Below are 72,089 nucleotides of genomic sequence, written 5' to 3'. Positions count from 1 at the left end.
ACTTGAATGCTTAGCAGAGGTTTACAAATTTTATAGTTTGCCGGGTTTCAAATCTCGATTATATTGTTCTACCAACTTAAATTTCTCCCAATCAACGGTACAAAAATATGTATCATTTGTTAAAGTACCCATCCGAGCTTTTTAGTCCAACTCTGTCACTTCAATTTTGTGTTTAATGCTTATTACAATTTTAATTTTGTGTTTATATATCATAGTTTATTTTAGTACCCGAGCTTTTATTTCTGCCATTGACGGATACGTTACAATATGAATACAGGGATATGCAAAAAATTTAAAATTTACGGTATAATACAGCTAGGATGCATTAATAAAAATTTGAGAAATGATTTTGCAATTTTTTTTTTTTGAGAAATGATAACTTCACACAAATTTTTGACACAATACAGATACTGTATACAATGTTCATGAATGTAGAGTTTTTACTTTTTTTTCTTTCCCTTCCTTGTACACGGGTGCAAAAAAAATTCTTTCATTTCCTTCCATTCTTTGTAAACGGTTCAATTTTCATTCCATGTACACTTTTCAACAATGACAGATAAGAACAAATTCACTTACTTAGATTGTTGTTCGTCGTCGTTTTAGTTGAGGAGATGATCAATGATGATGAAAATACATATGATCTTTCTAACTATGTTTCTAGTGTAATTCTTTGCATTTTAAGGCAAATTAAAAATCTATTAGAGGAGTTGTCATTGGTTCGATGAACTTTTTGTAATGTTTTCATTCGAGTCATTGTAACTCACTTTTATCACTAAATCATGCAACTCCGTAGATGTTTTGAGTGTTTTGTAGTGAAAAATTATGTAAATCAAGACATCATGATCAAGGATATGAAGCCGGAAGTTGAAAGATTTTAGAAAGTTTTTAAAGAAAATAAAGTGAAAAAAAATCATTTCAAATTCCAATGCATTGCAAACCGAAAAACAAGCGAAAATGGGTCAAAAGCAGCTGAAAACGCACCTTAGGGGTTGCCTCATGTACCGGCAATATTTCAACAGTTAAATAATAATTACGTCAGCAGTTTCTCAACGGTTAAACAATAATAATGTTCACTTTACGTCACAAAATAGAAGGCAAATAAATCTAAAAAACCTACCAAAAAAAAGACAAGATAAGATTACTCCCGAATTATCCCTACACTAACCAAGTAATAATGATCCTAATAAACACTAAAACTTATTCTTTTTGTTGATTTGGAATGATCTAGAAAATAAACAATTTAAACATGATAAGAGACTAGATATTACAATGTTTATAACAAAGAGAACATTTTATAAATCTATATGGTCGAAAACATATTCTATTAGTTAAATAAAAAATAAAAACACAAGTCGGTGAAACGCTCTCTAATTTGCACTGCGCTGCCTTTCCTCTCTAATTTTCATGATGTAGACAACAGTGGGTGGTGGTGTGATGATGGATCATCTGACCACACTGCCTCTCGGCCCAGTCTATTGGAAGTAAGGGTTTCAAGGCTGGGATCGCGCTGCCATGTCTGTTGTCTTTTGATTGCTGGATCTCTAGTTTGGGTCTCCTAATTGCTTCAAGGTGATCTAGGTCAGGTTTTGGGTAAGGAAGGGAATTTTCTCCCTCTTTGTGCTTTTAAAATTCGATTTTCACCCGGATCTGATCTCTTACGACCACCATCAGCGTCGCCGCGGTGGTGGGTTTACTTTGGTTTCAAACCGCTCTACCTTCTTTGATGGTGGTGACGGTTCTGGTTTCATGATTGGTTGGCTTCAAGTTCGATCATGTTCGACGTTTGACTTTGAGTTGTGATTAGGACCGTGCTCGAAAGGGCGAAGGCTTTGGGATCATAGTCTGCTTTAGGTTGATTTGTGGTCGTAATCTTACTGTGTTCGTTCGTTGTAAGTGATGGGGACGCGAAGTTGGTTGATTCCGTGTTGGCAGACAATGAGACAATTTCACTTGTCTGTGATTAATTGGTTCATTCAATTCATAATTGTCGATTAGATGTGTTAGATTAGACGCTTTCCTCTCTGGCGGCAAGCTTCGCCTCAGATTTCCAACCTACCGTCGTCGCCATCCTCAAGGTTGTCGTCGTTCTTCAAAGTCTGAGAAGGGATAAAGCTTCCAGTATTCCTCCCCGCACTGGAACGAGGGTCTTATTTGGTCTGTACTTTGGGGCTTGAAAGAACATTTATCTTGTTGTGCTTTGCAGGGAGAGGATGGTACACGGATCTGCTCTGTGTTGACGATTGGTCCATTCATCGCGGTCTAGACCTCTACTTAAGAGGCTGTTATAATCCACTTGTGTTGTTTTTAATTTTCATATTACCCGTTTGGGTATACCTCCATTGTGTGGATAAACTGGTTAGGTTTATGTATCACAGCTTTTTATGTATTTTTTTTCCTTTTTTTAATAATATATTTATGAGCATCTGACAAGAGATTAGAGTTGGATACTAACTTAGTTGAGAGCCACTTTTTTTTTCTATCATTTGCTCTTGCCTTATAAAAGAAAAATTAAATTAAAAAAAAAATCAATTTTGCATATTAGATAAATAATCACACAAAGTTGTTTTTCTCTTATTCTCATGAATTAAACATGACTCTTGAAGTCATATATTTCGATCAAAAACACTAACATTATTTATGCACGAACCACCGGCATATCTTGCAAATAATACAAATATCTCTCACTTTTCAAGTATTAAACATGATTCCTTAAATCATGCTTGACACATGAGAATGAATATTTATATATATCTTAGAAATACAAAGATTGCAGACTTTAACACACCTATTAAAGTTAAATACTATGTATCTAGTATCTACAAACACATTTTTGTTAAATAATCTCATAAAAATATTGCAACGTTCAATTTTTTTTCCTAGTGAACAATGTTATATTATTCTATAAAGAAACTAAATTACATAATTTACCACTTTGTATATAGACGAGAGGAACGTCAACAATAATAATTATTTATTTGATTTTTTTTCTTCAAAAAATTATGTATTTGATATCTAATTTGTTTTCATCAGTTGTAGTGGATTGACGATTCAAAACAACTTTGCATACACAACCAATCAAAACATTCTGAATTGTCATGTAAATTAAAAACATTAATTGATGTAGTGGTTTTAAATGTTTTAATTGATTGTGTGCGCAAAGTTGTTTTGAATCGTCAACCCACCTTTTTTTTTTTTTTTTGAATAACCATTAAACTCTTTCTTCTTTTCCTTTATTTTTACTTTTTGCATGCATACAATAAATAACAATTTTACAAACGCACGATGGCTTGAGTAACAAAAAATAATTGAGAAACTATATGTGTTCAACTATTTTATAACTATTGAGAGAACTCTTGCTCTCACATTGCTTCTTACTCCCCCACCCTATTGTTTTGTCCAAAAAAATAAAAATTATTATTTCAAAAGTTATCGTAAAAAATGTTGTGCAAATATCATTCTTCAAAATAAATTATTCCTCTAACTATTAATATATATCATTTTAAAAATTCTTAAATTCAATTTTGTTCTCTCTAGTTCACTAAACCGCAATTTGGTCTCCTGTAATTTTTTTTACTGTAATTTTAATTTGATCCCTCTAATTTAAAATTTTAGACCTTTGACTTCCTACTTATTTTGACCTTAGATGTCTTGACACTTCATTAGCTTAAATAATGTGAACTTGTAAGCTATGATGATGGGGCAGCCATATTAGATTTTATTTTATTTTTCTACATAAAAACATAATTAAAAATTTAAAAGCAAAATTTAAAAGATTAAAAAAATAACGGCAAATGACAAAGTAATTCTTCACAATCTTCTTCTTCACCGTTTTTTGTGTGTATGATGTTGTTGATGGTTCGTTTTCTTCTCTTATTCTTCATTTCCGTTTGTTTCATGTAAATTTTGTTTCCGTTTATTTTTTACAATTTTTGTGAGGACAAACTAATTCTTCACTATTTCATGTTCCACCTACTATTTTATTTTCACAAGTCACAAATTTATCATACTTATTTTCAGAGGAGTATTTAATTCAAGAATTATACATAACAAAATTTAATCAGCAATTAAATTAAACTAGGAACGTGGAATCAACACAAGGATGACCAAACATGGTTTGATTCTCAAAATTAGACAAATGATTTTTTATTCAAAACATTATAATTTCGAAATGTGAATACGGCCGAACAAAACCTATGGTGAGTATATATCGCAATTGATCCCACCAAAACATCTCCATGATTTATTTATTTTTACTATCAATCATCTCCATAATTTTGGTGTTTGAGGTTTTTCGAGTTTATGTATATCTGTTGGAACACTAGTTGAATCTTTTGAGAAAATTGGATAAGAAAAACACAATGCAAGAACTAGTGTGAGCGTGTGACTTAAAAATGTCCCATATTGGTGAGCCACACCAATTAGAAAGTGTTTATATAAGGGTAGAGTGACCTCCAAGGATGTGCCCTTGAGGTACCCACTTTTGTGAACGGGTGAACGCTTACAAAAACATATATATATCACACACGCGACGACGCCGTCCGACCGGGCCGGGCTTGGATCGTGGGTAGAAAAATAATATATATCTTTTTGTCACTTGGAAATGTTAAATTATTTAACGCTACGCGTAGCAGATAAAATTGTTACGAACAACTTGGGTACAACTAGAAAAATAATAAATATTTTTTTGTCATTCCACAATCGATGATTCATGTGCGATTCCTCTCTCTCTCTTCAATTTTTTTTCCAATTTTTCTCTTGTTTCTCTGCATTTCAAACTTATAAAAAAGCCTCACTCTTTTTGAATTTTTAGGCGAAATCACAGTTACACTATTTCGCTGGAAAATAAAAAACCTCACTCTTTTCTAGCTTTTTCGTAGAAATCAATGCAACCCAGTTTCTAAAATATCACTATTAGATCCTCCTTTGCCGCAAAATCAATTTTTTTTATCTCATTTCCCAGCGAAACCACCGCGACCCAGTATCTCCGCCGATCCATTTTCCAGCAACAATGTCGATCTTCGACGGAACATTCCTAAACACACAACTCTCTAAACACACATCAATCTTCTTTCTTCGTTTATGGGTCGTCATCGGAATCTTAATCGGTGTCACAATCGTCTTCATCCTATTCTTAATCTCTCTTTGTGTAGTTTCACACCGCTGCCCCCTCCGCACCGGAGACTACAAGATCACTAGAGCTACATTTGTTAAAGAAATCCAAGAGGTTGTGTTTGTTTCAAGTCCACACATGCTCGGCCGACCAACTCTAGTATACCAAAGATCCACGCGGACATTGGAAGACAAGAACATAGGGTGGCTGTTAAATTCGATAAGGTTTCTAGTGGTGAGAGTAAGGGAATAATGGGAAGTGGTTGTGAAATGACATCGGCTTTTGAAAGTGGTAGTGTTGGTGGGGTTGGACTTGAAGTGTCACATCTTTAGTAAGGTAGATGGTATACTTTGAGAGAGCTAGAAGATGATACTTGTAGATTATGTCCTAAAAATATTCATGGTGAAGGTGATTATGGAATTGCTTATTATGGTGTTCTTATTGAAGATACTAAAGTTGCTGTCAAAAACCTCTTGAATAACAAGTATGTGTTTTTTCAAATTATGTTTTATTTTTGTGTAGTTGAATTTGATATGAATTTGGTGTTGACTAGTTAATTTGACTCTATCTTGTTTTCTATGTAAAGTTTGTGTTCAAAGTTTGCGTTTTGCTTATTCTTGGTTAAAGACAACAAAGATGATGATGATAAATATGATGATGATGTTGTTAATGAATTTCTTGAATTTTTTATGTTATTTTAGACTTTTATATGTGTTTAATCCCTGTAAATAGGGGTCATTTAAAATTGGTCCCTGTATTTGTTAATCCTGATATTATACCCCTGAACTATTTAATCATTTAAAATTTGGTCCCTCTCCCACTTAATTACTACCACATTAGTAATTTGCTGACGTGGATCTGTTGATTGGCCAGTTGGGTGGGTGAGTTAGAAAATAGGCGTGGGAATGGACAAAAATACCCTTCTCATCTTAGACTATTTCAAATAGACCAATATACTCCTCCTTCCATATTCTTCCTATCTTTTATTCTTCATCAACAACACCAGCTTCACTCATCCATCTCTTTATTCTCTTCCCTTCTTCCTCGTCCTCATCCAGTGGCGGATCTTGAGTAAATTTATTGGGGGTGCCAAACCACCATGAAATATATGTAAATCAGTTTCAAGAAATAGATAAAAATAATCACCTGCTGTAGTGGTTTATATTGTTTGAAAGCACCAAGCGGATGTAGGTTCGAATCCCTGCTAGCGGTTTTTTTGAATAAAAAATGTAAATTCGAGAGAAAAATGTCAAAAAAGATGGCGCGAGTGTCGAACTCGCGACCGCTGGGGGGACCATACGACTAGCTTACCGCTGCGACGAATGAAAACTTGCTGAAATATTATGCATAATATGGTATATGTTAAAAACCCAGGGGATGCCATGGCACCCATGGGTCTGTACTAAGATCCGCCACTGTCCTCATCCTCTTCCTTTCTACAAGGCCACCACGACCACCACAACAACAACCACCAGCGTCCGACTCAATCGACTTCAACAACAACCACCACCAACACCCTCAACAATACCCACGAACACCAACTCGTTCCTCCTCCTTCACCTCCTTAAAAGGTTGTTGCTGCCTTTTCCTCCTCCTCTCATTCTTGGAACTTCTCACCCTCGCAATTTTCCTCATCATCCACCTCGTAGTCAAAACCAAAAAACCACAATTCGATCTTCAACAAGTCGGTGTTCAGTACATGGGCATCACTAACCTCCGAAAAGGGACACGCCAGCATAAAGGGAGATCGAATATGTGTACAACGATGGTGACGGTACTGGTTTTGACTTCTTGGGTTTGCGATTTGTGAATAAAGGACTCGCCGCTGCATTTCTCGTCGCGATTGTCGGTGTTGTACTCTTTCACTGTCAATTCATTCTCTGATTCTGTTCAAATCGGGAACGGTTCGTTGTCGGCGTTTGATTTCGATAAGAATAATTAGACGAGTCTCCGATCAGTGTTGTCGAATTATCAAGATATGACTACAAAATCATTAACTAGTTTGAGATCGGGTTTGAAGAAGAAGAAGAGAGGTTTTTCGGTGACAATTCAGATGGATACTAAGGTGAAGATGAAGATGGAATAATTGAAGAGTAAGAAAGTTGGAATTTTAGTGACGTGTGAATCAATCAGAGAAGAGGGGTATTTTTCCCAAATGATTTTTCCAGATTTTTGTTTCGAAATGAAGAGAAGATGGAAGGAGGGTGTTTTTGTCTTTTCAAAGTGGTATGATAAGAAGAGAGATATTTTTGTCCATTCACAAATCATTTTGCTGGCTCACCCACCCAACTGGAAAATCAATAGAGCCACGTCAACAAATTACTAACGTGGCAATAATTAAGTGGGGGGAGGGACCAAATTTTAAATGATTAAATAGTTTAGGGGCAAAATGCCACGATTAACGAATATAGGGACCAATTTTTAAATGACCCCTATTTGCAGGAACTAAACACGTATAAAAGCCTTTTTTATATTTGTTTTGAAGGTTTATGAAGTTAATGACGAAGAAGGGGAGGAAGAAGATGAAGAAAGAGGGAAAAAATTAGTTGATGGTGGTGCACGATTAGATATAATAGACAAGTATGATCTAATGGTTGTATTGTCTAAAAAAAGATCAATCGGTTTAAACTAAACAATTTAATAAGGTCTACGATGGACCACTTATAATGTTGGTCCATCTTAGACATTTGTGGTTAAAGTTAATTGAAGTGGACCAAATTGACTAACAGAGATATATTTGAGGGACCAAAAAGGAAAAATTTAGAGTTATGAGACCAAATTAAAAACAAGAAATAAGTTAGGGGACCAAAGGTTCAATTAAGTCAATATTTTATTTATATGATAGTTATCTCAAGATCACAACGAGTATCTTTTGAGAATACAACCCCAAAACTGATAAAATAAATTCGACTAATCATCAATATAATTGAAAACGAGAACTAGACCCAAACTCATATACTCCCAATCTTTGATTATATTATTCTAAAGCAATCGACCAGTATAATAAAAAACTAATATATAAAAATATAATAAATAAATAAAAACGTAACAAAGCCTATATCAAAGGTATCAAAACCTAAACCAATCGTAAATAAAAAAATAAAAAAAAATCACAGCCTAAATCAAAGGTGTCAAACAATCAACAAACGAAGAATAACCTCAAATGAGGTCAACATATATGAAAACTCCATGCTAACGATGACCGAGAACATCATTGTTAGATGTTGCCAAAAGAGATCCTCGTGGAACTAAAACAGACCATGAATGTCTGCAATGATCATTTTTACAACCGCATCTAGTATAACCCAGTGGAAATGAAGTCCATATAACATGGCGATCATAAATGCAGCACCACCATGAAAGAAATAACGAGAGGTCACATCCTCGCGGCGACTCACCAATGTCTCGAATGTATCGCATATCAGGTCTGGTTTGAGTAGAACAAACATCCAGAGGTAAAATACCTAAATGAGAATTATGTTTAAGTTCAATGTGGTTTTGAATGATGTTTATATTATGTTGTGAATGTTGTTTAAATTGTGTTATGAATGTTGTTCATGTTGTTGTCTAAAATACCTAAATGAGAATGTTGATGTTAGTTGTTTAGATTGTGATAGTGTAGAAGTCCATGCCCAATTAATCCAGAGAACAATGATAGTCAAAATAGGTTGAACATCAATTTTCATTTACTTGATTATTTGATATTACAAAAAGATAATCACATAGATCAATCACAACACATTACATTAACTCGAAACATAACTTCAAATCAACACATTACATGTTCTTGATCGATACATACATATAACATCACTTCAAACTATTGACAATCAAGCCTATTATAATGACGACACAAATCAAAGATAAGAACAAACAAATAGCAACAAGTATCTTCAACATAAATTTGGTTGATTTTTCTTTTCTTATAATCTCGGTTAACTTGCTTGTAGTTGTCATTATTTTTGTATCCTTTTTGAAGCATTTAATGCATTGCGTACCAAAAATCTGACATCAGGCTTGAACTTGAGCTTGTTTTTGTTTGTTTTCTCTGTAAGGCCAACTGAAGTAGCTACATCCAACAATATCATCATTAGGCTAAACACATAGGTAATAATTAAACACATAATTAGTAACCAACATAACAATTTATAATTCAGTCTCGACATCCCAAAAATTTATGTCCCATATTTGGACCAATCTTTGATATTGTGCGAAAAACTTCAGGCACATTATACCGACATTAAGGAATATCTTCCCTTCACACCTACCACTAGAAACAAATGACCCAGCAACCTTGTTACAAGAAATGGAGGAATCAGAGAGGAAGGAGGTCATGGTTAACAAGAATTGAATATGTGAGTTTTTAATGGACAACAATCGTGATTAGACTTTTCAATTTGGGGGGAAATGAGTGATTTAAGGAGAGAGACGAAGTCATCATGACATGGATAGCACTTCAGTGCCTTTGACTTTGGTATCTTTGGATGCCTTTAATTCGATCAAAGAGAATGTTGAATGAATGATTAAAATAAATTATTTAAATAAAAGAAAATGAATGGTGAAGAGAGAGAGAGAGAGAGAGAGAGAGAGAGAGAGAGAGAGAGAGGAACAAATGCACACCAAAGGCAAAAGCACTAAAGTGCTACCCGACAGGACATTGGTGCAATAAATCAACTACTCCATCTGTCTCATATTAGATGTCCTATTTCCTTTTTTTTTTGTTTTTTTTGTCTAAACTTATTTGTACTTTTGCAATATAAATACAACATTTAGGGGTGTAATTGGTTCAGACAAAACCAACGAAACCGAAAGTCCAAATCAAACCGAACCGAAAAAATATCCGACTTTATTTGGTTTGGTTTGAAACCGATCCGAACCAATCGAAACCGGTCTAGTTTGGTTTGGTTCATGGTTTTTCATTTCGAGATCCGTGAAACCGATAATCAATCCGATGATAACCACACTCCTTATTTTACTAATATTATCCTACGTCACACAAACTTATAGTTAGACCCAAAATTAAACATAAAATACGTTTTAATCCATTCACTTTCTCTCATCTTCATCTTGTATTATTATTGTTGTAGTATGACTCAAAAATTGATGGATGGAGAATATTGTTGCTAAAAATATAAAAGATTTGTTTCAAATATATATTGTGCTGAAAATATATTTATGGACAATAAATATATTTTTGTATCGCATGAAGAACGATTTGATGCAAATATATTTTGAAAGGGAATATTATATTTTTGAGGCAAATATTCTTTCACTGAATGAGAAAAAAAAACGTATCTTCAGTGTGATATTTGTTCCAAATTTATGAGTTATACTTTTACTATAAATATAAACCTTGTATCAGGCTAAACTTTGAGAGAGAGATAGAGGGGGCTGAAACAAGGGTTTAGAAAGGCAACAACAAAACTAGGCTTTGTATAGAGTTTGTCTCTTAGGAGCAAACACTAGGGTTTGTGGGTTGATTCACCTTGGGAAACACTATTAGGATTGGAGTCTCTTGGTTACGGGAAGAGATTGGGACTTTGGGTAGAATTAGGCGGGAGACTTATTCTTGTAACCCATTGATTTCTCTTTGTAACGAAACTCATCATATAGTGGATTGGAGGGCTGCTCTCTCCCCCATACTAGGTCAGATTGGACCGAACTGGGTCAACAAATTTCTTTGTGTTCTTCTTCTTCTTTGTGTTCTTCTCGCCGTTGTTTTCTACTTTTGGCTTGTATTTATAACTTTCATACACTTTGTTTTGGTTGCTTAATTATCCCTTACTCCACACATCAAGTTGTTATTGGTGTGATTTTTTCATCGAATTCACAACAATTGGCGCCCACCGTGGGGCAAGGGTCAAAGGATAATTAAGTACCATGGGTTCAAAGTGGGATATCGAGAAGTTTATCGGAGATAACGATTTCGGGCTATGGAAGGTAAAGATGGAAGCGGTGTTAATACAACAGAAGTGTGAGAAAGCTTTGAAGGGTGAAGGTTCGTTACCGGTCACCATGTCACGAGCGGAGAAGACCGAGATGGTGGACAAGGCCAGGAGTGCCGTTGTCTTGTGCCTCGGGGATAAAGTTTTGAAAGAAGTAGCAAAGGAAGCAACCGCGGCATCGATGTGGGCAAAGTTGGAATCTTTGTATATGACAAAGTCTTTGGCTCATCGGCAATTCCTAAAGCAACAACTCTACTCATTCAAGATGGTAGAGTCAAAGGTCATCATGGAGCAACTTACGGAGTTCAACAAAATCCTAGATGACTTGGAGAATATTGAGGTGCAACTTGAGGACGAGGATAAAGCTATACTCTTGTTGTGTGCTCTACCGAAATCTTTTGAATCGTTCAAAGATACCATGCTCTATGGCAAGGAAGGCACTGTTACCTTGGAAGAAGTTCAAGCGGCTTTGAGAACCAAGGAGTTGACCAAGTCCAAGGACTTGACTCATGAACACGGTGAGGGCCTAAGTGTCACAAGAGGGAATGGTGGAGGTAGAGGTAACCGGAGAAAGAGTGGTAACAAGTCAAGGCTTGAATGCTTTAACTGTCACAAGATGGGTCACTTCAAGAAGGATTGTCCGGAGATTAATGGTAACTCCGCACAAATTGTCTCTGAGGGTTATGAGGATGCGGGTGCTCTGATGGTGTGGTGTTGTTTGGAGGAAGAAGAAGGTGATGTGTCTCACCTTGGGATTGATGCCTAGTGGAGCGGTGGTCGTCTGGAGAGACGTTAAACACTCAACATCAGCCTGGAGAGGCGGTGGTAAGAATACTCATGATCTACCTGTTGAGGTGGAGTTTCAAGGTTGAAGACATAGTGGGATGTACGCATTTGCTAGTTGAGGTAGAGTACGCTCAGCGTGAGGTGGAGTTGAACCACTGGTAATGGTACGACTATGAAGACCTTGGGTGCTATGCTCTATGGTGAGCAAGGGATTTCTTCATGAAGTTGGAGAATGTGTTGCACGGCTTGCGAGATTACTCTAAAAGAATACCAAGAGTGATTGGATGCAAGGTGATCTTCAAGGAAGCAGGAGATGTTCTGTGTTGAAGATGTTATGGTGAAAGCTTGTGGGACTACCTAAAACTTCTAGTGTAGTTGGACTGCAAGGACCTTCGAGAAGGCGGAAGACATTCCAAGGGCTGAAGGGATTGAGGTGTATACTTGTGGATTACTCTAAAAGTCAAGGGTGATTGGGTACAAGTAGATCTTCAAGGAAAGCGGGAGATGTCTCGTATTGAAGAGGTTATGGTATAGTCTTGTAGAACTACCTAAAATTCCTAGCGTAGTTGGACTACAAGCATCTTCGAGAAGGCGGAAGACATTCCGATGGCTGAAGAGGTTGAGGGTGTAAACTTGTGGAGCTACTTGGAGTAGTGGGAAGCAAGGGTTTGAGCAGCAAGGAGGTTGATGATCGGCATCATCACTAATTTAGAGTCAAGGTGGAGAATGTTGTAGTATGACTCAAAAATTGATGGATGGAGAATATTGTTGCTAAAAATATAAAAGATTTGTTTCAAATATATATTGTGCTGAAAATATATTTATGGACAATAAATATATTTTTGTATCGCATGAAGAACGATTTGATGCAAATATATTTTGAAAGAGAATATTATATTTTTGAGGCAAATATTCTTTCACTGAATGAGAAAAAAAAACGTATCTTCAGTGTGATATTTGTTCCAAATTTATGAGTTATACTTTTACTATAAATATAGACCTTGTATCAGGCTAAACTTTGAGAGAGAGATAGAGGGGGCTGAAACAGGGGTTTAGAAAGGCAACAACAAAACTAGGGTTTGTATAGAGTTTGTCTCTTAGGAGCAAACACTAGGGTTTGTGGGTTGATTCACCTTGGGAAACACTATTAGGATTGGAGTCTCTTGGTTACGGGAAGAGATTGAGACTTTGGGTAGAATTAGGCGGGAGACTTATTCTTGTAACCCATTGATTTCTCTTTGTAACGAAACTCATCATATAGTGGATTGGAGGGCTGCTCTCTCCCCCAGACTAGGTCAGATTGGACCGAAGTCAACAAATTTCTTTGTGTTCTTCTTCTTCTTTGCGTTCTTCTCGCCGTTGTTTTTACTTTTGGCTTGTATTTATAACTTTCATACACTTTATTTTGGTTGCTTAATTATCCCTTACTCCACACATCAAGTTGTTATTGGTGTGATTTTTTCATCGAATTCACAACAATTATTTTTGTTGAATGCTTTAATTTATAGAAATTGCTGGATTGCGTCTAACTAGTGGTGGGGTTAATGTCAATGATGGTGGATTGGCGTAAGCGGAATGATGTGATGAAAGCAATTTAAGGTCAAGTTTAATTTGATCTAGTCAAATGTGAAATAAACTCAACCTTTTAGTATGTTCTAATTGTTTGTTTCTTTCAATTTATTTGAGGATCTAGTCAAATTTGAAATAAACTCAATCTTTTAGGTGGATGGCGAATTGGAATTTGACGATTTACGTTGAAATTGGATTGATTTAATCTGAAAGTTTTTATTTAATTTCATGACGACCATAATTTCATGATGTTTTAATTTCAGTTTGCATGGATTATTTTGACTATGTTTTAATTTTAGGATGTTCTTTTTGGAATTTTTGTTTTCGTTGATGAATGATGCATGTATGGATCATGAATGATTGAAATATTTGAGTTTGATGAAGTTGTTTTTGAACAATGATGGATGAATGAATCTTGGATCATATGCATGAAATATTGTGTAGGGTTAGTTATAAAAAGTTGTTTGAAAAATAGAGAACATGTAAAAGCAAAATATGAAATACAATTATACAAAGTTCTATGAAATATTTTGTGAAAATATGATTTTTTTTTAATTGTATTTTTAAATAAACCGATCAACCGAACCAATGAAAACCGATTAGTTTGGCTTGGTTACTTTTTTGAAAAACCGAACCAATCTAAACCGATGAAGGTTTCATCGGTTCATACATTTTTTTGACTGAAAACTAATCCAAACCGAACCGTTACATCCCTAACAACATTTATTATTTTTTCCACTAAAATACTCTTATTTATTGCATTCCAATCTCAATAACTACTTCAGTAACTATAATTAATAAGAGTGTTTTAATTAATGATACATATTTTGTCATTAAAATCAAAACTATTAATGATTTTTTTCATAACCGTGCAAAACTCAAATAGAACACTTAACGTGAGATGAAGGGAGTACTTAAGACTTTATTTACGAGTTTAGAAGGGAAGGGAGGGGGAGGAGTTTGAAGAAAAAAAAAAAAAGAATGCGCAAGTGGAAGAAATAGATGACATTGAGAGGGAAGGTTTTGAGGGTTCACTTTTCTTAAGAATACAAAACTTTCATCATTTGGGGAACTTAAAAATTGTATTGAAGAATTTTTTTTTTCTTTTGGGGGTTGAAGTGTTTACATGAATTCTTCAAAGTTTATCTATGTAGTTATAATATTTTTAAAATTAAAAATATATTAATTATATAAACATCAATTTATGATTCTGTAAAAAATTATTCTTTTAAAAATGTAAAAGATTTTACCATTTTTTCCTATATTTCCAACCCTCTAAAACATTCTCTTCCCCAACTCTTCAGATTCTCAAACAATGCTAACAGACCAATTTAAAATTTTAAAAAGTTAAAAGATTAACTTGATACATATGTAAAACTTAAAGATACATAGAGGAATTTGGTTTAAAGGATGAAAATATTTTATGTTTTTAGTAAGAAGAAATGAAAGAGAGATGAAAGTGGAAAGAAGACATGTGTGATTTTCAATGTAGGGCTCTTAAGCAACCAATAAAGAAAGAAAAAATAACAGAAAAGACAAAGTGTGACTACGTGAGTACGGTTCCGCCGCCTGAATCAGCAGGAGAGTAAAGCATGCATGCATGCTCGCCATGCCTTGATATAAACACCAAACTGCCACTTTGTCACTGCTTTTGGTACACATGCTACAACTTAAAATTGAAAAGGCTTAATACATGCTTTGGTCCCTTAACTTAATTTTAGATTTTATTTTGGTTCCATAATTATAAAGTGTCTCAATTTGGTCCTATAAATCTTATGTCGTTTACCATTTTAATCCTCTCCGTTAGATTTTTTTGCAAAATCCATTAGCTCCTTGCCACGTGTTTTTTAAGATTGGTGATCAACGGTTGGATTTGAAAATTAGGTGGCATACCGTGGACTCACAACATATGATAATTTCTATTTTTCCTAATTTTCCTGAAAATAAAAGTTAACCATCACTATCAATCTTCATCTTCTTTCCTCTTCATCTCCTAACTTCATACAAAAAAAAAATCCAGCACACAAAAATTCATACCTAAAACTCAAACTGAAACAATACAATTCATCATCCATTTTTTCTCAAAACAATTACAACAAGGTATTCAAGATTTATGTGCAGAGATCACAACTGTCGTGTGGTAATAACATAGGATATTAGTGTAGTTTCTTCTTTTATCTACAAATGTTGATATTATCTGTCGATATTACTATCTACATCTAACTTATATTTGCTTTATAAGCATACACAAATTCTTTGCCCAAGGAAGTTGTTTCTAATCAAGAGAGAAATTGTTCCAGAAGAGGAAAAATTATTTTCAATTTTTTACAAATTGGAGATTCAAGATTCTTCAAGTTGTAGAAGTGAGATTGAAAATCATCAGGAAGAAATTCAAAATCGAAATGAAGAACAATCGAAATGAGATTGTTGCTTTTTTTATGCAACGGCAGAGTCGACGGGAAATGATGGACGTTTACGGCGGAATCAGTCGTTGGAGGTGGTGGTTCCGGCGAATTTTTTAACGTCACTTATCTAATACCTTCACATCTCTGATTCTGCCTCTCTACCTCGGTTGAACCTTCGAATTTTGTGGTGGGGGTTGTTTTCTGGTTTGCCATTTAAAAAAAAATGAAGAGAAAGAGGAGATGAGGATTGCAGAAGGAGAAGAGAGAGATAGAATAGTGGTGGAGATTGATTTTTGATTTTCAATTTAAAAAATAATGAATTTGAGTTTTAATTTTTTGATTTTCTGGGATTGTTATATGAAGATAAAGGACAAAGATGAAGAAGATGATGATGAAGAAGAATAGTAGTGAAGATGATGAATAGAAAAAATTAGATGTTAATTATTCACCGTATGTTACAATAGACCTACAAGATCCAACGATTTTCTATTTGAAAAAAAGATCAAACAGTTAAAATTAAAAAATTTAATAGGTCTATGGTAGACCACCTGCAATGCTGTTACACCTTAGACATTTATGATTAAAATGTAACGGATAGGACCAAAAGAGGTAACGACAAAAGAAATAAGGGACCAAATTAAGACAGTTTATATTTATGGGACCAAAATGAAATCCAAAAATAAGTTAAGGGACCAAAGCATGTATTAAGCCAATTGAAAATTTGATCGATTTTTTATTTATAATGTTTTTTTTAAGAGTTAAAATGGATTAAAAATTGAGATCCTTGAATTTTCAGCACAACGAGTGTCGAAAACCAGGATTAAAGGTTCACATTACATCAAAAGTCTACCGGGAAAAAAAGGAATAAAAGAGGACAAACAACCTCAATAAAGTGTAATTCCCAAATTCCAAGCTAGTTAAAAAAAGGAGTAAAAGAGGACAAACAATTAACCTCTAATAGCCATCTGTCATGAGTATTTGCTGCAAAACAACGTTAGTTAAAATCACACAACACTCCCTAACTTGATCCTCCTCCCAATTAATAACCGACGCCGCCACTTCCAAGGTTCACCACCCTCCCCCACCCAAGAGAGAACATTTCAACCATTGTTGCCATTTTCTTATCAGCAAGATGAAAAAGGCGACTAAAACTATTTTTGAAGATCATACCATCAAGTCATTTCAACGTATTCATATTCTAATGGTTGGTGACAAGGACACACACCTCTTGTAACCCTTTTTTTTTTTTTTTTTTGAGAGCACCTCTTGTAGCCTAGCTTCTCCGAATTTCACTTTTCCCACAAAAAAGTTTGCTTTTCATGTCTCTACTGCTGATTACTTAGGCTTCGTTTGGATGAGAGAAGAAAGTGGAAGAAAAGATAATAAGAAGAAAGAATGGTAAAGGAATGAAAGTGAGTAAAAAGTGAATGGAAAGTAAGATGATTATTTTGGTTGTTTGGTATAAATGAAAATGATAAGAAAGTGGAAGGAAAGAAAGATATATAATTATTAGTTTACATTAATACCCTTGTATTAATATGAATGTATATATTGACCATGATATATATGTATGTATATACTCCCTCCGTTTCTAAATATAAGCAAATTTTACTTTTTAGTTTCATTCAATTAATGATGTATGTGGTCCATATTATACATCATTAATTGAATCAACCTAAAAAGTTAAATTTGCTTATATTTAGATACGGAGGGAGTAATAGTGTGATAAAACCTGATTCTGTATATCCATACAAAATTACCATAGACTTTTTTAGAACAATAGTCACACAAAAAACGGAACATTATATATATTAAAAAAATTGAACATAATTTAAAGGAAGGGAAAAAAAGAAGACTGCACCGTTTTAGAAAATAATGTTTCATAAGTGAGGTTGTTTTTGTCATTTTACCATGTTAGATGCTCAAAACATAGTTTCTTCAGGCTTTCTGCACAATTTTAGAAGGAAAGGTTTCAGGTGTGGGACCCACCAAATTAAAGCATTTCATCCTCTCTTATGGACATGCCAATTGGTGGAAGGAATGTTTATCAACACACTTTCTTTCCTTGCAGCTATCCATCCTTAAACTTTATGTTGAAATAAACGATACCTTAGAGTGGTGATACACATACATCCATATGTGGCATACACCTTTAAACCCCCACACAAAATGCAACATGTGCCAATGTGGGACCCACACACAAACACATTCAACTTTTTGATCATCTCTCCTCTCTCTTCCGTCTTTCTTCCTTCCTTCACAGCTTCTTCCTTCCTTCACAGCTTGCTCTGTTTTAGAGAGAGAAAATTGAATATCAACTATGAAAACCACATTTCATAACCAAGTTGTTGGAACCACTCAAGAGTGTTGTTGCCTAGGGTACTTTGGAGCAATTTTAAATCATAAAAAAAAAAAAAATGATGTTTCCTTCGTAACAAAAACACAACCCCTATAGAACATGTAGCTCAATTTTCCATAAGAATAACTAGTCCTAACAAAAGTCTCCATTCATTCTCTTGTTCAGTTTACCGGCTTTGAATTTTCTAGACTATTCCTAAACACACAATATAAATTAGCTTTGATTCCAATAGATGCAATTAAGCATATATTGGTAACTGTCATACCCCAATTTTTGACCTAAGATCCCATTTCATTTGTCTTTTGGTCCGGAATTTTTTGCCTTTTTAGGAAAAATTTCGGCAGAGACGTATTTTAAATACCTCATTTTTTGTTCATTTTTTTACCACTCTTTTTAGTCATTTTATTCTAGTCCTTTTCGTTCTTATTATTATCATTATTTTATTATGTTGATTGTTTTTATTTTTATTAAAGAAGGCATAAAATGAAAATTCATCAAGAATAGTCTACCAGAACGTTCTGGTCGTACTACGAGTGAAATAAAGTGACCTCATTATGTCCCATCAAATATATCACTAGATTACAGCTGAACAACACCACACGTTTTGCTTCAAAAGTGCATGGAACTAAAAGAACGTTCTTGAGAACATTCTGGTGGAACTTCAAAGGGATAAGAATGACATCATCATGTTCCCTCATGTTGCCACCAAATCACAACTGTTTTTTCATCACGTGTGGTTGTCTCAAAAAGGAAAGGAACAACAAGAATGTTCTTAAGAACATTCTCCATGTGGCAAATTTTACAACTTGGATACTTTTGCTCTCAAAGCAACAAAGGACAACACTTGTAGCTTTCAAAGAAGTGCCAAACAGCTGTAAAAACAAGTGGCCTCCAAACTTCTACGGCTTGCATTTACGCGTCCACATTTTCTCTTTGCAAATTGGAAGTTCCAGAACGTTCTGCATGAACAAAATTCACTTTTTTCTCATTCTTGCACTCCAAGCAACAAAAACATAAGCACATAGGCTGTTTTTAGCAAGGAAAACACAGTTGTTTTTGTCTGTGAAGTTCCAAGTCTTTCACCTCTATAAATACAAGCATACCTCAAGGGTAAAGTGGGGGCTTACACACAAAAGAATTGAATCTCTCTCAAAGTGAAGGTGCTCACTACTTTCTAACAAAGCCTTTTTTCTTTCTCATCACCATCAACAAACAAACAAAAATCAAACAAAAAAACAACAAGCCATCATTACCAAAACAAACAAAAAAATCAAACAAAACAACCCTTATTTTTTTTTTTCCTTTTCTTTCTTTCTTCTACTCTCCCACAAAGGTATATCATCTCCCCTTTCTCTTTCTTTCCTCCTTGTTCTTTTCCTTTCGTGCTCTCTCTCTCTCTCTCTCTCTCTCTATCTCTCTCTCTCTCTGTCTTTTAATTTATTTTACACTAAAATATACACCTCAATCCAGAGTGCTCTGGTCCTAAATTAACTATTAATATTATATTTTTGTTTAATTTAATTATTCTCCAGAACAATCTGGTCTTTGTTAATTAAATTAATCCAGAGTGCTCTGGTCCTATATTAATTGTTAATATTATATTTTTGTTTAATTTAATTATCGTCCAAAACAATCTGGTCCTTGTTAATTAAATTAATGCAGAGTGCTCTGGTCCTAAGTTAATTGTTAATATTATATTTCTCCAGAATGTTCTGGACCTATACATATTAAATACTATTTATATTGTTGAACTAAACCAAAAAATCTTTTCTTCACGCCCACACACTTTTATTTTCATGGCTCCATTAGTTTAATTTTCATTCATTATTCAAAAACAACAAAAACATTCAAATATAAAAAAAAAAAAAAATCACAAAAAATATTTTCACAATAAACCTTGATCTTAAATCAAGTGACCGTCTTTTTTTTTTTTTTTCTTAATCAAATTCCAAATCAATTCTAATTCTACTTCAAGTCTATTTCTTTCAATCTAAAAAACACAAACAAATTCCAATTTGCCACTTGACTTTTTATTTCAAACCTTTTTCAAAAAATAATAAAAAATACAAAACAAATCAAACGTCAATTTCTACCCTGAACTACGAGGTTTTGATCCCTCACGGGTACGTAGGCAGAGGACCTTGTCCTTCCAAATCAACTAAAAAACAATTTTCTTTTTTTCTCTTTAACTAAAATCAATTTTCTTTTTCTTTTCAACTCATCTTTCAATTCCATTTTCATCTCTTCAAAAGCAAGCAAGTTTAAGCACAAAAAGTTAAATAAAATCAAGAGGTTCTCGTAGAGTACTACGAATATTTAGGATGCTAATACCTTCCCTAAATATAATCAACCCCCGAACCCTAAATCTCTTCAAAATGGGTTGTTTGGAACGTTTTCCCCTTAAAAAAAAATTTGTTCAGTCGTGAGATAAAAAGTGAGTCAAACGCTAATCAAATGGCAACATTCTTTTCATCTTCACCTTTCAAAACCCAACAAGTTGTTTTTGTTGTATTAGGTTGGATTAGGTTGGATTTTGATTTTCCAAATTTGAGTTTGATTTTCTAGATTTAATGGGTTTTTGGTTTAATTTTTTCAATATATGGGATTTAGGTTTTAATTGATGTTCAGCTTGTCAATGAGTTAGGGGGATTTGGATTTTTGGTTGAATTTTATTCTGGGTTGTTAGATCTGGGAGTGGTGTTATAGAGATAAAGGAAGGAGTTGTAGACTTACACAAAAGAAGTAATGGTGACGTAAAATGACTAAATTATCCCTTAATGCCACATGAGGGTGGTATAAAAGTGGTACAAATAAAAGGGTGTACACCAATATTTTTCCGAATGTTTAATCTTCTTTTCCCTTTCCATATACCTTCTTAAAAATTTATAATAGTATATAGTATTAGTTACATAAATTTAAATGGTTTCATGAAAATAAACTCTTGACTCTCATAAAACCCTAGCTAACTAACTTAAGCATTGATTTCATTGAAGGTACACACCAACCCCAACATAGTTGCAAATTTTTAGAAGCGCTACGATGGGTAATTCTACCTTATTCAAATGAATAGTCTTTCAACAAAACACATATATCTCAAAATACACCTTTATTTTCATACACTCATTCGACATCTTGTTTTTTCTCTATCGACATCTTCCGATTAGATCACGAACCTATCACAATTATCAATTTACTCCATTTGTTTCTCTATCTCTAATGGTAAATTAGATATTAGATCTAATTATAAGAATTATTTTCCATTTTAAAAAACTGAGTATGCTTTAAAATTTGCCATTTGTGCTTCAACTTTTGTCATTTTTTGAGTATTTGTTTTAGTTTTAGGGGAAATACGTTTTAAAATACTCAATTTTTGTCATAATATTATAATATATAGTTATACACTGTTTAATCGTAATATATGTGTCTGTTTGTCTGTGTCAGTCAAACAGCCACCTTTCCCATAAGCTCAAAAAACAGCTTTTGATCGACCTAATGTTTGTTCTTTTTTGCATTTTCCACTGAGAGAAAGAGAGAGAGTATAGAGACAGAGAAAAACAACCCTCAGAACATGCTCCTCTGACAATAACAGACGAACCAAATATCCTATGGTTCCCAACATTATTCCACACACCACATCTTAGATTTTTTCTCACACTCCCTTCAACCCCTTATAAAACTTCCCTTTCCCGTTTCTCATTTTTCATCATCACAAACACACGAACCTTTTTGCTTATATTGTTAAATTCCACAGTTACTACACACAAAATGTTCAATCAAGAAAAACTCATGCATTACCAAGTGGAAGCATCATGGAGCTACTACATGAGAGTAAGAACAATGGAAGAAGATCAAATGGAGAGAATCATGAGGATAGCTACACAAAGTGCTGTTGTGATATTCAGCATAAGTAGTTGCTGTATGTGTCATGCAATGAAGAGTTTGTTCTGTGGTATGGGAGTGAATGCAATGGTTCATGAAGTTGATGAAGATCCTAAAGGGAAAGAAATGAAAAGAGCATTGATGAGGTTACTTGGAAATTCAACATCACTTCCAGTTGTTTTCATTGGTGGGAAATTAGTTGGTTCTATGGATAGAGTTTTGGCTTTTCATATCAATAGTTCACTTATTCCTCTTCTCAAAGATGCTGGTGCTTTATGGCTTTAATTAGATTATGAATTAGTTTCTTTGTCATTTGAGTAACAAATAATTAGTGGTCATCTTTAGATGCTTAAATAGAGGGATTAGCCAGATTTCTATTGTAATGAAATGACAATGAAATTATTGGATTCACTCAATTTTCTCTTGCTTTCATAGCTAGTTTGAATAAAAAAGAAAATTATAAGCTTGTAGTCTGTGTGATTAATCATTAGACGAGTTTAAATCCATTAAACAATTTTTGAAGCTTTAAGTTGCATCTCCTGATGAACTGCAGCTTCTGGCTTCTGATGAACTTGCTTCTGATGACGTCACCACTTCAGGAGCACTTTGTCTTCAGGAGCACTTTTTCTTCATGAACACTTTTCTTCAGACGCTTTAAGCATCCTTTTTTTTTATTCATTTGCTCTTTATTGTTCTTCCAAGACATTTTTAAGATGACAAATTTTGTCTATAGTCCTGTACACTCGAACAAATATTAGCATATCCAATTTACAATTTTTAATACCTTGTTATCATCAAAACACTCAAGAGTTAAACACATTTTGTTCCAACAAAGTTTAATTTGGTTATTTTTATTTAAGAATGACAAGGAAATAAAGAAAGAATTTGAAATGCTCGTATTTGCGTTGGAGATCAACTGTTGTATGATTATATGACCTGGTGTATAATTATTTTTTGAATTGTACCCTCTGAATAATTCCAATTATATAACTTCCAATTCAAATATTTAAGTTTACATTTATGATAATGGTGAATGTCATAATACTTGATAAGAGTACTTAAAACCATTGTTATCAAGATTGCGATCAAAATCGCAAAATTGTTTTGTGATTCTGCTCATTCTTTTCGATTCAAATCGATAGTAGGTTCTAAAAACTTGCAAAATGATGGTAAGATTGTAGGAAAAACGCATTAATTGTGAAATCGCTGCTAAATCGGAGGTTTTTAAACGATTTTAAAGGATTCTAGGAATTTTTTGGTAGATGTCAATTTTGAGCTCGATTTCAATTGATTCCATTTTGTTACCATCATATGTCATCGTCTTCGTCAATATCTTATTTCGTATATGAAACTCGTGTTCTAAGGTTGATTTCATCTTCTTCTTCGCGAATATGAAACTCATGTTTGTTATATTAGGGTTTCGAAATTTTGCTAGGGTATTGAAAAATTTATAGGGTTTTGCAGATTTGAATGATTTTTGTATGTTTTAAGGTTCTAATGCATGGATTTGATATTCTATTGTATTCTCTAGGTCAGCCTCAGTACCTTCTTATGGGGTTGATATAATATTGACAGTTGAATGAGGGTTAGACCTTAGTAATTCATGAGCATAATCATGCAGCCTTGTGTACAAAGCTCCCTTCGACAAATTCCATGCATAAAGAACCTTTAAACGTACAAAAATCATTCAAATCTGCAAAACACTAGAAATTTTTCAATACCCTAGCAAAATTTTGAAACCTTAATTAGAACAAACATGAGTTTCATATTCACGAAGAAGAAGATTAAATCAACTTTAAAAGGCAACACATTCATACAAAACTTCTACATTTTTCAAAACCTTCAACAATTTTCGAAACCCTAATTAGGAAAAACAAACATTTTTTCGCGAAGAAGAAGAGGAAACAAACCTAGATTTTGTCTTCGTTTTCGTTCCAGAATCAGCAACGTTTTCCCCTTTCCTTTGATCTTCAGTTCGTTTCTTCTTCTTATTCTCTCTGTGTTTTCTTCGCCTTCACTCTCTACATTTTCTTCATTAATTCTCTTTAACTTCTCAAAATTGTAAGGGTTATGCTAACCTGGAGTGCCACATATACATAGTTAACGTTTTTTGAAAAAAGTTAACAAAAAGGATCAACCGGGCAAACGGAAGAGAACTTACAGGACTAAATTGACACATTTAATTGTTAAGGGATTGAAGTGAGAAGAAAAAATAAGTTAAGGGATTGGGGATGTATTAAGCCGAGAGAAAAAATAGTTGAAAGAGGAAAGAAAACATGTGTAATTTCCAATGCACGTGTAACTGTATGTAGATGTCAATTCACCGACCAACTAATGAAGAAAGAATAACGAGTAAATAGTCAACTTTTCCCTGAAATTGTAAGTTTCATCAATTACCCCCTGAAATTAACAAAACTTCAATTACCTCCCTGAAATTTCACAACGTTGGTCAATTTACCCCATCCGTTAAATTTTTCTGTTAGTGAACATGACGTTTTGCAAATACCCACCCTGAAGTTTTGCACTTATGTGCAAAATGCCCCCCAAACTTAAAAATTTATATTATTTTTTTCTTAAAAACAAACAATTAATAGTTAAATATTAAAACTAACTATTAATTTTGGAATTTGGGAAAACTACATGCATATATACATCAAAATAGGCTCCAAAATGGGAAAAAATATGTATTTTTTAAAGTGACAATAATGGGATGATTTGTGGATTAATATTGGGGTTGCGTAGTTTAAATGGTTTGAGCAAATTGTTGAAGGAGTTAAAAGACTAAGATGGTGAAGGAGAAAGTATAAATTTAAATCTAATTATTAATTTGTTTATAAACCTCTAAAAATAATAATTTGTCTATTAGAAATAACCATTATTGTCACTTTAAAAATACACATTTTTCCCTATTTTGATGTATATATGTATGTAGTTTTTCCAAACTTCAAAATTAATAGTTAGCTTTAATATTTAACGATTAATTGTTTGTTTTTAAGAAAAAATAATATAAATTTTTAAGTTTGGGGGACATTTTGCACATAAGTGCAAAACTTCAGGGGGGTATTTGCAAAACGTTATGTTCACTAACAGAAAAATTTGACGGAGGAGGAAAATTGACTAACGTTGTAAAATTTCAGGGGGTTAATTGAAGTTTTTTTAATTTCAGAGGGATAATTGATAAAACTTACAATTTCAGGGGGGAAATTGACTATTTACTCAAAGAATAACACAAAAAGACAAAAAGCGTGACTACGTGAATACAGTTCCGCCGCCTGAATAAGGAAAGTAGGCAAGCATGCTCGCGGTTGTTTGAAAGGAATTAAGGCCACGCCGCCATGCCTGCCCTTCAACACCAACTGTCACTTGTGACTGCTTTAGGTCAACATTACATAAACATAACATAGTATCCCCTCTATGCTATCTTCCTACCCCTTTCTGAAATTTATTTGAAAATAGAGTAATAAATACATCTAATAATTTATAATGAGTCTTATATAAAGATAAACTTTATTTTTAAATGATTTTATAATTAGTGACGGATGGAGTAAAACAAATGATAATATTCATCAAAATTTTTTGTAAATGATATTATTCATCAAATGATAGAAAAAATTATGAAAATTTAATATTTTAAAAATATTTATCGAAACGAATCCAACACTTTTTTTTTTTTTGGTTACATAGGCAAAAACACCATCTTATTTAACATTACTTACCTTTGTATATTAGTAAAAATATATGGTCAAAATATGTCAAGTTAATACAACATTGTCCAATAAGTGATCTAATTAACATAGTATTTTGTTTTGAATATAGATTCAATTATGCCATAAATGTTTGTTGACTCAATCTTTCTATACCACACAAACAAACTCTGCAAACGGCAAGCATGCTGCTGCCTGTTTCATTTGCATTGACAATAGCCATAGCCGTAGGAAAGCAGCTACCTATCTTTACAATATTTGGGTATTCAATTTTACTATTCACATTTTTCTTCATTCTTAGCTTATTGATTATGGTGATAATTGCTTTATGATTAAACGTTTATTTTTGCAACAATAATTGTTGTAATTGTATGTTTAATTAAGATCAAATGCATCTAAAGGTCCTTTAAGTTTTTCATTTTTTTCAAAGTCGTCCTTTAAGTTTCAAAAATTCCAAACAAGTTCTTTTAGTTTTTGAATCGTTTCAAACAGTTCTATTGTAGATAGCATAGTTGATAATTGCTTCCTTGAACTCATCATTGATACCAAATCTGGCTCCTAACACCCACTTAAAATTAGTCATCTTTTTAGGCATGACAAATGGTGAATAATACTATTTGTTGCTATCATCTAAATCATCATCATTATCCTTTAAAAGGATTTGTTTGAAACGATTCAAAAACTAAAAAGACTTGTTTGGGACTTTTGAAACTTAAATGACTTGTTTGAGACTTTTGAAACTTAAATGACGATTTTGGAAAAAACGAAAAAACTTAAAAGACCTTTAGATGCATTTGACCTTTAATTAAAGACTAAAGTAAATATTTTATGGAGTGGTACATTTGTGAATAATGATGATAGTGATTACCCGATTAAACGGAGTTGGATGAAGGAAGCATGCATGTTTGACTCAGAAGATGCTGAATTCACATTTTGCAGATTATGAGCAAAGGGGAAACACAAAATAAGTATTAACACACCTCTTGCAGATTATGGTGTCATGCATGTCAGAAAAAAAAATAGAACAAAAAAGGAGGTCTGGTTGGTCGAACACAAGGACACACATCTCTTGCAGCCTAGCTTCTTTTAATTTGACTTTTCATACTTTTTGAAAATTGATATAAAGTTAGATAAATTTAATTGGTTTGATGAAAGTAAATACTCCATCCGTTTCAAAATGAACGTCGGTTAAGGTTTTAACACACATATATATGCATTAATTAAAAGAAAGAAAGATGTTATTTTACCAAATTATCATAATCAACTGTTGGTTTGTTTTTAAATTAAAGAAAAAATAATACTTTGTCTTACAATGACCCAGATAAATAAACCATTTATCTTACAAAAGTTGACATATTCGAACATTTCACACATATTAATATTATAAGTTATTTTTGCAAAGGTTGGCGTTATTGGAAGATTGATATCCTCGTAGTAATAATGCTTCCTGCAAGCATAAGATATTTTCGCACAATTAAAAGTTGGGAGCTTCTATGGTGCAGTCAGGAAATTGACTTTTTTGAAAAAATTAATTTTGATCTTAATGTTTGATTCATTTTTAAATTATTGATTTCTGATTAATGATTAATAGTAATTCATCTAGTAATGCTTGCAACATCTTGGATTTACAGGTACTATTTTATTGTCGGAATCTTTAACATTCAAACTAGTTGATGATATTATCTGATAATCTTAAGTGTTACACTCTGTGGGGTGTTACACTTATAACAAGGTAGGATAAAATTAGATTAAGTGTAGTCTTGTTAAGCTGATGAGTTGATGATACTATGAGAACTGAACTTTTGATGTCATTGTACAAACAGTGGGGTGTTACTCATTACATATTTTATGTTATAGTGTTAACTTCATCAAAAAAGTCATTCTCACGACTTCACCGTAGAATTTTCCCCGCATAAATATAAGAGGGTTGCTTGCATCCTACAAGGTACGATTCATTCTATCCTTAACCTCCCATTTTTCTTGCTAATATATCGACTTAAGCATTGTAGTGTTTGCAGGTGCACCCCTTTCGTCGTTCAAACAGTCAACTCACAACAAACTTAGGACACCAAAATTTCTTGTGATCAAGTCAGATCAATATGGATACACTTATTTAACAGTTTGTAAAACCCACCTAATTTTACTTTGTATTTTTTCGGTGAGAAACACACTAATAGTTTGTAAGTCTAGTTTAGTAAAGGTATGTATTTTGACAATTTTACAATAGTGATATTTTAATTGCATATCAAATCTTAAAAATGAAATTCATTTTAAAAGAGTAAATAGCACATATATATTTTTTTGCCGTGATTCTCCCCTATAACTTTCTTAGTAGGTTTTGTCAAAAGAAAAAAAAAAAACTTTCTTAGTAGGTCACAATCACAAATATTAATCATTGAGGCATGCATATATAAAATTTATACATCATTTTAATATTTTAATAAAAAGAAAAATGAATATTCTCTTTCTCCTTTGTTTTTTTTTTTTAATTTATGAGTGTTTAAACATGTGACCATGCAAATTTTGCTCATCTTAGAAAACCAGCTTCAGAAGTTCTGACATTATGCTACGTAAACTAATATATAACCATTTTTCTTCTGTTCTTTTATGTTTTTCCACTGTTTAAAAATTATTTATGCACCACAGCATGCATATTTCTCCACGAGTATAGCCATTATAGCTGCGAACTAAATACACTGAGAGAGCATATAGAGACATGAGACAAACAATAACTTAAGAAACAGAACACGCTTCTCCGACAATAACAGACAAACCAAGTACCCTATGGTCCACAACATTCTTCCACACACTCTTTCAAAGTTTCTCTCTCACACCCCCTTTTTCCCCTTATAAAACCCCCTTTCCCTTCCCTCATTTTTCATCACCAAAATCTCACAAACAACAAAGCCAAAAAACACAAGTTTTTTCACCGACCCTTTTGCTTAATTTGTTCAATTCTCCCACTACTACAATGTTCAATCAAGAGAAACTGATGCATTACCAAGTAGAACCATCATGGAGCTACTACATGAGAGTAAGAACAATGGAAGAAGATCAAATGGAGAGAATAATGAGGATAGCTACACAAAGTGCTGTTGTGATATTCAGCATAAGTAGTTGTTGTATGTGCCATGCAATGAAGAGTTTGTTCTGTGGAATGGGAGTGAATGCAATGGTTCATGAAGTTGATGAAGATCCTAAAGGGAAACAAATGAAAAGAGCATTGATGAGGTTACTTGGAAATTCAACATCACTTCCAGTTGTTTTCATTGGTGGCAAATTAGTTGGTTCTATGGATAGAGTTTTGGCTTTTCATATTAATGGTTCTCTTGTTCCACTTCTCAAAGATGCTGGTGCTTTATGGCTTTAATTAATATGATTAGTGATCATAAGCACTTACTTGCAGTAAATGTAGCTAAGACTGATAACTGTAGTGATATATGAGCATCCAGCTAGATTCAGTAGAAAAAATTGTCTGATAACTGAGGCTTGCAACTCTTGACTAACTGAATTTTAAGTAGCAGAATATAGCTATTAGTATTTTATTTTTTTTGAACAAGCAATGTAGCTAATAGTTGAAATTAGTTTGGCATAAAGTTAGTTGGGTTGTGCTAATGAGTGTTCTTGATGAGTTTAATGAACCCAAACTAATTTTTTAAAGTTTCAATGTAATATGCACAATTTTCAAGATAAAGTCGTTAGATTTCTTATCATGCGGCCAAAGGTTAGCGTTACCCTAATTAGTTTATCTGAGATATGAGAATCATTGACCAATTGTGGCTATTTGTTTATGGCATACACTTATTACATATCATTGTGCTAAATCAAACATCTTTACCGCTAACTCTAAAAACCACATCTCTGTCACAGTACATGTTAGCAAGTATGCACCGACTGATATTGCACTGGTGGCAGGGTTTCAGAAACGTAGCCACGTAGAGTAATTTTTTAGGACAAGAAAATAACCGAGCAAGAAGACCAATCCATTGCAGGAACCAACGATGTTGTGTCAATCCTTGTCATCTAATCGATAGCAAGGATCCCTAGGAAGGGCAATATAATGTTTTGCAGTAAATGACTGTCGCGAGGAAGGGTGCAAAACTCTAATCACAACGTTGTGCGGGTGCCTTGTTAGATACTAGTGAGAAATGTGGGATTCATGCGGATCAATTCAGATGTATTTTGATGAATCTATGATCTGATTACTTATGCTCTTCAACTGTTCAAAGATTTGACCGGAAGCCATGATAAGATTTTGGCGATAAGCTCATGGGGGGATTACCGATGGTGACATAATGGATGGACAGCGCCGACGCTGTGACTTCGTTGCAGGGTATTCATCATCACGACGCTGATAAGAACAAAATCTAACGTGTTGTTTGAATTTATTATTAATGTTATTGAATTTCAAATCAGAAACTTTACAAAAAATATTATCCTATTTGGGCAGTGCAATATTAATTATGTGCAACGCACGAAAAGAAAATTAATTGTGAAAAAGAATCCACATTTGGTTATAAAACAACAATTTTTAACAATAAATTACACTTATCAAATTATCATACATTAATGTTGCATATATATCAATATAAAGATAGGTGGAGTTTAACATGGGAAAGGTGTTTTTTGACCTTAGATATAATAATAAAAAAATTCAATGGTTGAGATCTTTTATTTGCTACCCTTTTGCAACTTTTTGGTTTTTTATTTGAAACAAAAATTGGGACCCCACAACATATAAAATAATGAGGATTGCTTTTTAGGCCCCCTCAATATCTCTTTAGGCCCCCTAAAAATACAAAAATAACCTTTATACGACTTCCAGTAGATAAATACCGGTAGTTCATTTTAATTTTTCTCATTTTGCACCTCCGGTATGTACATACCGAAGGCACATTTTCAACTACATGTATGAAATTATCAGATGGTTTACCAGGGTCCAAATCTTCTATAAGTTTGCATATAGTGGAAAACGTGACAAGATCCTTAACTCCGTTCAATATGGATGGTCATTGGTCAATCTTTTATTGATACTAGGAATGAGAGCCATGAAACTGATGCTTCAGTAGTTGCAGATTCTTTCACTTCCGAGTCTCTTATCTTGACAGAAACCATCGGCGTATATCCGGCAAACGCACCTTATAAGAGGAAAGTAAGCCCTGCAAATGCTGAGGAATTCAACCATTCTAGCACCTCCAGGAAAAATTTAGTTATCATGATCTTTCTCATAGATCATAATTTTTATTCTTTACATGTTTGCTAGTTTTACCAAATATTGCATTGCTCTATATAGGAAGAAAACAAGTACTGATGATGCCAATGGACCTAAGACACAAAAGAGGTTGCAATTGCAAAAGGTCTAAGTGTACAAAAAATACTGTGAATGTTTTCAATTTGGTAATTCCAACAGTTTGAAAATGTGCCTTCGGTATGTACATACCGGAGGTGCAAAATGAGAAAAGTTAAAATGAACTACCGGTATTTATCTACCGGAAGTCTTATAAAGGTTATTTTTGTATTTTTAGGGGGCCTAAAGAGATATTGAGGGGGCCTAAAAAGCAATCCTCTAAAATAATGTTAAGTGAATGGGCTTTTTTTACTTAGTGGGCCGATTCCCATTGTGTATGAGATGCTATGTTCTTTAATTCCTTTCAAACAAATTATGTTTTCTAATTAAATTTGTATAAAAAATAATTAATTCAATTTACTGATCAATTTGCATCTCTCTAAAAAAAAGTTTTAATTAATTTGCTAAGTAGCAAGTCATATCTAAATTTATAGGGAATAAATCTATTCAATTTGTTGTATTAACTGTTTATTGTATTCAATATTCATTATAAATAATTTATGTCCACATTATTTTTTGTCGTTATTATCAAGTATATGATATGATTTAAAAGGAGAGACCAAAAGAGCGGATGAAAAAATTTACGAAGATTAAAAATTGATGAAATATTTTAGGGAACTTAAAATGAAAATTTTAAAATATTTAAATGGATCAAAACATATTTAATATAAATGTTCATTGCCATTGCAAGAAAAAAAATGAGTTACATCATATCAATAATTTCATACTCACTCTTATGAAAAAGAAAAATATAAATTCATTTATTTGCAAACATTAATTGCAAACGTCCCTAAAACATTGCAAATGTGATCAAAACCAGTAAATTAATCCCTTACCATAAAAAAAAGTTTGTCAAATTTAAAAAAAAAGTTAGATAACAACGTGAAAAATTATTTATTTTTAAATAGGTGAGGTGCATATATAATTTCATAAAAACAAGGGGTGTATTAGTAAACTAGTTAATACTATTAAATATTAGCTTTTTTAATCTTTGAAAAAACAAACAAAATAAAAGCAACTTGTTTGACCTATACATAGAGGTAAAAAACTAACTTTTTCATGGTGAGAAAGCTTTATACCTTCCCATGTGAACACATACCATAAAATAAGTTTAACATCCAGAGACATCAATAAAATAACTCAAAGTGTGGAGTTTTAGCTCGGGTGAAAATAGACTATAAAATGAGTACAATAACCAAACAAGTTGTAGTTCCAATAAGCTCCAATATTTTTCTTCATAGCATTCCGCAGCCATGCTCCATCATTCTCAAGTTCAGGTTGTAGATCTACAATTCAAAATGAACCCATTTAAACAATATATCGATGAAAAACGAAAAAACTAGAACATAAACACAAAGTAAATGATGTGAAGTGTTTCATCATTCTCAAGTTTATAGCATCTTATAATATGCCAACAAGTTGCAAACTGTAGTGCTTGGAACTATCAGATATGTACTGCAGTGGTAATTTCCTAATAGAGTTTTCCTCATTCTCAAGTTTCCAAAGTTCATTTCATTCATTTCAGATTCATTAGTTACATGACCTTAAATCAGAACTGGATGCATCAGACTTTGTGATCAGATTTATAGAATATTGTTGTGTTGCATTGCTATTGTCGCTACTAAAGCAAACCTTTTCTAGAGAAGTGTCAATACATCCTAAACAAACAGATTCTAACTCATAAGATAAAATCATATCATACCAGATGCACAACTATGATACAATAAACAATTAAAATCTATGGTTCTTTCAATAATTTCATCTAGATAGAGAAACAAATCCTTAAGAAAGATAAGGAGAATATAATTGCAACATGCAAACCTACGAAAAAAACCATGTGTCATTACAAAGATATACCAAAAATGGAATAGTGTATAATTCAATATAAAAACATAAATGTTCAATTGTGATATGAAAAGATCTATTGTAGCTCTTAGGTGGTTAGTATTAGTGTAGCATTAACCGATGAAAAAAGACACGACACTCTTAAAGTCATAACTTGTCATTAAAAAAAAATGAGATTCTACGTATCTAACAACTGGGAGTTTGGTTTGGAATAATTGCATGGCAAGCAATGTCAGTTTAAAAAACTCAAAAGGAATTCAATTGCAGAATTCAAAAAGGCCAAACAAGAGGAAGATAGGATAGATATGTAACTGTGCTCGTGAACAGTAACGAAAATAGCGCAGAAAACATTTAGAAACAAGTTGTAAGGTGACTTCTAGGGTGAGGGTTCAATTAAGTCCCTCACTGGTGGAACCCAAAAATAATACAGTTAGATATATTTGATGGTCCCAATTTGTTAGAGACGAAAATGGAACATCTACACATTCCAACACAATCATAGCCCAACCTCTCAAGAGTGAAGTCATATCCCTTGGTAAAAAATAAAGAAATTAGACTATCATGAATTATGAAATAATACAAATCTAAACAGCAGGAAGGTGATACTTGAATTGGTGTGATAAGAACAAGAAGTATATTCACTATCTGTTGAATTGCAAAATCATTATATGGTTACAGTATATACTATGAAGCACGGATACGGACACCGAACACGACACAGACATTAACACGTCGATACTGCTAATAATTTGAGAAAATAACATAATTTAGTGTAATTATATGTGTCGGTGTCGTGTCGTGTTGGTGTCGGACACGCCTAATCCGATGAGTGTTCGTGCTTCATAGAGTATATATAGAGAACTGAGTTCTGAACACGTATTCGGATCAGTCGGTTGATTCACCATATCTATGACAAAGTTCTAAAGTAAAGCAAATACTCACACATAAACGAAGGCAAAACTAAGTACATAAATTGAAATAAATATTATGTTGGAGAAAAACTTACTTTCAGCAGGTTGAAACCAGACTTTCGACATAATCCTTGATAGAGTACCAACATATCTTTTTGTTAACTCTAGATTCCAGTACTCTATTAGTTCTCAAGTTATAGAGAATTGCTTGGTTATGCAGGCAGCTTGCGAATACGATTGTATCACCATCTTCAGAAAGATGCAATGCCTTTAATTTCAACCACGAGTAAACAAATCTTGAATTTAAATTCACTTGAAGGTTGTGATAGCTAAATGTAAAGAATTTAGTCCAAGACCTGTCATCTCCAAATTCTGTCATCTTCCATATAACAAAATCTGTTTTGTTGAAATCATGAGAAAAGCATAAGGAGTTCATCAACACACAAACATTTGATGAATGTGTCGACTCCTCAGCACCAGGAGGGAGCATCAACTTTGTGTATGTCTCGGTCCCTAGATGTAGTGAAACAATCACAAATTCATTAATAATACTAGCAGTATTGGTAGGAATCCGATTGCGTGCCAACCAGTTAACAGTGCAATTAAATTGTACACCCTCGTAAACTCTCCAATAAGCAAAGTCTATCTGAAGAGGCAAAACAGCTAAAGTTTGAATAGTTTTCCAAACATTATCACCCAAAGTAAAAATGCTCACCTCAACCTTAGGATTGCTAAAATTGCTATTATAATGCAAGGCTACAACCTTATAAGTGTTGGTTGAATTATCATAACAAAACACAAACCTCCAAGAATTCCATTCATAATTGAAATCATCGAAACAACCTAATCTATCAGATATTTTTCTAGTAAACGGAGCCAGATAGAATAATTATTGAGGGTGATTGAAGAATTACCTAACAAGCAGACCAATCCATTGCATGAACCAATAACTTCACGACAATCCTTGTCATGCAATAGATAATAAGGATCCTTAGGAAAGGTGATATGAGGGTTATCTAATAAACTACCAGCAGGAAAAGGTACGAAACGGTGATCATCATCATCAAATGAGGGTGTCTCGTAAGAGACTACTGAGAAGTTCGGGTTTCGTGCAGATCTATTGAGGTGCATTTTGATGAATTTAGGATCAGAAATAATAGTGTTCCAAGACTTACACACACACTTGATCTGCATCAAAGATCTTACTGGAAGCCTTGATAAGATTTCGGCCATAACCTCGTCGGGGAGTGTTTCTGACGGCGGCAGATTGGATTGAGAGCGGAGACGCCGCAAGTTCGGCAGCTGCGTATTCATCAGAGCGAGCGGTGTGGGTGCAGATGAAAGTTGACGACGCTCCCTATCTGTCTCACAAAAGAGCCGAAGACTTGAGTTTGAGTTTAGGTTAGTCACTTCGTTTTGAGTAAATGCATCAAGTCCCTCTCTATTGTTTGATAATTGATATTTTAAGTAAATAAAATTACATATATTTTTTTAAAACAAATTTTATAATTACATATATCTTCTAATGGAGCTATATGTACTAACTCATGAGTGACCGATGAGGGAACTATGTTTTTAGTTTTTTTTTTTAAGATAAATCAAAGGTTATATAGAGGAGTTGTACATGATTTGAGGAATATTTTTATTGTTTTCATTTGAATTCAGTTTCATCCCTAATCATGCAACTTGATAGGTGTTTTGAGTCATTTTAGTGAGAAATCATATAAATCAGCAAAGCAAGACATCAAATGATGTGAATAACGAAGATAAAAGGTTTTTTTTTTTAAGACAATGCAAGTTGGAAAAATTTATCCCAAGTTCCAACGCATTTCAAGATGAAAGAACCCGAAAAAGGACGAAAAATTGCAGAATTCGCACCCTTGAGTTTGTTTTCCAAGCTGGATCCGAGGAAAAAGCCCAATTTCCCTCTCTTAACCTAGAAGTAATGATGTATATAAATAGAGACATTTGCACACACTTTTATTCATTTAAAGAGCTAGCGGTACAAGGAAATGGTCAAGTATTATAGCTTAAGGTAGAGGGTTTTATCCTCCTCATTTTCTTCTCTATGGTATGTTTTCTCTTATTTTGTAATGATGTTTGTTGCCATGTGTAACTAAACCTCTCTTTATTAGGGTTCCACGATGAACATGTACTTATTTGTTGGATTTAATTAATAAAGTTTCTATTTAGTTTATGGTTCAATTTTCTTGATTTTAATTTTATATGCTCTGTTCACTTCTAATTCTTTTCAACTATCGGTTGACATGATCCATATGTTGAGATATAAGACTGACTATCCAAACAAGAACAATAGTAAATTTATGGTTTTAAATAAATTCATTAATTAAATATAAGTATGATTATTAGGATTATGATCCATCTTTAGGGAAAGTCAAAAGTATAGCCCTTGTCTAGGTACACATGCTAGAACTTCCCACTGATAACACGAGGTCATATCATAACTTTTGTTTATCAAGGCTAGGTAATAATTGATAGTAATCCGAGTGAATTCCAACAAAGAATGTAGAGGGGGTTCAAGGAAACCCTAATCTCTATTAAACATTTGAATCACACAAACCTAATCTTGTATTGTGCAAGACAATTAAAAACATGCAAATTAACCCACAAACTCTTTTACTTAAACAAACTTTGTAAATTGTTAAGTTGAACGAAAATCTGTGTGAAAAAGATAACATAAAACTTTATTACTTGTTACGATTTGATGCACTTGTCAATTCGTCCATCAAGTTTTTGACGCTTCTATCGAGGATTGTTCATATTTCAACAAGGCAATTCGCTAAATTTATTTTGTAAATATTTATTTCTTTTATTTCTATTTTATGTTTTTTATTAGGTTTCTTTTTTAATTCTCTCAAGTTAGTTTCATTTTGTTAATCGAATTTCTTAGTAGGATTATGTTAGTTTCTAGATTTTTGGGTTAGTTCCAATTTTCTAGTTAGGATTATCTCCTTATATTAGAATTAGTTTTGAATCTCTTAAGATTAGGTTAGTTTTTGTGTTCCTTTTATTTAACTCTAATTTGTTTTACTTTTATTTAGATTAGGTTTGTTTTATTTTCTTATCTTATTTCAAAAACCCAAAAGATTTAGTTTTAGAAGTTTGTTTCTGTTTTCTATGAATTTCCTTTTAAATCAGTTGTGATCTCGAGAAGTACAAAAATTTATTTTGAGAGGCAGAACCACTGGGTATTTGGTTTTTGCAATTGTGGGAAGAAAAGCCATAAATTTCTATTCAGAACCACATCCCACTACGGATGAGGCATAACACAGTTTCCCTTATGAAAGTGGGTGAATTCCAAGCAAAATACCCATGAAAGATATAATTTTCATGTTGATGAAAGCGCCTCTGACCAATATGGAAGCAATATCCAGACTTCAACAGGAAGTCATCCAGAGTCAAGAAATGATCCTTGATAGAAGAGAAAAGAAAGTGGGAACTCTAGCTATCAAGTAAATGAGTTATGTCGTATGACTGTAATCAAGAATGACAAGAATGAGTTGATCCCAACATGTAAAGTAATAGGATGGAGGATGTGCATAACCAAAGGTAAAACTTTGCAATAAGGAAGACCACTTTCCATTACCATTCATGGATAAGATGCTGAAGAGACTAGCCAAAAAGGGCTTAGATGGATATATACTCAGGATAGAATCAAATCGTCATTGATCTAGTTGATCAAGAAAAGACAACTTTTACAAACCCTTTTGAAGTGTTCGCATATCGAAGGATGTCATTCGGGTTATGCATGATTACAGTCATACGACATATTAATTTTTTCATTGAAGTTTTTATGGATGATTTTTTCATTTTTTATGTAGTTCTTATGATAAAAGCCTTGATAATATTAATTATGTTTTAAAGAGATGCATAAATTCCAATTTAGTTTTGAATTGGGTAAAATATCATTTTTATGGTAACATAAGGGATAGTCCTATGACACAAGATATCCACTAAAGGCATAGAAGTTGATCAAGCCAAAGTAGAAGTAATAGAAAAATTATCACTTTCGTTAGATATCAAAGGGATTAGAAGTTTTCTAGGACATGCCGTATTTTACTGGAGGTTCATAAAATATTTCTCAAAAGTTTCTAAACCTCTATGGAATTTGCTGGTGAAAGAAAATGATTTTTTTTTATAAGGCAAAAAGTAGGTTAGGCATCAAGGAGTGCCAGAAACATCCCAACTAGGTTGGCATCCAACTAGAGCTCCCATCCTCTACCGCCTACTCCATATATATTATTATAAAAAGGGAAAAATATATATAAAAGAGGGGGGACTAGGCCAAAACCCTCAAAAAGAGATGCAGGAAACAGAAAGAAACAACGGAAATCCTAGGGAAAGCGATAGTTAGGAAAGAAATTCATATCCCTAAAGAAATCTAAAGACAAAAAGGACGGAATTGTGTCAAACCAAACAACAATAACATGTCCTGCCGGCTCCCCGAATATTCCATCATTTGGGAGGTGATGGAGTGGACCCTGAGAACGAGTTAGGTATGCCACCTTAACTTCTTTTTTCTTCTGTGCCTTCGTGAAATAAGGAGTGAATAATGGAACTTCCGTTGAGGCAGTGTTAGCTAATAAATCTTTCACCAAATTTAATTCCTTTTGTAATCCTGGATCAATCGGGTCGTCAGGACCAACCATAATCTTCTGAATATCTGACTTAAAGTCAGAATACTTAAATTTGACAATTGTTTGAAATCGTTTCATACTTTGAAAGAAATATTGATCACTGCACTTGTTATTGTAGCACCTAATTGGAATCTTCCAATTGAATTAATGTGTAATGGCAGTGATAACAAAGTACGAGCAATTTTTGGAAAATGTAAGAACAATTTTTTTTCATGTTGTTTATTATGCTAGCAAGGTCTTAAATGAAAATCAAATAAACTATTCAACTAAAGAAAAAGAGTTGCTGGTAGTGATATTTGCATTGGAAAAATTTCATTCTTACTTAGTGGGGTCTAAAGTGATTGTTTTCATTGACCATGCGACACTGGAATATTTGCTAACCAAAGGGGATGCAAAACCGTGACGGCTTAGGTGCATTCTTTTATTGCAGGAATTCGATTTAGAAATCTAGACAAGAAGGGAGACAGGAATGTGGTAGCTTATCGCCTTTCCATGCTTGAGAAATAAACAAGTCACTCAAAACGAAATAAGCATAAAAGAGAGATTTCCAAACGAACAATTGTTTGCAATATCTCAAAGACCATGGTTTGCTGACATGACAAACTTTAAAGCAAGTATAAGGTTACTGGAGTATTTAACTTGGGAGCAAATTAAAGACAAAAATTATAAAAGGTTTATGGGATGAGCATTACCTTTTCAATGTTGGAAATAATGGGTATCGTGCATGTGTGTAGGGGAGAAAGTAATAAAGGACATCCTTTGACACCACCATAGTTCGTCATACATGGGACATCATAGTATGGGTCTTGCTAATCATTGTCCTGAGAGCAATGGTTAAAGAAGTCAAAAGTAGCATGTTTGCATTGGTTTCAACAACATTTTGACTTTTAAAAAATTAAATTTATCACTTTTCACCATTTTTCAAGGTTATATTTCTATTTTTATCCTCTTATCCAATATCTCAAGGGCAATGGTTAGCATTCTCCATAAAACAATCGTAAATTTTTTTGCAAAGTAGTTTCTTTCGGCCCACCATGTTTAAGGATTTAATGCCAGAGATACGGGGGAATAGCAAAAAGGAACAAAATGCCACTTAATGGAATCTTAGAAATCGAAGCATTTGACTATTGAGAAATTGACTTCATTGATCCGTTTCTAAATTCTCACTCTATTCAAATATATCATGTGTGTAGATTATGTCACAAAATGGGTTGAAGGTGTTGGATCACCTTGTAATGATACACACACAATGGTGGACTTTTTGAAAAAGAATATTATTTTCTAGGTTTGGGGTTCCCATAATCCTCATGAACGATTATCATAACTTAAATGTAGTTAATACAATGTTTTAAAGGGCTTTTTTTTGTTAGTCCCTCCGTCTAAAATTAATTGTACCTTTTAAGTTTTATATGGTTATCAAGAAAACGATAGTAGTGTTGATTTAATTGGTAAAACGTGTTCTATTTACTAAAATCGTTTGTTAATTATAGTTAGTGGAGTAGTTAGATAATTAAAATGCAATAAACAGGGGTATGTTATTAGAAAAGAATAATAAATGTTGTATTAATATTATAAAAGAGACATAATTTGAGACAAAGAAAAATAAGAAAGAGAACACCTATTTTAAGACGGAGAGGATCCTTACATAAGAGATCGAAGAGAGTATTTTACTTCCATATATCTTAAAAAAGAACTAATAAAATAAACTAACAAAAAATTATTCTTTAAATTTGATTATTTGCATACCAAAGAAATCCGCATCACATTTTCTAATAATTTCATGAAAAATGATAATCTTCAAAAATATTTTAAATTAGATTTACAATTTAAAGAAAAACCCATATCTTTCCGTGCACGCTTCAACATTTCAAACATCATCAAACCTTAAAAAAAATTCTTTAGTACCTAAAATGTTGATTGTAAAGGGGTATTATATATATTCCAACACCTATGTCAAGAAACTAAACATAAATTAGCATGTCATGGTGCATATGTAGAGAGTGATTTTTGTTCCCTATGTAGAAAGGGATTTTTGTTCCCTCTCTAATACCGAGAGACCATTCCATCTTTTTTACCAATATTTCCATCACTAATTAATGACGGATTGGTTTTCCTCACAAACTACAATCTATGGTTTAATGACAAATTTCTTTCCGTCACTAATTAGTGAGGAAATTCATACGTAAATTTGCATAATTGATTTAATGTTTAATTTCCTACCAGATTTCATTAATTAATTATATTAATATTGCAAATGCATTTACTATATTAAACCATATGAAATTTGTTGGAAATTATAAATATACAATAATAAACACTTGATAAATTGTCTTCATACCCATCATATACATTCATCACCATAAAACATAAAAGTCATAAGGAAACTCTTAATAAATTTACAACCACTGTTCAACACTCTCAAAATACATAAAGAGTTATAAGGAAACTCTCAAAATAAGTTTTATAAGAAACACTTCAACATTATGTACTTTTTTTAATAAAAAAAAAAAAACATTATGTACTTTTTGTGCTTCTTTCATTATATAATAAATTTTGATCTTCAAATTTGTTTCAGAAAAATATTATTATAGTCTCAATTGTTAGATTAATCCAATAACTTAGTACAAAACAAAAAAGTAAAAGCGAAATAAAAAATCATTTTACAAACTTGGATCGTTGCAATAAAACAATAACATTGTAAAAACTTGGATGGTTTTGCTCACCTTGTACATTTTTTTCTGACTCTTCTATTATACTTTAGTGATTACTATTTGAATCTTAAACCATATGAGTGTGGTGTCTCCTAATCTCCATCCAAAGGTGCAGGTGCAATCTTGGTGCTACTTTGGATTATATAAAGAATACCACAACCAGAAAATACAGCAAATACAACAAAAGCAAAAGCAAATATTACAAATAGAGAAATGCCAAATCCTGCCCACAACACTTCTTGATTTTTTTGAGTTGATCTGCTCGTCTTTTCTGAAATTTGCTTTACGAAATGGACTACTAAAATGAAACAAAAACAAATCATAACTACACTAAAGAAAAGTGAAAGTGCAAGAATTGCAATTTTTTCTTTACCATTTAACATCTTTTTTTCTTCTTTTCTCAAGATACAATTATGAAATAAATTTGAGAGAAGAGAGAAAATAAATTTTTCTACTACTTTGTATTGTAGTTTTGGTTTACCAAAGGTGTAAACAAGATGAGAATATATGTGATCTTGGCACTAACTAGACTTGAATCAGTGTTAGATATTAGTATCTTTTTTTTGGTACAAAAATATTAGTATTTTTGTAATATGCATATATTTTTTTTCTGTAATTTCATATATATTTTAAATTTCCCCTCAAAAAAAATATATATGTTAAATCTCATGTCTATATCTAAATTTAATATCTTTTTTGGCTTTACGAATTTAATATTATTGGTTTGTATTTTATGGAGACGTAATGCATATTATATCTATTGAGGGGGCAAAATATTATAAGCCTTTAACGAAAAGTTGTGATGCGTTTTATTTTTATTGTTATTTATTTTTACAAGTGCAATGCGCTAATTGTAGTATCGTTCTTGTGTATGGCTGAACAAATATCCAAGAGTTACCCCTCAAAAAAGTATCCAAGAGTTAATTAAGATATAAGAGTATAATAAGACTTATACACTATGATGGATTGAGCCAACAACCATTTATTTTTCGAAATGCAATAGTTTGATATGATATCGAATTCTTATATATGATATACCAAGCTTCAAATAGGAGAGTTATAAAACCAAATGATTGAAATATTTTTTATCCAAACTTTATTTACCTTCAAACTAAACTTCATGTTACTACGACTCTATTCTTAAAAATCAGAGTCAAGGAAAACGTAGAAGAGTTAAGAGAGCATCTCCGATATCATTTTAAAAAAAAATCACTTTGAGTTTCATTCATTACTATCAAGTGGTTCTGACAACGTAACACCATTTCTAGTACAAGATGTACCAAGGAAGTCATCCCAAGAAACAATCAGTCAAGTGTAATAATTACAAAAACACGGTTAGTCGATACCCAAACAAATCATAGGGTCCGACCACCATCTATAAAAACCGTACATGAAAGTGGCATTATTAACCTTCAACCACCACAACGAGTGGTATTTAACTCTATCTAAAAGCTGCATAATGGGGGTTTGGATGTTGTTAAAAATCCTGTTATTATGCTCATTCCAAACCTGTCAAACACACAAAAGTCATAAAAGTTGTAGAAAGGATCGACGCTTCTTCGAGTGGCCTGTATAATGAATAAATTGAAAAAAGTGATCACTAATATTATTGGGGTCGACTCCTGTAAGGCCAATCCATGACTTGACTAGCTGCCACAAGGACCCGAAAATATCACAGCGAAGGAACAAATGAACCGTTGATTAATAAACGTAACACCATACTTAAAAAAATTATACACATTTTGTTTCAAACATAAAAATTAGGCTAAATTACTCTTAGGATCATGTAACTTAATTTCATATGACGATTTAGTCATTTATCTTTTTTCACGTTATTTTGATTTTTTATCCATTTGCATATGTAATTTTAAACTTCAAGTCTATATTTTTATTTTCTTGTGACCTTTCAGTATTCAAATCTACGGTCTTGGGCAACGTTAGCTTATGAATCTTAGATTTGAATCTTAGGTTGTGATAGGGCTTAATATTGTTATTATTATCTGGATGCTTATATATTGATATTTATATCCTTATACTAATAACAACATGTGTCTAGGAAGTAAGTGAATAATAAACTAGACGAAAGATACCGAAAGTGAGTTGACCCTAGTAGTAAGTACTTAGGAGTTGACATTACTAATATTGAGTAAAATATGTTGAACCTAGGATGTAACTAGTGTATTAATTAGGGAAACAAGCACCAAGGGGAATAAACCTAGTAAGAACATTGTCCTCGACCTCTTGGTATGGTAGACACTGATAAGGCTTCCCGTTTGTAGAACTACCAAGGGGAGAAAGATGATGTGCTATGAGTATCCTAACATTCATAGATGGGAAAATCTTTAGGAACATTGGCCAGACCCCACAATAATAATCCTTGCGATGGTGGCGGAATCATACAGGATTAATAACCCTATACTGTAGCGCGCGTATAACCTTAGTGTGACTATTATACCTTTGAATTAGCAAGTCCCCGCACGTAAGGGATCACCGTGCGATCAGCAGGTGCAGTTAGTCATCTGAGGGATAGACCTAGATCAACCGAGATAGTATAGACCCCGCACGTATGGATCACCGTGCGATCAGCAAGTGCAGCTTGACAACCGACTAGGTTATAACGTCCCAACGGTCTCATCACTTGTATAGTCTACTTAAGATAACTAAACGCAACATGAATGTTATTTAATTCCAACAAAATAAATAGGGGGATTCAAAAGAGTCCTAATCGTTGTTTCCTTTTCTGCAACCAAAAAGAAGTAACTTGCTCTGTTGCAAACAGATAAAAATTGCAATCTCTAACCCTTATCTCTTTTATTTTATATCGTCAACTTAAAATAAGTAATGCGAGCTGTTTAGACGAAACGACAATCCATGTGGATACGATACTCTACTTATCACTTTATTACTTGGTAAACGATATGGTACACTTGCCTAATCCGACCATCACAACCCACCAGATCTACGGGTTTGATAGCAACCATCGCAAACAGAGCTACCACCAAGAGTTAAGGTAGAGCATCTTAGTTCTCTGGAGATTTACCCCCTACGAGACATGCCACCTTAGTAGCGGCCACCCACAATGTTGAGACCCAGATAGATCCACACTTGACGCAAAACAACATGGGGATCCAAGAAAACCCTAGAATGGAAGGCTGAGATGAAGAAGCTCAGATGAATGCTCCTAACGCTGAAACAACGCAGGAAGACCACCTTTCGAAAAGCCTCACCGCGGCAGTTCAGCTCCAGTCTCAGACGATGAAAACTTAGGGAAGAAGGTTGGCTCACGTCAAAGTTGTCCGACAAGCGCACCCGTCTCCTCTACACCAAGAAAGGCCACACAGTCGTCAACCTCAACCTGAGATCGAGGAGGACGCACCCGAAACTCGCGTCAGTAAAGATGAAACTTGTCAACTCTTTCTTGGGAGGCATGCCAATAAAGGAAGGAGTGACAACGAGGAGCGTAGAAAGAAGCATACGGAACGTGCTAGCCACCTCTAGAAACCCTACCATACAATCAGTAGCCAGGGGAGGCCGCCAGCGGCCAATTTCTTTCTGGGATGAGGATCTACCCAAAAGAGGGCCAAACACCTACCTCTCGTTTGAGATATGAGCCTTCATAGCTAACTATGACATCATGTACACCACTCTCTTCCAAATTGTGGCATTCTCTAAAAGAGACTTATAGCCACAGAACAGAGGAGAGCTCTTGGGTTTCGACGTGTCTACGACCATACCTTGGGAAGCCCACAAGATGAAACTCATTCTAATATTTTCTTCACTTGTGAGTTTACTAAGATTGTTTGGAAAGGTGAAACACAATGGAGTAACATGAACACTAATACTAGTAATTGGCAGGATGTGATGCAATTCAAAGTCATTGCAACAGGAGCAACGCTACAAATCAATTGAGTAGAATGACGTTGAGTGTAACCCAGTATATGATTTGGAAAGAAAGAAATGCCAGAATATTTCATAAAATTTATCAGTTAGCTCAGGAGCTCCTTCACCAAATCAAAGAGATTGTCTACATTAGAGGTTTGAAAACTAATCAGATGAAGAACCTAGTGTTAAGATTGTGAAGTTATGGCCTTTTCTTGGGCTTGTACGAGCTTCGCTCTTGTTTCCTTTGTTGTGGTGGTTCTTGCTACCATGTAGTTTGTAATAACTATTTTTGGTTTAATGAAAGTTATCTCTATTTACCAAAAAAATAAGAAAAGTTTAAAAGCGAACATTGTTGATTAAAGCACCCTCCTCTTACAACTGCATAATAAGACATACCATGCTAGCAACTTTGGGGGCCATTTGATCAACAATTCACTTGAAGTTGCACCACAATGAAAAAATCGAAATTTTAATGATCTGCAAGGACGTCGAGGCGGCCGCAAACTTTTTCTTGGAGATTCCATTTGGGGCCAAAAAAGAAAGTCCAACAATTCCTGAGGTCGAACGTAGTGAAAGTCACCCTCTAGATGAAGCGAGTATGGCATAACTTAACGCCAAGAGTTAACCATGCCTAGTCGACAAAGATGATGAAGGACTCCCTCCTGAAGCAAGAAAGAAGTTAGACAGGCCGGAGCCAGACAGGGACTTCATCAAAATCCAAATGAGTGATGACCCCACTAGGACGGTGAAAATCGGGTCCGACCTCGAATCTAATGTTCAAGACAGACTAACGAGGTGCCCCTGGAAAAACAAAGAAATTTTTGCGTGGACCACGAAAGAGATATCGGGGATAGCCCAAGCGTGGCATGCCACAGTCTGGCCGTTGATGAAAGAACCCAATATGTAGTGTAGAAAAGGCGGAAGCAATCACCTGATAAGATCGAATCCTCGAACAAAGCGGTAACACATCTACTAAAAGTTGGGTTCGTCTGAGAAGCCAAGAACACCATTTGGTTGTGTAACTTGTTACTCGTCAAGAAAAGCAATGACAAATGAATAATGTCCGTCGAATATTCAGACCTTAGCAGAGTTTGTCCGAAAGACACATATCCGCTAATCAATATAGACAAGCTAGTGGACAATTCGTCAGGCTACAAACTATTTTCTTTCATGGACTTTTTTTCCATGTACAATCAGATCCCCTTGGATCCTAAGGACGAAGATAAAACTACCTTTATGGTCGAAGCGGGGAATCACTTCTATGTAGTAATGTCTTTCAAACTCAAGAATGTAGGCGTTACCTACCAAAGGATGATGAATGAGGTTTTCAAGGACGAGATAAGAGACATGCTAAAAGTTTGCATGGACGACATGATAGTCAAGTACCGAGAAGAGCTAGATCACATGTCCCACTTGAATGTTGTGTTCATAAAGGTCCGCAAATACAACATGCACTCGAACCTGGAGAATTGTACCTTCGGGGTAAAGGCCGCGAAGTTCATGGGACTTTACCTAACTGAAAAAGGGATAAAAGTAAACCCCGACAACTTCAAAGCGGAAGTAGATATGGAGTTACCCATGAAGAAGAAAGGCATACAATGATTCAACGAAATATTGATAGCCCTATCTCGCTTCATAGCCCGCTCATCACACCACACGCTTCCGTTCTACAAGCTCCTCAGGAAGGAGGCGAACTTTGAGTGGACTCAAAAATGTGAAAAAGCCTTTGCGAACCTAAATAAGATACTGGCCGAACCCTCGGTCCTCACCAGACCAAACTTAGCCGAAGTTCTTTACCTATACTTATCTGTCTCAGACGAGGCGATCAATATTGTGTTGTTTCGAAAAACGAGTGAAGGACAAAAGTTGGTTTACTTCATCTCCAAAGTGCTCCAAGGTCCAAAACCTAGGTACTAGTAGATCGAGAAAACAGCTCAGGCCCTGGTAGTCGCAGTCTGGAGGCGCGCTAATACTTCTTGGCACATCAAAAGATGATTTCTTTAAGGACCGATTTGGTTTGCTTACTTTTTTATTTCCTTTGTTCCATTTTTTAGGGTTAGGTCTAGTCCCCCCTCTTATATATATTTTTCCTCTTTTTTAATAATATTTATTATATGTGACGGGCGGCACAAGATGGGGGTTTCATAGAGGTGCCAACCTAGTTGGCATGTCTTTGTTTACTCCGCAATGCATGTCCTCCCCTTTTGTTCCGTCTTTTAGGGTTAGGTCTAGTCCCCCCCTTTTGGCATGTCTTTGTTTCCTCCACGATGCATGTCCTCCCCTTTTGTTCCGTCTTTTAGGGTTAGGTCTAGTCCCCTCTTATATATATTTTTCTCTTTTTTAATAAATATTTATTTTATGTGACATGCGGCACAAGATGGGGTTTCACAGAGGTGCCAACCTAATTGGCATGTCTTTGTTTCCTCCGTGATGCATGTCCTCCCCTTGATTAAGCTAATAAAAATAGTTTCACAGAAAACAAATAATTTAATTTAATTTAATTCATATATTCTAGTTGAAATTTAATTTTTTTGAAATGATACTCTAGTTATGTTTGTTTAGCAAATTACAATGGCAGTATAAGTCAATTTTGTCAACATATTCTATCCTATTTCACCAGTTTAATTTTATTTTTAAAATGAAGGTTGAGATAAAAACCAATATAAATTAAAAATAAAAAATGAGTAATATACATGGCCGTATATAATTATTTTATATCCGAATTCAATTATGTGTTGTTATGTCAATTAATAAATATAAAAATATATTAGTTGTCATATTCATTAAAGGTTTTTTTTGTTGAGAAATTCTTATGATAATTAATTGATTGACTTTGTATTATTGAATATATGTGTAAAATAACTTTATTTTGATATTGTATAGTATTTTTTTACTAGTGCAGTACTTATTAGTACTCCCTCCGTCCTACAATAGATGATCTATTTGAGAATTTGCACTATTGACCTAACATACTTTGACCATATTTTTCTACTAATATACAAAGATAAATAATAGGCTTAAACACACTTTTTACCCCCTAAGTTTGCAAAAGTTGCAATTTTGGCCCCCTTTTAAAAAAAATGGCAAAAGTGACCCTCCATGTTTATCCCCTTTTACAAAACCTCAATTTTGACCCAGTCAACCATACTTGGCATGCCACCTGTGTATTTATTTAATTTTTTAATTTCTTTTATTCCACGCGTATAATTAGCTAATAAAAAAAACAAAAATTCACCAAAAAAATTGTTTGGCACGTGAGAGCTTCAAAGTACAAATGGTTATCATCATCATCAGCTTTTATCTTTCATTTTTTTTCTTTTGTTCTTGCTCTTTCATAAATCCAAATCACACAAAAACTCGCTTCTCCTTCTTCTACCTCCTACTCACATCAACTATTTTATATCCTATGATGAAAAAAACCCAAATTCCCTCTTCATCTTCTCAATCATCATCACACATAACAGTCAACATTCCTTCACTCTTCTTCTCTCAACACAACACAAAAATACCTTCTTCTTTTTTTGTGAAAATACACATAAATAACACTACACAAGGAGCCATAGATCTGAAACGCGTTTAGCATATTGGTTTGACAAATTAAATAAAAACAGAAGCATGGTTTTTGATTTCTGCTCAAACACCCGTTGTGGCTGCGGTAAGCAAACGTTAAACAGAATTTTCCAGCATGGTGGTGATGTTTTCCGGTGTGGTTATCACCGGAGCAAGCTCATCCAAATATGGTGGTAATTTGTCGAAAAACAATTTGTGGTGGACAATATCTAACAATAAAGATGGCGTTTGAAAAATCAGAAAATATCTCCAATCAAAAATTAAATTTAAGGATGAGATATAGAAGGAAGAGATGATAAATATTATGTATATTGTTTTATAAATGATGGTCATAAGCACCATGGTGGTGGGTGGCCGGAAAAAGGGGCAGTGGGTTAGGAAGAGGAAGAAACAACGGTAAGGAAAATAAGGAAGAAAGAAGAGAGAAAAGAGAACCTCATGTGCCTCTCCCTTTTTTCTTTCCTTTTTTTAATTTTTTTATTCAAATTATACACACGTGGCAATTTTAATTATTTTTAATTAAAAATGTACACATGTGGCATGCCAAGTATGGTTGACTGGATCAAAATTGATGTATTGCAAAAGGGGTAAACATGGAGGGTCACTTTTGTCTTTTTTTTTTAAAAGGGGGCCAAAATTGCAACTTTTGCAAACTTAAGGGGTAAAAAATGAGTTTAAGCCAAAAATAATATCATATAAGATATCGTTGGATTCGTCTCGATGAATATTTTCAAAATATCAAATTTTTATAATTTTTTCTAATAAATTAATAAAGTTATTTAAGATCAAAATGATGAATTGATGTGTGACAAAGTCAACTATATCACTTAGTATTGAACTGAGGAAGTAATTTTTTGTTTTGTTTTCGAATTTAGTATACTACCTTCGTTCCTTTGTAATTGTCACATTTTGATATTTTACACAAATCAAGACAATCAACAATTGATACTACTTTTGATGCAATAAGTTATACTTTTACTATAATGACCTTATTTATTTAATATCTCATTTCATATATTTCTCTCTCCGCAATAAATAACTAAGGACAATATTGGTAAAACAACATTTAATGTTGCATTGAACTTCGAAAGTGACACTTAAATAGAAATAAAAAATTTATCCAAAAGTGACACTTAAAAAAGGAAAGGAGGGAGTAATAATTTTTACTAATGCAGAAGTCCTAGCTCAACTGGCAAAATGCCAAAATTGTTAGGCCGGATGTCATGACCGGGGTTCGAACCCCGGTACCTCCACTTGTGTGTGTGAATTTATAACGGCTTTACCATTTCGTCTATCTACCAAAAAAAAAAAATAATAATAATTTTTACTAGTATTGCATTTAAACTAAAAGAACAAAAATAGTATTGAGAACAATTACCAATACTCACTTTATTTACTCAAAACTGACGTCTTTGGTTCCAATTACCAATATAACGAGCATCGTCAACGTTCAACTGCACCGACACACGCTCCCTTCCTATCAATCTTGCTCGCTCTGATGAATACACAGCTGCCGAACTCGCGGCGTCTCCGCTCTCAATCCAATCTGCCGCCATCAGTAACCCTCCTCGATGAGGTCATCGCCGAAATCTTATCATGGCTTCCAGTAAGAACTTTGATGCAGATCAAGTGTGTGAGTAAGTCTTGGAACACTATTATCTCTGATCCTAAATTCATCAAAATGCACCTCAATAGATCTGCACGAAACCCGCACTTCTCGCTAGTCTCTTACAAGACACCCACATTTGATGATGATGATCACCGTTTCATACCTTTTCCTGCTGGTCATTTATTAGATAACCGTCATATCACCTTTCCTAAGGATCCTTATTATCTGTTGCATGACAAGGATTGTCGTGAAGTTATTGGTTCCTGCAATGGATTGGTCTGTTTGTTGGGCTATTCTTCTGCCGCCGTCAATACCTACACTTATCGTCAAGTTATCTGGCTCCGTTTCTGGAACCCCGCCACCAGGAAAATATCTGATAGGTTAGGTAGTTTCGATGATTTCGATTATGGATCGAATTCTTGGAGGTTCGTGTTTTGTTATGATAATTCAACGGACTATTATAAGGTTGTGGCCTTGCATTATAATGGAAATGTCAACAGCCCCGTGGTTGAGGTGAGCATTTTCACTTTGGGTGATAATGTTTGGAGAACTATACAAACTTTATCTTTTGTGCCTCTTCAGCTTCTCTATAGCTATTGGAGAATGTATGATGGTGTACAATTCAACTGCACGGTTAACTGGTTGGCACGCAATCGGATTCCAGGGACTGAGACATACACTGTTGACTGGTTGGCACCTAATACTACTATTATTTATGAATTTGTGATTATTTCACTACATATAGGGACTGAGACATACACAAAGTTGATGCTCCCTCCAAGTGCTGACAAGTCGACACATTTATCAAGTGTTTGTGTGTTGATGAACTCCTTCTGCTTTTCTCAAGATTTCAACGGAACAGATTTTGTTATATGGAAGATGACAGAATTTGGAGACGACCGGTCTTGGACTCAGTTATTTACATTTAGCTATCACAATCTTCGAATGAATTTAAATTCAAGAGTTGTTTACTCGAGGTTGAAATTAAAGCCGTTGCATCTTTCTGAAGATGGTGATACAATAGTATTCGGAAGCTGCCTAGATAACCAAGCAATTCTGTATAACTTGAGAACTAATAGAGTACTGAAATCTAGAGTTAACAAAAAGATATGTTGGTTCTCTATCAAGGATTATGTCGAAAGTCTGGTTTCAACCTATTGAAAGTAAGTTTTTTTCTAACATAATATTTATTTCAGTTTATGTACTTGTTTTTTTTTACTAGGTTTCGATTGTATGATTATTTCCTTTACTTTAAAACTTTGTCGTAGTATGGTGAATCAACCGAAGGATCCGAATACCTGTTTAGAACTCAGTTATATATATATATATATATATATATATATATATATATATATATTAACCATATAATGATTTTGCAATTCAACAGATATTGTATTATTTCATCATTCATGATAGAATCTAATTTGTTTGTTTTTTCACAAAAGAATATGACTTCACTTTTGAGAACTAGGCATTCACTCTTGAGTTTATTGACACATGGTTTTTTTCGTAGCATTGCATGTTGCAATTATATTCCATATCTTTCTTAAGGATTTGTTTCTCTATCTAGATGAAATTATTGAAAGAACCATAGAATTTAAATGTTTATTAGTATCTTATTTGTTAATATTGGTACAATGTATCTTAGTTGTGGCAGTCCTGGAGTTTGTCTAGATATTGAAAGAACCATGGATTTCTTTGATTTTTTTCTCGCGGTTTTCAGAAATTCTGCAATTTTATTTCTTTTCTTTCTTAAATTGCTATTTTGTTGATGTGAATTGTTGCTGAAATAATTTGTGCATCTGGTATGATCTTCTGAGTTAGAATCTGTTTGTTTAGGATGTATTGACACTTATCTCGAAAAGTTTTGCTTTAGTTGCGACAATAGCGATGCACAACAATATTCTATAAATCTGATCACAAAGTCTGATGCATCCAGTTCTGATTTAGGGTCATGTTACTGATGCATCTGAAAATGAATTAGAAGAACTTCGGAAACTTGAGAAAGGGGAAAACTTTATTATCAAATTCCATCTTTCCCAAGTTAATTACTTCCTTTGTTCAGATCTGATTGTTCCAAGCACTACATTTTGTAACTTGTTGGCAGGCTATAATCTTGAGAATAATGAAACACTTCACATGATTTACTGTGTTTCTGTCCTATTTTACCGTCTTTGAATTTCGCTCTATTGTTGAAATTGGTTCATTTTGAATTGTAGATCTACAACCTGAGCTTCAAACACATCAAGCATGAATGATGGAACATGGCGGCAGAATGCTATGAAGCAAAATATTGCAGCTTTTTGGAACTTGTTTGTTTATTGTACTAATTTTATAGAGCCTATTTTCACCCGAGCTAAAACTCCATTGCTATTTATGAGTTATTTTATTGATGTCTGTTTATGTTAAACGTATCTTTATATTGATATACATATGCAACATTAATGTATGATAGTTTGATAAGTGTAATTTATTGTTAAAAATTGTTGTTGTTCTATAACCAAAAATAACAAATTGTAAATCGTACCAAATGTGGATTCTTTTCACAAATTTCTTTCCGTGCGTTGCACAAAATTAATATCACACTGCTCAAATAGGATAATATTTTTTGTAAAGTTTCTGAATACCATTTTTTTCAACAAGAATTTCTGAATAACATTTTTTTTTTTCTTTTGAAGAAGCTAAATTAGCCCACTTAAATTGACACGGAGAGAATCGAACTTGAGACCTCGAGGAGGAGCACACTCCCCAGACCCCAAGCTAATACCGCCATCAATTTCTGAATAACATTAATATTCAATTCCAACAACACGTTAGGATTTGTTCCTATTAGTGCCGCTATGATGAATACCCAGCAACGGAAGCCACGGTGTCGACACTGTTAATCTAGTTTTTCGCTGTCAGTAATCCCTGAACAAGCTTATCACCAAAATCTTATCATAGCTTCTGGTCAAATCTTTGAACAACTGAAGTGTGGAAGTAATCAGATCATAAATTCGTCAAAATGCATCTGAGTTTTTCCGCATGAAGCCCACATTTCCAACTAGTATATATCTAACAAAGGCACCCACACAACATTGTGATTACAGTTTTGTACCCTTCCCCGTCAATCATTTACTACAAAACCATAAACCCGCCTTTCCTATGGATCCTCACTATCGATTAGATGACATGGATTGTCGTGTTGTGGTTGGTTCCTGCAATGGATTGGTCTACTTGGTCGGTCAATCTGTCGCCCTAAAAAATTACTCTATGTGGGTACATTTCAGGAACCCGGCCACCAGGGCAATATCCGCATGATGTCAACTATCAATCGGATTAGTGGAATTTTGTATTTGGTTGTTTTCAGCATATTCATTTACTTAGTGAATAAGCCCAACTCTCACTCTCAAACTTAAGTGTTTGGCTCTTTTTTAAGAGCATCGTTAATTTTTAACACCACCTTTTCTTTTTTATTACCGCTCTGATGAATACATTACCACGAAATTGGTGGTGTCTCCGCTCTTGATCCAATATGTTGCCGTCAGTAATCCTCCCCGACGAGCTTATCACCAAAATCTTATCCTGGCTTCAAGTCAAATCTCTGATGCATTTCTAGTGAGTAAGTCTTAGAACACTCTTATCTCTAATCCTAAATTCGTCAAATTGCATCTTGATCGATCTACACGAAACCCACAATTCTCGATCGTCTCTTACGAGACACCCAAACATAATGATGATTACAGTTTCGTACCATTTCCCGCTTGTCGTTTTATTGGATAACAGTTATTTTACCCTTCCTAAATATGCTTATTATCAATTGAATGACATGAAGTGTCGTAAGAATGTTGGTTCCCGCAATGGATTGGTCTGCTTGTTTTGTTATTCTCTCACCGAGAATTACTATACGGTTTTGTAGCTCGGTTTCTGGAAACCCACCACCAAGAAAATATCTGATAAATAAGGATGTTTGCTTGATTTCAGTTATCTATGGTGATGCATGTCCTCCTCTTGATTCAGCTAAAAAAAATAATTTCACAAAAAATAAATAATTTAATTTAATTCATATACTCTAGTTTAGATTTTAATTTTTTTAAAAGGATACTCTAGTTATGATTGTTTGGCCAGTTAGAATGGCAGGATAAGTCAATTTGCTCACCTTATTTTATCCTATTTAACTAGTTTAAATTATTTTTAAAATAGAGGTTGAGTTAAAAACCAATATTTATTTAACAAAACAAAAATTAATTAGTATAGATGATCGTACGTAACCATTTTACATCTGAATCCAATTATGTGTTGTCCTCTCAACTATTGAATATAAAAATATACTGTCATATTTTTAACCAAAACACAATTTTTTAGGTTCATTGAATGACTAATGTATTTGATTCATAATTGTGATTAAATACATTCGTTATTCAATGAACCTAAAAAATTGTGTTTTGCTTATAAATGTGATCAGAATGAGTATAAGTTACTCCCTCCTTTCCTTATTAGAAGAAGAAAAACCAAAAAACATAAAATAAAAAAATAAAAATAAAAAACAATGCAATCATTAATTAGGGTAACCTTTTGCATATTTTTACAAATATACTCTCATAAAAAATTGTGAAGCATTAAATACATCCACTAATATTAAAAAAACAAACCTTAAATAAGGGGCATAAAAAATCTTTTAAACAATAACTACTCTTTAAAAGTTGTGACATTTTCTTATAAATATGACCGATTTTTTTTTTTTTTTTGGAAATTTTCTTATATATAATCATTTTTTTAGGGAATAAGTTGTCATATTCAAGGTTGTAAATATCGGAATTTTGCTTCAAGTCGAAAGAGAATAACAAAATCGCAAATTGTAAAATCGCAAAGCAAAATTGAATTATTTTATTCAAGGACTTTTTGTAGAATCGATATAGGATAGCAAAATCGCAAATCGTAAAATCGCAATCAAAATCGAAGATTCTACCAAAACAAAAATAATGTTAAATATATGTATAAATTGCATATAGTCGTAAATGACTCAAAGTTCAAGTCTATAAAAACAGATACATAAATGACTCAAAGACTAGATGACAAATATTCTTTAGTAGTCATAATAATGCTAAACAAGCTAGACAAAATACCTAAAGGCAAATTCTAGATGCCTGAAAAAATACTTTGATGCAGATCAAGTGTGTGTGTAAGTCTTGGAACACTATTATTTCCGATCCTAAATTCATCAAAATGCACCTCAATAGATCTGCACGAAACCCGCACTTTTCGCTATTCTATTACCCGCACCGTTTCGTACCTTTTCCATCTGGTCGTTTGTTAGATAACCGTCATATCACCTTTCCTAAGGATCCTTATTATCTATTGCATGACAAGGATTGTAGTGAAGTTATTGGTTCATGCAATGGGTTGGTCTGCTTGTTGGGTTATTCTTACGACGCCCTCAATAATTACTCCTTCTGGCTCCGTTTCTGGAACCCCGCCACCAGGAAAATATCTGATAGATCAGGCTGTTTCGATGATTTCAATTATAAATCGAATTCTTGGAGGTTCGTGTTTTGTTATGATAAGGCATTGCATCTTTCTGAAGATGGTGATACAATCGTATTCGCAAGCTGCCTAGATAACCAAGCAATTCTGTATAACTTGAGAACTAATAGAGTACTGAAATCTAGAGTCAACAAAAAGATATGTTGGTTCTCTATCAAGGATTATGTCGAAAGTCTGGTCTCAACCTATTGAACGTAGGTTTTTCTCCAACATAATATTTATTTCAATTTATGTACTTGGTTTTTACTTGGTTTCAATTGTGCGATTATTTCCTTTACTTTAAAACTTTGCCATAGATATGGTGAATCAATCAACGGATCCGAATACCTTTTTAGAACTCCGTTATCTATATATATATAATTTTAGCCATATAATGATTTTGCAATTCAATAGATAATGAATATTCTTCTTGCTCTGATCACACCAATTCAAGTATCACCTGCCTGCTGTTCCACTACAAGAATAATGACCATTTGCCAGGGATTTTGACAAGGGTTTGAAACCCCTGGCAAATTTGCCAGGGAAAATACCAAGGAAAACCGGTGGCACAAAAGACAGGGATTTGCCCCTCGCTTTTTGCCAAAATCCGTCGGTATTTTTTAGGCGCCAGTTTGAATTTTGAAAATCTGAGGGAATCTCTGCTATGTCAGAGAAAACCGATGGAAAAAGCCAAGGAACTGCCCCTCGGTTTGCGAAAATCAAAGGATTCCCTGCGTTTTCCCAGCTGACTTGACAAGGGCCTGCCAAAAGCTGTGCGCTGCCGGCATGCCAGGGGCGGAACCCCTCGGTTTTTGCGTATTTCCGTCGCTTTTTGCAACCCGTTCTGCGCCTACTTCTGCGCCTACCTAAGCTAGGATTTGACTGCTTTTTTCGACGGACTTGTCCCTGGCAAAGGCCCTGGTTTTTTCCCTTTCCTATAAATGAAGCACCGGTTTTAACATTTGCAAAACTCTTAGAAATTTTCCTTCTCTTAAAACACAACACCTTCATACAAAACATTCTTCAATCTTATATTATTTGGTAAAAAAATTATTCATTTGTTATATGTTTTATCATGATGTTAAATTTTACTACTTATTAATGTTATTTATTTTGTTTGTTATTTGCAATGTGTTATTTATCCGCCTCCTGGTGTTAGCTTTTGCTCCAACTCTTGCTGTTTTTGGATTGCATTGCAGATTTCTATTGTAAAGCTTCAACAAGTTAGTGATATTTTTTCCTCATAACACTATAACTGATATACATGTTGATGATGTGTTGTATGTAAAATATGCTAATTGTTTGATAAAGTATTTTTTTTTTTGAAAATCTGAAAAAAAAAAATAATATCATGATAATTTTATTTTTGTTTGTTAATATTATTATGCATGAATGTTGGCAATTTTCAAAATATATCCTTTTTTTTTTGTGATAAAATGAAATGCATGTTTTTGTTGTGATAAAATGAATTATATATATATGCATATTTTATTTTTTGTGATCAAATGAAATATATATGCATGTTGTTTTAATTTATTGTGATGAAATGAAATATTTGCATGCTGTTTTTTTTTTTTTTTTTTGTGATAAAATGAAATATATGCATGTTGTAGTAGAATGTTAAAAAAAATATGGTCAAACAATAATTGCTTATATGTATTCTGTTTTTTTTTTTTAATAATAAACTTTAATTGTTTTAAAGAAAAATAGGAAAGAAAATAGGACTAATTTAATTAATTTTAGACAAGTGTACATTTCGGTACTGTTTTAAAATAAAAAAATTAGGGAATATTGTTTTAAAAGTTAAATTGTTTGTTAAACTAAATCTGTTATTAAAAATTTATTTTTTTTAAAATTTTTTAATAACTAGTTTTTATAAATATATTTTAGTTTAGTTAATGCCATATTAAAACTAGTTTCTAAATTATAACATAATTATAATTTAAATTTAAAAACAGTTTTTTAAACATAATGCTGTTTTTTAATAAATTAAAATCTGTTTTTATATTTAAAAATCTGTTGCTATATTTAAATTATAATTATTTTATAATTATTTTTTTTATAAATTAAAACTAATCAAAGCGTAGGAAAATAAAAATGCTTCATAAAAAATACTATACTAAAAATTTCTATTGTTGGAAAACAATTTATTAAAATAGTGTATTAAAAATCAGTTTTTTTTTTTAAAATTAAAACTTTGTTAAAATCTAATTTTTTTTAATAAATTAAAATATGTTTGATTTCCGTGTCTAAAATGTTATAATTATTATTTTTATAAAATAAAACAATATAATATAATAATGCATATTGTTTAAAAAGGAGGGATTCAAAAATAGTATAGTACAAGAAAGCTGTTTATCGATGAAAATTAAAACTATGTTACAATTATTTACTAATTAATTATTATATGTTTAATTTGCGAGATAAAAATTTAATTTGTTTGCGCGTAAACTTATATTTTATTGTTTGAGCGGGATTTTTTTTTTTCGCGTAATGTTAGTTATCTCCGTTGAGTAATAATTTATTTTTGACGTGGAATGTCAATGAAGTTGCGGAACGTGTAGAAGATGGAGTATTATGAATATTATCGTCGTTGGATGTACGATAGGACGTTTCCGGGAAGAACTGGACTAAAACCGCAATTTGTCGAAGGAGTTGACGGATTTATTTCATGGGCATGGGAGCAAGAAATCTGTAGAGATGAGGGAGGAATTAGATGTCCGTGTCTAAAATGTAGGTGCAGACATATAATTACCGATCCTGGAGATGTGAAGAAACACCTAAAAAAAGTTGGTTTTATGCCTAATTATTGGATTTGGACATATAATGGTGAAATGTTTCAGAATTTTGGGGTAGGGGTCAATGCACAAGCTTCTACTAGCCATGGTGGAACAAATGTGGAAACAAATGTGGAATACAATGAAGATGTCAACACAGAACAATTCAACATGATGGATGATATGGTTGCGGATGCTTTAGGGGTGGAATTGTCTTACGGTGAAGATGTTGAAGATGATGAAGAGGAACAACCCCCGAATGAGAAGGCGCAAAGATTTTACCGATTGTTGAGTGAAAGTAATACACCTTTGTATGAAGGGTCTTCGCACTCTAAGCTATCTATGTGTGTGTGGCTTTTATCTCATAAGTCGAATTATCTTAATCCTGATGATGGTATGGATGATATTACGAAGATGTTGAAGGCCGTGACTCCGTTCAAAGATAATCTGCCAATGAATTATCATGCTGCGAAGAGGTTGGTGATGAAGTTGGGATTATCAGTTAAAAAGATTGATTGTTGTAGAAATGGATGCATGTTGTTTTATGACAATGAGTTTGGGATAAATGATGGAGCATTGGAGGAATGTAAATTTTGTCAAAGCCCGAGGTACGGTATTAGCAGGCAGAAACGAGTTGCGGTTAAGTCAATGTTTTACTTGCCGATAATACCAAGATTACAAAGACTGTTTGCATCGATGAAAACTGCTAGTCAAATGACGTGGCATCATTCAAATGGAATTCCCGGAGTGATGCGACATCCTTCTGACGGTGAAGCGTGGAAACACTTTGATCGAGTACATCCTGATTTTGCAGCAGATCCACGGAATGTGAGACTTGGATTATGCTCTGACGGTTTTCAGCCATATGTCCAATCCTCGGCAAAACCATATTCTTGTTGGCCAATCATTGTAACCCCGTATAATCTCCCTCCTGAAATGTGCATGACAAAACCATACTTGTTTTTGAGTTGTATTGTACCAGGACCAGATAACCCTAAAGCAGGCATAGACGTGTTTCTACAACCGTTAATTGATGATTTGAAGAGGTTGTGGGCTGGAGAATTGACATATGATATTTCTAGAAAACAAAATTTCAAGTTGAGAGCAGCTTTGATGTGGACCATTAATGATTTTCCCGCTTATGGCATGTTGTCCGGTTGGAGTACTCATGGTAGATTTGCATGTCCACATTGTATGGAAAATACAAAGGCATTTACTTTGGAAAGTGGAGGGAAGAGTTCGTGGTTTGACTGTCATCATCCGTTCTTGCCTCATAATCACCCGTTTAGAAGGCTTAAGAATGGTTTCAAGAAGGATGAGAGAGTTTTTGTTGGTCCTCCACCTAAGATTACATCATAAGAAGTGTGGACAAGAGTTTGTGATTATCCAAAAGTCACTGATTATGGTCGAGCTGTCCCAATACCAAGATACGGAGTAGACCACCACTGGACTAAAAGGAGTATATTTTGGGACCTCCCATATTGGAAAGATAACTTGCTCAGACATAATCTTGATGTAATGCACATTGAGAAGAATGTCTTTGACAACATATTTAACACAGTGATGGATGTCAAAGGCAAAACAAAAGACAATGAGAAGGCTAGAAAAGACTTACAAATATATTGCAAAAGAAAGGATTTGGAGTTGAAACCTCAACCGAATGGGAAGTTGTTGAAACCGAAAGCCAACTACAGCCTATCTGCCCAAGAAGCGAAATTAGTGTGTCAATGGTTGAAGGATTTGAGAATGCCCGATGGATATTCTTCTAACATAGGCAGGTGTGCCGATGTCAACACGGGAAGGTTGCATGGGATGAAAAGTCATGACTCTCACATTTTCATGGAGAACTTTATCCCAATTGCATTTAGTTCATTGCCCAAACATGTGCTAGATCCACTTATTGAGATTAGTCAATTTTTTAAAAATTTGTGCGCTTCAACCTTGAGAGTTGATGAACTTGAGAAAATGGAGAAGAATATGTCAATCATTATCTGTCAGTTGGAGCAAATTTTTCCACCAGGTTTCTTTGACTCTATGGAACATCTTCCTATGCATCTGGCATATGAAGCTATACTTGGCGGACCTGTTCAATATAGGTGGATGTACCCTTTTGAAAGATTCATGGGTGACTCAAAACGAGCAGTTAAAAATCTGGCCAAAGTGGAAGGATCAATTGTTGCTATTTACACCGCCAAGGAAACCACATACTTTATCGGCCATTATTTCGTTGATCGTCTACTTACTCCATCAAATACAAGAAATGAAGTTGAGGTTAACGATTTTCGGGATCCGTCAACCTTATCCGTATTCAATCTTCATGGTCGACACGCGGGCAAGGTGCTTCAATATTGGATGGTCGATCAGAAAGAGATGCGGTCTGCTCATGTTCATGTTTTGATTAATTGTGCGGAAGTTAAACCATACCTTGAGTAAGTAAATCTATTCCTACCCATTTTTACTAGTCCATATAACAATAAGTTTTAACGCGGTTAACAACTTCGTATTGAATTTATTGCTTTTTAGGGAATTTATTGCTTTTTATGCGGAGTTTGGTGAAGGATCGACAGTTGGTTCGATACATTAATATTTTCCAGCTTGGTTTAAACAAAGAGTGTATAATGCCGAGCCAACTGATGAAGTCATCCGTTTACGGCAATTATCTCAGGGTCCTTTACAATGTGCCAATGAATTTCACACCTACTTCGTGAATGGATATAAATTTCATACCCACTCTTGGACGGAAGGCAAAAAGACTATTAATAGTGGTGTTTATGTAAAAGGAGTTACAGATGGAGGTGAAGATGATTTCTATGGCGTGATCAAACACATTTATGAGCTTTCATATAATGACAATAAAGTGGTGTTGTTTTATTGTGACTGGTTTGATCCCTCACCTAGATGGACTAAAATTAATAAATTATGCAATGCACAACACAACACAAAACAACAACATTCTGTAAATTTGATCGCAGTCTGATGCATCCAGTTCTGATTTAGGGTCATGTTACTAATGCATCCGAAAATGTTGGGTAAACATTAGGCTATGTTTGAAAACACTAATAAGCTAACTTATAGCTTATTGTACTAGCTTATAAGCTTGCTTGAGAAAAATGAAACATGTTTGATAACAAGCTTATATCACTAACTTGTAGCTTTTTCTGAGATGCTAATAATGCTGGTGCACATTGATATGTGGGTATAATGGTAGAGAGTAATGATAATTGCAATGAGTGTATGCAGAAAGAAACAAGTAGCCACAAATGGTCAATGATTCTCATAACTCAAATAAACTAATTTTATGCCAAACTAATTTCAACTAACAGCTACATTCTTCTACTTAAAATTCATTTAGTCAAGAGTTACAAGTCACAGTTATCAGACAATTTTTTCTACTGAATCTAGCTGGATGCTCATATTTGACTACAATTATCTGTCTTAATGACTGTGATTTGCTACATTTACTGCAAGTCAGTGATTATGATCAATAATCAGTAATTAATTAAAGCCATAAAGCACCAGCATCTTTGAGAAGAGGAACAAGAGAACCATTAATATGAAAAGCCAAAACTCTATCCATAGAACCAACTAATTTGCCACCAATGAAAACAACCGGAAGTGATGTTGAATTTCCAAGTAACCTCATCAATACTCTTTTCATTTCTTTCCCTTTAGGATCTTCATCAACTTCATGAACCATTGCATTCACTCCCATTCCACAGAACAAACTCTTCATTGCATGACACATACAGCAACTACTTATGCTGAATATCACAACAGCACTTTGTGTTGCTATGCTCATTATTCTCTCCATTTGATCTTCTTCCATTGTTCTTACTCTCATGTAGTAGCTCCATGATGGTTCTACTTGGTAATGCATCAGTTTCTCTTGATTGAACATTGTAGTAGTGGAAGAATTGAACAAATTAAGCAAAAGGGTAGGTGAAAAACTTGTGTTTTTTGGCTTTGTTGTTTGTGAGATTTTGGTGATGAAAAATGAGGGAAGGGAAAGGGGGTTATATAAGGAGAAGAAGGGGGTGTGAGAGAGAAACTTTCAAAGAGTGTGTGGAAGAATGTTGGGGACCATAGGGTACTTGGTTTGTCTGTTATTGTCGGAGGAGCGTGTTCTGTTTCGTAAGTGTTGTTTGTCTCATGTCTCTATATCCTCTCTCTGTGTATTTAGTTTGCAGCAATAATGGTTATACTCGAGGAGAATATGCATGCTATGGTGCAAGCATACATGTTTTTCAAAGAGTGGAAAAAGCAACAAAAAAAAATCAAAAGGAAATGGTTATGTATTAGTCTACGTAGCATTAGGTCAGAAGATGTTTGTCTAAGATGGAATGGGGTGATAGGGTGAAAAATAGTGTACTCTATAAACACAGAATAATAGACACTGTACAATGGAATGGTATGCTTTATTTAGTTTCACTCTAAAAAATGAAAATTTTTGTGGAGATGAATCCTCTCCATTTAATAAAAAATATCATTTGGGGAGATATATTAACGGGATATAATAATAGTAAGATTTTTCTAACAAGTACCATAAGGTTAAGCACTCGATTAAAAGAAATTTTGTCTTTAAAATATAAGATTTATCTTTTATCTTAGCAATAGTTATATCATTTTTTGTACACAAATTTACTTATTTTAGTATTTTAATCAATGTCTTAATTTCTCCTTTTTTTTATGGTTGGGTTTTAATTTAATTTTGTTTACCGCAAATTTGATTGAAAATAATAAAAAGATTATTTTTATTTAGGTTGATTGGGTCCCCTTGGAGATCGTGAGGATGTGCGGGGATGAAGATGTGGGCAAAAATCTTCTCGAAGAGCATAATTATGTAGAAGAGCGACATTTTATCATTTGCTCTTAGTTTTCTCAGTTGACATATTTAGTTGTGAGAATCAAACGATTTAAACTTTGTTTTGTCATTTTGTAGAAGTTTAATCCCTTCCATTATACAAAAAGAGAAATTCTTGTGTAGGAACGAACCTAACTATCATTCTTACAAACAACAAATTAAAACATAACACGTATTTTTTTTTTTCTTTTAACCATGATTGGTGGTGGTGAATACTAAGTGCAAATAATGGTTGAGAAAGAGGAGGAGCAGTTATTTTTCATTTCTTAAATTATTTTCTAATTATTTTAAAATAAAACAATGACGTGTCATGTTTTAATTTGTTGTTTGTAAAAATGATATGTTAGGTTCGTTCCTACACAAGAATTTCTCATACAAAAAATACTTTTTTAAGTTGCATTTTATTTTTAAAAATTTAATACTGCTATTTTTTATAATTTTTCTCAACAAAATGGAGCATTTATTTGTACTATTTTTTTTTTCATGAACCTAGTTAAATTCATTTTAGGCTGAATTATACTTTGCGCCCTTTAAATTATTTTAGTTTTCACTTTAACTCTTAAGTCTGTTTTCTTTCATCTGGTTCCTTAAGTTGTAATTTGGTATCTTAAGTTTTGTTCTTTTAATTCTAGTCGGTTAGGTTATGAACGATTAACACTTTGATCCCTTGAGTTACAAATATTTAGATATTTTGATCCCTGGTATGATGGACTAAAGTGTTTCAATTTTGTAACTTAAAGTATCAAAGTATTAGTCTAGAAGTTATAGCTCAACTGATAAATGCCAAAATTATAAGGTCGGATGTCGTGACCCAGATTCGAACCTGAGACCTCACAATTATATGAGAGTTTAATTTTAGTAGATTACTACTTCATCCAAGACCAAAAAGAAAGTATCAAAGTAGCTAATATTAATATGTTAAGTGACTAAAACAAAGCAATAAAAACTTAAGGGACCAAATTTTCTCCCATTTGTAAAAAATTAAATGAGAAAAAAAACCATGAGACCAAAGTGAAATATAAAATTAACATAATTTGACCTTTATTTTACTATATCAATTTTTCAAAAGGTATGAATGTAAGTAAAAAAGTAGATCAAGTATTCAGCATAGAGACATGAAAAGCAGACTTAGAAGAAGCTAGGTTACAAGAGATTGTCGACCAACCAAACCTACTTTATTGTTCTTTTTTTCTGACATGCATTATACCATATGGTACCCTTCTGTTAATAATAGAACATTCTGTGTTTTCCTGTTGCACATAATCTGCATAATGTGAATTCACCATCTTCAGAGTCAAACATGCATCATGCATGCTTCTTTCATCCAACTTCGTTTAATCACTATCATCATCATTCACAATAGTACTAGTACTACATAAAACGTTTACTTTAGTCCTAATAATTAGACATACACTCACAATTATTATCATTTGTTTTTTGCTAAAATAAACGTTTAATTATAAAGCAATTATCTCCATAGTCAAAAAGCAACTAAGAATGAAGAAAAATGTGAATAGTAAAATTGAGTAGTACTCCTATATTCTAAGATAGGTAACTTCTTTTTCTACGGCTATGGCTAATGACAATGCAAGTAAATGTAACAACAAACATTTATGACACATTAAAAAGAAAATTAAAGTCAAAACATTTCATTGTTTTTATTTTTCTTTTTTTTTTTTGTATTAAAAGAAGGCTAAAGCCCAACATTTCATTTGTTTTGGATATAGATATTTATTTAATTAATTTTTTTATATAAATCAGGTATTCTCCGCGCGCGCAATTATGGAGATTAATTTCTCGAATCTTGTGGGATTTAATGGACGGCACACAACTAATCTTTTGAGTTTTGTGGAGTCAAATGGACAACAAACTTTCTCTAAAGTTATAACGTTTCTACATGTCCAAGAATGGATTCAAATTCAAGAAACTATAATATTTAATTAATTTTTAAGGCATGTTAAAAGAGATTGATTTAAAAATATGTTTTAGCATTCTCCATTTTTTTTTATCATGCTTAATCTTGTCAAAAGATATTAATAATGGAGTAGTTTTTTTTGGATAAAATCTAAACCAAATGATAACAATTTTAGTAGTACTATAGGAAATTTTCAAAAAATAAATAAATTATTATAGTGAGACCATAAAAAACAGTTGTAGTGTAGAGGTAGGAATATAGGGGATGTGATGTTTATGCAATGTTGACCTAAAGCAGTGACAAAGTGGCAGTTGGTGTTGAAGGGCAGTGAAGGCGTGGCCATAATTCTTCAATCAACCGCAAGCATGCCTGATTCAGGCGGCGGAACCGTACTTACGTAGTCACACTTTTTGTCCTTTCTGTTTGTTCTTTCTTCATTGCTTTGCTTAGGTAGGTAAAGTACATTGGAAATCACACATGTTTTCTTTCCTCTTTCAAATCTTTTTTTTTATCAAAATCCATCACAAATAGGGACTTTTTATTTTTGGGGTTTTTTTTTTATTTTACAAAATATTTTTGGGCTGTTATCAACTTTTAAGTTAAACTTCATAGCGAATTAAAGATGATTTAATGGCAGAAACAGCATAGCGAATTGAACATACAAAATACAATTGATGTTAAAACACATGACATACAACTTACAAATAAGGAGTACAAATTCTTGTCAAAAAAAATAATAAGGAGAACAAATTCTTGTTAAAAAAATAAAGATTACAAATTACAATACATCCATAAATAAAAATTTAAGCTACACCATCGATATGAAATCAAGACATTTGAACTGTTCTACCATCAAGATTCAAAGGTTGTTAATCAATTTTAGATAATTATTTATGAGAATGAAAGTCATGAAAGTTGATACATTAAGTGTAAACATTAATTTTTTTTATTATTACTTTGAATTACAAAATATTTTTAAAAAAAATCTTGGAGATATATTTGAGGGTGTATGTATCTCGAAAATTAAATGGTATAAAATATGGTTTGAAATTGTTTTATTTTATCAAATTAAATGAAATAGCAATTTTGGATCTATTATTATTCACACCACCGTTTACGTGTACACCGCCTGAATTAGCCAGAATTGGGTTAAGACTTAAGCCTAATCTCGCACATCAAACCCAGCCCTCTCCTTTCACCCTCATTTTTTCATTATTTTGTAATACACACATAAGCGCTCTCTACCTCTCTCCCCCTCTACTGTCGTTGCCAACTACCTCCCCCATCCACAATCGAGATCGACCTCGACTGACCAAAAGAACCATGTATTATTTATCTCCTCAACCCTCTTTGTCTTTGTATCCAAACAAAATCAATAGATGAGCAAATCGAAAAATGGGTATATGTTACTCCTCTACAAAAACATAGCAAAATAAAGGTAGAGTAATGATATTTGTACAACTTTTTTGAGACAACTTTTGGAACAACCTTGTTATTCTCTCTTCTCATTGGTCAAAAACAATAGAGAGAGAGAGAGAGAGAGAGAGAGAGAGTAAGAGAGAGAATAAGAATATAATGTGAGTATGAGAGAGAAAGTTGTTCCAAAAATTGTACTAAAATGGTTGTACAAATATCATTTCTCATAAAGGTAATCTAAACTATTTTCATCTTTTTTACTCTAGATCGTTTTACATGTCTTATTCTTATTCTTGATGTTTACCCTCTTGTGAGACTGTTAAAAATTCATTATCCTTTTAGAGTTAATTAGTGTTGGTTTGTTTGCATTATAGTACTAAAAATTTCAAAAGTCAATCAATTACTTTGGCAATAAAGAATGAAACTTGTTTGTTGTATTAAAATGTTTTAGTAATGTTTTAGATATCAAAAACATACACCCTCCGATCATTATTATAAACAAAAATTAACATTTTACATTCATTTATTAAATGATGTATGTGATATATAATAAAGACCACAAACAACATTAATTGAGTGAATCTAAAATATAAATTTTTACTCATAAGAGTAACCGAATGATGTATATTTTATGGCATGAATAGTGGGATAAATAGTATTTTTACTGTGTTCATAGGTTTCATCATAGGTTTTATTGTGGGACACCCCCTATAAAAAAACTTTGAGTTGAATTTTATATTCAACTTTGATTCTTGACCATTCCTTTGTTAAATTTAATATTGTCCTTTAATTCTTGTCCATATAAATGCAATTGTTAAGATAAAAAAATTAAAAATAATGACATGGAATTTTCTTGAGATGTTATTTTTAAGCGGTATATAAGGATTTTTGATATGACCGAGGGAGTAATTATTTATTGTTTTCCTAAATAATATTTAATTGTCGTTCGTTAAGTGTTCCAGCAACATTTAACTACCGTTCTGTTCTTGTTTTATAGAAACATGCTCCTCTATTATTGAAAATGTCATTTAACATGACAGTAAGATTTTGTTCAAAACAATAAATTTGAATGCATTCCTTTTCAGACTTACTCATCTTATATATGAATGAATTTGTGTGTTAATACATTTTTTTAGTTAAACCACAAAACTAATCTAGACATTTTTTCCTTCTTTCAAATGACAAATGGGATTAATTAGTTTGATAAATTAATATTAATATTTATTCCTTTGTCCATGTTTAAGACCATTAACTCTTTTTCTTTTAAGTCAAACGAGTTGAACTACTCATCTCTCTACTAATCTTCGACTTTGTAGAACATTTTTAAATAGGTCTTGAAGACTATAAGTATTTTAGAAAGAATCATTTTTCTTTCAAATTTCACTTATATTATTCTTCCTGGTATGTTAGAAATTAAATTGATAGTAATTTGTTTAATATATAAGGAATAATTTAATAGTATATTTTTAAGATATAGAAACTTAATTGATAGTAAGTTGTTAAATATACGAACTAACTTGACAGTTTAATTGAGTCAGAGACCTTTTTAAAACATTTATAATTCGAGGAACCTATTTGAGACCGCCGAATAAGTCGAGGACTGATTTGTGTTTACACTCAAAGTTGTATTGTTTCAACATACATATATATCAGAGTTAAAATTTTGCACCCCCTGGCTCAGGGTCCTGGATACGCCACTGACTATAATTGTTCGATTTCAATGGAGATCAAATAAAACTATAAATTATCATCTATGATTTTCTATTGTTTTATGTAACAGCCAGATTTTTAGCTAGATTTATTTTAATTATTTTTATTATGTGTTTTATATGTTTATGTGTGATTAATCATCATTGGGTGCATTTTCATGGGTTTCCGTGTTAGAAGGGTATTTTAGTCATTCTGGACATAGGGGTATTTTGGTCATTTTGTGAGATCGGGTAAAATTATAATTTTAGTGGAAATTGCTTTTAGTAATTAGTGAGAATGGTTATTTCATTAAGTTACTAGAGAAAGTCGAGATTTTACTGTTAGTGACATTTTACCGTTATTAATTAAAATATCGTTTGGAGTGTAGTAATATTCTTGGTTTGAATAGAAATGGGTTAAGCCCACTAGAAACTAAGTTAAGCCCATTAGTGGAGATAACACTAGGGTTGTGTTAGAAGAACCAATTCATTCATTTCACAAAACATTTCTAGAGAGAGAAAGTGGGAAGAGAAGATAAGGGTTTGGAGAGAAGAACTTGAAGAATCCAATTGGGTAAGCTTAGGAGCTAAATTGAAGCCTAGGTTTGGTCTAATCTTCATCTAAGGTAAGGGGGTTAGTCTTTATCATAATCATGTTCATTCTTTGCAATTTTTCATGATTTGTATGAAATGGGTTGAAATGAATGAATGGATAATTGTTGCTAAATTCGTGCTCCAACTTTGATGATATGTTTGTATGCATGAATTAATAATAATTGTATGATTGTTGGTTAAATTACATGTTTAAATATGTGAAAATGAAAAGTTATGAAAATTGTGCAAAATGGATGAATTTGACATGTTGTTGTTGAATTGAGCTATGATTCTTGTGCAATTGATGTTGTTGATGCTAATAGATGTTGTAGTTGATGAATCATTGCTTGGGTATACATATTCATGGATTGATGATGAGAATTTGAATTGTTGTTGGTGTTTTGGTGAAATTTGTGAATTGATGAAATATGATAAGTTGTTGTTGAATTATGATGGAGTGTATGATTATATGTTGTGATTGTGGTTGATTGTTGATGTTGATCTCATTTCATGACTTGGGTATGATTTATGTTGAGAATTTGAATTGTGTTGAATTGGAAGAGATGAATTGTGGTTGTTTGAAAACTTATTGTTTTGAGAAAAATTATTTTAAAACAATTTCATAACTTGTACAAATGTCACGAAACGAGCGAGTTCGATGTGTTAGAGCCTCGGGTTATGCCTCGGATCACGTTTGATGATTGAGGATTTTAAACATTCGATTTTTGATCAAAATTGGCGAAAACCCGCGGCCGAAACACGCGAAAACGCGCGTTTACGGAGCGCTGCGCCTGTAGTGGAGCGCTGGGCGCCCACTTACAGGGAGCCAGCGCTGGGCGCTGCACCTCTAGCGCCAGGCGCCCATGACAGGACAACGGGAACGTTGTTCCGTGTCCGGGTGCTTGGGGGTGGTCGTGCAGGGGTCCTAGGCGATCGTTTTGAAGTGTTCTTTTGCTGTTTTCACCTACTTTTCTACTGGAACACATTTGGCTTTGTTGGAACTTTAATTTTCTAAATGGTTTAAAACGTGAGTTTGTGTCGTTTCGGTTTTCCGGAAATTGTTGGAACTTGGTCTTTGTGAACAAAAGGAGTTGCAAGCTTAGTGTACAGTTCTTATGGGCTTAGGCAATGCTTGTAAGGTTGGTACAATGTCTTAATCATGTCAAAATCGATTTTCGGGTGGGATTGTGGAATGTATAAACTTGGGATTTTCTCATACGAACTTAGGCTAACCTTTGAACTAATGATTGATAGTTCGTAGGTGGCCTATGCTCATACTTATATGATTGATTAAGATTGAATTGTAGGATTTCAAACTTGAATAAGTTGCCTAGCTTTGAAAATTATCAATGTTGGCCGTTTGCCACATGATTTGGATTTTTGTCGGAAATGTTTTGAGCCAATTGTCTTGTGAGTTATGGTGACCGTTCTTGTATGACTACGTGAAGTTGTATGAATGAATGATTGTATTTTGGATATGATGTTTATCATGAGATATGTATGCTATCTTACTTAGAATGTAAGGAATGCTTGAATGGTGAAACTATATGTGTTAGTTGATGTTGAATGGTTATATGTTGGATATGATATTTGTCATAAGATGTTGTATGTTCTCTTACTTGGGATATGAGAATTGTTTGGAATGGTGAAACTATATGATATAGTTGATGTTGAATGACATTGTTGATTATTGATAATCATGTTGATGGGTGATGGTGAATACTATGATTTATTTGTGTATGGGCATGTTTTCTTGATAATGCAAATGTTGTGGAGATGAACAATATAATTGGGTGTTGTCCTATATATTGTGGAGAAAATTGTGATTGTTGTCGCATTATCGAGTCCTTGTACATGTCCATGCATCATAGTCGTGTTGAGATACGATGTTTTATTCGTTATAGGGCTTCGGCCTGGCAGAGATCTTTTGAGATCTAGTTTTGGACTTCGGTCTAGCAGAGATCTTTTGAGATCTGGATACGATGTTTTATTCGTTATAGGGCTTCGGCCTGGCAGAGATCTTTTGAGATCTGGATTTGGAGGTGGCGGCCTTTTGGAGATTTGGTACCACATGCATTTATGTGTCAATAAGTGCATATCATGACATGAGTCATATTTGAAATGTGATTGGTGATTGGTGAGTATGTGTGAATAATTGTGAATTGATGTTTGACACATGTGATTGATGATTGTCCATGAAATGTGATTAACGAATGTTCATGGAATATGATTGGTGGTTGTTCATGGAATATGATTGGTGATTGTTCATGAAATGTGATTAATGATTGTTCTTGATGTATATGATTGGTGATTGTGTATGAATAACTGTGAATTGATATTTGTTCATGACACATGTGATTGATGATTATTAATGTGAGATATTGGGATTTGATGTAAGTATTGATATGAGAATATTATTATTGATCAAGTGCATGATGTTTAAATTGAAATATTCATGTTAACTGTTATTTGGATTATGATAATGTAATACTTACCCCCAGTGGATCTGTTATGGACCGCCTGCCTATCTGTATGGATGGGTAGACGTTGTGCAGGTTTAGATGCTTGTTGAGTTTTGTGCTTGGTGGATATCGAGAGCTTTCTCCAATATCGGTGTTTAGATGTTTAGTCGGCTCTGATCTAGGCTTAGTTGTGTCGGTCTATATTATCTTTTACTTTGGATTTTTGTTATGTTTGGAGATTACCCGTTTGTTGGGATTTTTGAGATGCATCTATGTTGATGTAATTTATTATTCATAACGTGTATATTTGGATTACTCTGGTTTATATTCCGCTGCGACTGTTGAGGTTTATATACATGTTTATTGGTTTTTGAATTTTGAATGTGGCGTAGCCTCTATTTCTTGAATAAATGTATTATTCGCATGTTTAATTGCTTTAATAGAAATAGGAGCGTTACATTTTACATGCATCTATCAGTTTATATTGTCTTAAACAAATGGCATGTTAAGCAAATGGAAAGAGGTTGGTTTGTGTTTTAGAGAAATGTGTGAGGTGATGTTATTGTTCTGGTGCAAACAACAAT

The 72,089-nt window shown here is 33.3% G+C and overlaps 6 protein-coding genes and 1 long non-coding RNA gene across 9 annotated transcripts; 4 read left to right on the top strand and 3 right to left on the bottom strand.

Annotated features, from left to right (window-relative positions):
* The first annotated feature begins 21,590 nt into the window (after positions 1-21,590).
* Positions 21,591-22,478, top strand: LOC11440323 (putative glutaredoxin-C14). Its single transcript, XM_003621726.3, has one exon. It carries the CDS (start codon positions 21,940-21,942, stop codon positions 22,336-22,338), a length of 399 nt encoding a protein of 132 aa, XP_003621774.1. The 5' UTR covers positions 21,591-21,939; the 3' UTR covers positions 22,339-22,478.
* A 6,055-nt stretch (positions 22,479-28,533) lies between these two features.
* Positions 28,534-29,411, top strand: LOC11438296 (putative glutaredoxin-C14). Its single transcript, XM_003621725.3, has one exon. It carries the CDS (start codon positions 28,729-28,731, stop codon positions 29,125-29,127), a length of 399 nt encoding a protein of 132 aa, XP_003621773.1. The 5' UTR covers positions 28,534-28,728; the 3' UTR covers positions 29,128-29,411.
* Positions 29,412-32,157: 2,746 nt separating this feature from the next.
* LOC120576845 (F-box/kelch-repeat protein At5g15710) lies at positions 32,158-36,232 on the bottom strand. Of its 3 annotated transcripts, none has more exons than XM_039827399.1 (3): positions 34,775-36,212; positions 33,956-34,373; positions 32,158-32,390 (listed from the first exon to the last, which is right to left on the bottom strand). In XM_039827399.1, the coding sequence occupies exons 1-2, from the start codon at positions 35,172-35,174 to the stop codon at positions 33,958-33,960; spliced, it is 816 nt and encodes a 271-aa protein (XP_039683333.1). In that variant the 5' UTR covers positions 35,175-36,212; the 3' UTR covers positions 32,158-32,390; positions 33,956-33,957. The 3 variants fall into 3 exon arrangements, with proteins under 3 accessions (XP_039683333.1, XP_039683335.1, XP_039683334.1); XM_039827401.1 differs by lacking the exon at positions 32,158-32,390 and having other exon boundaries at positions 33,979-34,109; positions 34,217-34,373; positions 34,775-36,230; XM_039827400.1 differs by lacking the exon at positions 32,158-32,390 and having other exon boundaries at positions 33,987-34,128; positions 34,217-34,373; positions 34,775-36,232.
* Positions 36,233-37,922: 1,690 nt separating this feature from the next.
* On the bottom strand, positions 37,923-41,261 carry LOC11446833 (uncharacterized). The gene is made up of 3 exons (XR_005642921.1): positions 41,242-41,261; positions 39,211-39,339; positions 37,923-38,499 (listed from the first exon to the last, which is right to left on the bottom strand). It is a non-coding gene; the product is annotated as an uncharacterized lncRNA (long non-coding RNA).
* An 8,918-nt stretch (positions 41,262-50,179) lies between these two features.
* On the top strand, positions 50,180-51,451 carry LOC11445606 (F-box/kelch-repeat protein At3g06240). Its single transcript, XM_003621718.2, has one exon. The coding sequence runs from the start codon at positions 50,180-50,182 to the stop codon at positions 51,449-51,451; it is 1,272 nt and encodes a 423-aa protein (XP_003621766.2).
* A 6,908-nt stretch (positions 51,452-58,359) lies between these two features.
* LOC112416554 (uncharacterized) lies at positions 58,360-59,928 on the top strand. Its single transcript, XM_024770772.1, has one exon. It carries the CDS (start codon positions 58,360-58,362, stop codon positions 59,926-59,928), a length of 1,569 nt encoding a protein of 522 aa, XP_024626540.1.
* Positions 59,929-61,820: 1,892 nt separating this feature from the next.
* On the bottom strand, positions 61,821-62,565 carry LOC11440320 (putative glutaredoxin-C14). The gene has a single exon (XM_003621715.3). The coding sequence runs from the start codon at positions 62,465-62,467 to the stop codon at positions 62,069-62,071; it is 399 nt and encodes a 132-aa protein (XP_003621763.1). The 5' UTR covers positions 62,468-62,565; the 3' UTR covers positions 61,821-62,068.
* Positions 62,566-72,089: the final 9,524 nt, after the last annotated feature.

This window comes from Medicago truncatula, chromosome 7, assembly GCF_003473485.1.
Source record: "Medicago truncatula cultivar Jemalong A17 chromosome 7, MtrunA17r5.0-ANR, whole genome shotgun sequence".
Lineage (NCBI taxonomy): Eukaryota > Viridiplantae > Streptophyta > Magnoliopsida > Fabales > Fabaceae > Medicago > Medicago truncatula.
Note: the sequence above shows the minus strand (reverse complement) of the source record. Positions and strands in the feature narration are given on the sequence as shown.

Bases quoted from the DNA above. Each gene is read 5' to 3' on its own strand.
- LOC11440323 (XM_003621726.3), top strand. From the start codon at position 21,940: ATGTTCAATCAAGAAAAACTCATGCATTACCAAGTGGAAGCATCATGG.
- LOC11438296 (XM_003621725.3), top strand. From the start codon at position 28,729: ATGTTCAATCAAGAGAAACTGATGCATTACCAAGTAGAACCATCATGG.
- LOC120576845 (XM_039827399.1), bottom strand. From the start codon at position 35,174: ATGAATACGCAGCTGCCGAACTTGCGGCGTCTCCGCTCTCAATCCAAT. The intron at 34,374-34,774 runs GTAATTCTTCAA...CACTACATCTAG, and splicing joins TGGATTGGTCTGCTTGTTAG to GGACCGAGACATACACAAAG.
- LOC11445606 (XM_003621718.2), top strand. From the start codon at position 50,180: ATGAATACACAGCTGCCGAACTCGCGGCGTCTCCGCTCTCAATCCAAT.
- LOC112416554 (XM_024770772.1), top strand. From the start codon at position 58,360: ATGGAGTATTATGAATATTATCGTCGTTGGATGTACGATAGGACGTTT.
- LOC11440320 (XM_003621715.3), bottom strand. From the start codon at position 62,467: ATGTTCAATCAAGAGAAACTGATGCATTACCAAGTAGAACCATCATGG.